Source organism: Grampus griseus (genome assembly GCF_964374135.1).
Source record: "Grampus griseus genome assembly, chromosome: 14".
Lineage (NCBI taxonomy): Eukaryota > Metazoa > Chordata > Mammalia > Artiodactyla > Delphinidae > Grampus > Grampus griseus.
The window spans coordinates 10,195,350-10,266,308 of NC_139008.1; the positions used below are offsets into that span (position 1 = coordinate 10,195,350).

The following is a 70,959-nucleotide window of genomic DNA, read 5'->3' on the forward strand; positions in this document are numbered from 1 at the left end:
CCGCCCTGTCAGCTGGATACACACCTGGGTAGCCCAGAGAGCGGAGTCCATCCATCCCTTTCTCAGTCGGATGGGGCCAGTCCCCAGGAGGCGACCTGGGGAAAGAACCTGAGGCTTCTACAGCGAAAGAAATCAGGTGATGGGGCTGTGGGAGCAGACCTGGGCGGAAAGCCGGAGGGCGCCCGTCCCGCTGGGCCAGGTCTTCGGGCTGAGAGCACCGGCAAGGGGGCTCTTCTGTTCCAGCTGTTCCTCCCTCTGTGCCACTGTCCCCCAAATAAAATAAGGGTGTCCAGGGGCCTTGGTCGTGCCAACGGGATTACAGGAAGGGGCCGAATCCAGCTTTCAAGGGAGATTGGGCAGGAGGGGTTAGGGACCCTCAACACCCGCCCCGGAGCTCAGTTCCTGGGCCGTTGGTTTAGTTTTTCTCTCAAGTCAGGGCCGAGGCAGCCAGCCGGCTTCTCTAATAATCGTATTGCCTATATACTTGAATTAAAAATATATGGTGGCTCAAAACGTGCCTGTGTGCACGGCAGACACCGCGGGGCGGAAGCCCTCACGCCCCCACACACACACACACGCACACACGCGTGTGCACGCTCACACAGTATATATTAACATATATATTGCTCAAGTATATATGCTATTTACAGTATATATCTATATCAACATAAAACACAGGTATTTATATGTGTGTACAATATACGTCCTAGGGGGTCTAGGGAGCACACGTTTCTGGGGGTCAAGGGGCCGACACACTTGCTCGGCAGGGAGGAGAGGCGGGGGAGTGACACGGTGAGGAGGGGACAGACAGGAAGGGGTCTGGAGGGCGTGCCACGGAAAAATCAAGGCCTTCCAGGGACAGTAAGGGGACTCTCGGGGCGTGAAGTGCTGCCCTGCCCACGTGGACACCCCCATTTTGGAACCAGCAAACAATTGACGTTTTGGTGTTTTGTGCAAAATGAATTAACTTAAAAAAAAAAACACGTGGGTTCCGAATCAGTACTTGGGCCCCGAACATCTGCAAGGATCCAGACAGACAGCTTCCCCACCTGGTGGGTTTCCATGGCTCAGAGGGTCCCACGCGGCACAGAGAATGGGGGTGGGTGGGGCTTCACCAGCCCAAGAGAACGTCCCTTCTCCTCCGAGCTTCTCAGGGACAGCACGTGTCAGCTGCTGCCCGGGCACCGAGGAGGACCCTGCAGGTCCTGCTTGCTTGGAAAACACTCCCAGCTGGAGAGGAGGCACGGGGGTCACCCCATTCTCCGAGGGGGCTGGCTTGCCACCTGGCTGTCCACCACCCTGCGGCCCTCGAGTCCCCTCTGATGCTCAGAGCCACTCTGCCTTGGCAGCTCCGTGGGGGGATGCCCCGGGGACCCCTGTATCGTAACAGACCTCTGCTCCCAGCTTTCTGCTCCAAAGGGAGGGCCGAGACCCCTGGAAGCAGCTCCCGATTCTCAAGCTCGTTCCTGGAGCCACAGGGCGCCAACCAAGCGACGTCACACTCTGAGCCCCGGCAGACTCAGCGGGCCATCCCCTGAAACTACTGCCAGCTGCAGCCTGGGTGCAAATACATTAAATAAGAAACTAGAACAAGGTACGGTTTTCTCTATTAAGGCTCAGATAAGCTGCCTCCCAGGTCAAGTACTCATGAACACCACGGCCCCTGGACCGAGGGGTGGGTGGGCAGGTGAGTTGGGGGCAGAGGCCTTCCACTTTCCCCCAAAAGTGGGGCGAGGGGGCGGGGCAGGAAAACGGGGGAGCCCTGTGCTGGTCTAGTTAACTGCTGGGGAGGTGGGGGTGACCTAAGACACCCCAGGCCCAGAACGCTGGGGCGGCCCCCATTTAGGGGAACCCGAGGCTCTGCCAGCCCCAGGAGGGTCCAGGGAAAGCAGAGGGGACAGGAGCTCGTGCCCCAGGCTGGTGGGTCTCCTGGGAACCCCCTCCCCCCGGGACTGAGCGCTCGTGGTGGGGAGGGTCTGGAAAGGCCCCTTTGGCAGTCTTGCTGGGAGTTGGGGCACACGCCCTGTGGCTGGCAGGCCAGGTTCTGGGGGACTGGGGTCCCCCTCCAGCTCAGGGCCCCACCCGAGCTCCCTTGGAGCCTCACCAGCACACGACCAGAGGGCTGCCCACTGGCCTCTACTCTGCAGGAACCAGCCCAGAGCCAATGGAACCAGAGACCAGTGACCACAGGGGCCAGAACCCCTACCCTCACAAGGGCCTTCCAGGGCCCCATGAACTCAGCCCTGCTCAGCCAGCCCCCCAAGATGACCCGAGAACTGGTCCTCCCAGTGTCCTGTAGAAGGTGCCAGCTTCCTTTGGCGTCTGCCCCCGGCCGTGGGCGAGGCAGGAGGAGAAGGTGGGTCAGCTCACGAGCTCCCTGGGCCTCAGACATCATTTTCTGGGGTGCGGGTGGGGGAAGGAGGCGGGGGGGGTTCTCTGGAGGGTCTGGGGGCTCCAGGAAGGCAGGAGGGCACGGGGAGGGCTTGGCTTGGGCCACAGGCCTGGCGGGGTCAGCCATCAGGGGCGTGTCCTAGGGATCCCTTCCTTGGGGGCCCCGGGGCCGATTTTCCAGTCTGTTGAGAAATACTGCGAGAAGAATCTTCAGGGTGGGGCTGGGCCCAGGCCTGGGGGGCAGACGGGGAGGAGCGAAAGAGGCCCTCCTAATGCTTCTCTGCTTGGCTGACTTTCAGGGCGCTGATGACGCCATTGATGTTTTCTTCTGGTACCTGCGAGGGGTGGGAAGCAGACACCCGTGAGCCCCTGGAGCCGGGCCTGCCCTGCCCGGGGGCCGGTGCCGGACACTCACCAGTGCGTGGTCGAACTTGAAGGTACTGATGTAGTAAGCGGGGATGTCAGCAGCAGCTAAGGGCTCGGAGATCTGGGCCACGATGCCGCACTCATCTGGGGACAGAGGCGGGGACCACGTTTAGCGTCCTCCCCACCCCGCCACCCAGCACAGCCTTGGCCTCTCCCCTCCCTCTGCTGGCAGTGCCCGCCCTGTACCCGCAAGCTTCCCAGAGACTCCCCGCCCCTCCATCCAGCAGGCTTCTCTGATCTCTTTGGCCAGCAGTGAGCTCTCCATCCTCAGGGCTCCACAGAAGGCACTTCTGTCTAACTGTGACCACCCTCTGCCTGTTTCCGTGCCTCGTAGTTTGGACTCATCTTCCTGGCCATCTTGCGAGTTCCCTAAACAGAGCTGGAGGTAGCGTGGCAATAAGAGGACGTGGGTTCAGGCCCTCTTTTTTGTCTCCCTTTTCTAGTCAGATGACGTGGCCAAGTCACTTCCTCTCTCTGAGCCTCCGTTTCCTCATCGGAGTCCCCACTGGGTAAAGGTCCCTGCCTGTCCTAAAGGCAGTGTCAGGCATCTGATCATGAGGAATGTCATTTCCTTCTCATTCTGGATCTCCAAAGCAGTGGCCTTCTGGCCTCCTCCAAACCTCAGCCAATAAGGTGGTCTTTGGGTTGCCTGGGGATGGTTCTCCCCTCTCCTCCACCCTCCTCCCCTCTTTGAAGGCACCATGCAAAGCTTCCTCCTACAGGAAGACCTCCAGGATCTGAGGACCACTCTTCTCTCCATCAGCACAACCCCTCAAAGCTACTGTTCTGATTCTGGCGATGATGCCTTTCCCCAGCGTTGTCCCGATTGGGTGGGAGAGTACAGATATGGCCACCAGCTCCCCATGGGATTCTGGGGCCAGAGCCTGGGCATCAGCAACCTGGGCTTCACCCTTCCCCCACCCCCAGCCTCCCCGGCACCCTTCCACTCCCCGGCCCTGGTCCTGCTTGTCAGCCCACCCTGGGACCTAGACATGACCCTGCAGGTCTCTCAAGCTCCTGTCTCCTGCTTGGTCTCCTGGGGCTCCTGGCTGGACCCATGGGCCCCTTTGGTGGCTGCACAGGCCTCGTGCTTGCACTTCTGGTGACCGTCTGTGCTGTTATGTGGTGGAGACCGGTTGTGTCCTAAGATTCTTTCGCTACAGACACATTCATTTGCAGTTCTGTAAAGGGGATGGGGGGTGCGGGTAGGAGATTAGGGTCTAGAATGGTGCCTTTCAAACCGTGGGTGGTGACCCACTGGGGACATCAATTTAGAAGGCTGGTAACCAGTGTTTTATGAAATGACAACAGAAAAGGGAAGGGCAAACAGCTCAGCACCAGAGCGAGTGCAGTTTTGTGAAACCGTAGAGTTGTTTGTGTATGTGTGTGCTGGGCTGTGATGGAAAACATATTTCCTGCAAACCGTGGTCTAAAACATATGGAATTCGCCAGTCTAGAATCTTTCAGATTCTCAAGTTATTTTTCTTGCAGGGCTATTTATAGCTATTAGCCTGGCGCTAAAACCCTCCACATCCCGGGAAGGTAGATCCAGCTGCTGCCTGCTAGATCACACACTGTGTCCCCTGTCGCCCGCCCGTGAGGCCACTCAAAACAGCCCAGGGCAACTGCAGATGGTAGGACGATTCAAGTCTCATCTACTATCCCACCTCGATTCTCCCTTCAACCTGACTTTCTTTTTTCTGTAATATTATTATACTGAGTGTATTTTGGTAAACTTTGAAGCAAAGCTGGGGATAAAAAGATAAGCTGAAATGCATCACTAATTATCAGAGAAAGGCAAATAAAACTGCAATGAGGCACCACCTCACACGGGTCAGAATGGCCGTCACTAAAAAATCTACAAATAACAAATGCTGGAGAGGGTGTGGAGAGAAGCGAACCCTCCCACACGGTTGGTGCAGCCACTGTGAAAAACAGTATGGAGGTCCCTCAAAAAACTAAAAATAGAATTACCATAGGATCCAGCAATCCCACTCCTGGGCATATACGCAGACAAAACTCTAATTCGAAAAGATACATGCACCCCTATGTTCACATCAGCACTATTCACAACAGCCAAGACATGGAAACAACCTAAATGTCCACTGACAGATGAATGGATAAAGAAGATGTGGTACATATACACAATGGAATACTACTCAGCCATAAAAAAGGATGAAATAATGCCATTTGCAGCGACATGGACGGACCTAGAGATGATCATACTAAGCGAAGTAAGTCAGACAGAGAAAGACAAACACCATATGATATTACTTATATGTGGAATCTAAAATATGACACAGATGAACCTATCTACAAAACAGAAACAGACTCTCAGACATAGAGATCAAACTTGTGGTTGCCAAGGGGGAGGGGGCTGGAGGAGGGACGGAGTGGGAGGTTTGGGTTAGCAGATGCACACTATTACATACAGAATGGATAAACAACAAGGTCCTACTGTAGAGCACAGGGAACTATAGTCAATATCCTGTGATAAACTAAAATGGAAAAGAATATGAAAAAGAATACATATATATGTATATATAACTGAATCACTTTGCTGTACAGCAGAAATTAACGTAACATTGTAAATCAACTCTACTTCAGTAAAAAAAGAAAAAAAAAAGATAAACTGATATGCACAACTTCCTGCTTCTGAGTCTCCAGTGACGCCTGCCCCTTTGCCTGTGATGACCTGGTGAGGCTCTTTTCCACTGTTTCTACTGTGGAGAGGCACCGCTGCGTCACACCCACCTCTGCTGGTGCCGCCCTCTCCTCCCCGTCAGCCGGGTTAACATCCACTGGTCACCTCTGGGGCCACCTCCTCTGGGAAGCCTTCCCTTCCTCAACCCTCTCCAAGCCTTACACGTCCTTACATGTGGTAGTGACAGCAACTGCTGCTTGCTGAGCACCCGGTGTAACTGACACGTCATGGAGGGCTTCGCACCACCCTGAAGCAGGATGTACCATCATCCTTGTTTTACAGACTAGGAAACTGAGGCTCAGAGGTTAAGCGCCAAGGTCACCCTGGTTTCCTTCAGCCTCCTTCACTGGCGAACTTGCCTCTAGGCTACTGGGTCTCCATATCCCCACGGCCCCAAACTGGGCAGCAAATGTGGGTGGGAGAGATGCTGGGGTCGGTGGAGAAGGTGGCCCCGAGAGACAGGCTGGAGCCCAGGGTTGGACCAGGAGCCTTCAGTGTACATGTCCTAGCACTGCAGAAAGCAGCCCCCTGTCCTGCCCCTGGGATGGCTCTGGCTTTGGCCTTGATGTGAGCAAAGTTAGGGGGTGCTGTCCAGTCCTGCTAGTTACTGTGTATCTGCGACCTTGTCCAGAGAAAGCCACAGGCAGGTGGCAGAACCGGGTTCCCTCTCCGACCTGTGGCCCTCAGGTCAAAATGCCCTGCCACCTTCACGTCCCGTCCCAGAAGCAGAGCCCCCTGGGCTGACCCCACGGCCCCTGGAGCAGTCTGAGCTTCATCTGGAACATTCTGCACTCTGTCTATGGGAAATCAGGATTTACTGATCCCATCAGGGCCAGCTGAGGGGCGCTCCCCGAAACAAACGTCCTGTGACTTACCAAGAGCCTCTTCTGGGTTCAACGTCTTGGGTCTGACAAGTCTAGCCCAGAGAAATCATGTCTCATCAAGACAAAGCGCGCTGCAGTCATCACAAGGGGGTCAGCAGCCTACACTCAGCGCCGGGAGAATCGGTACCGTGTGGCCCTTCTAACCGAGGGGTCTGAGACCCGTGGCCCCTTGGAATATGCTGATGGGAAAAACTGTCTACCAAAGACAGCTTGGACAATTGTGGAAACTGAAGCTAGACTGAGTCTTGGGGGATTCCTGTGAATTTTCTCCCGGGGGATCAGGTCACTGTGACCACACAGGGAAAGGGGTGCGGGGCTGGGATGTCTTGAGTTTTACTGTGAGCTGTTTGGCAACTGTGTTAAAAAAAAAAAAAAACTCATTAAAAATGACAACAGTCATTCCCTGTCAACAGTGGGACTAAGGAGAGATTTTATTTTCCTCTTCTATTTTTATCATGTTCCCAATATTCTAATAAGAAGCAGGTTTTAATTTTTCATTGGGGAGGGGACGGAGAAGAGTGCTTTGCTTGAAGCTGCTCTTCCGTCCTCCGAGGCCAATGCCTCCCGTCACTCACTGGACAAGGGACCGCGTGGGCTGTGGGGACCTCAGTCTCCCCATCTATACCGGCGCTCGGCAATGCCGGCCCCAGCCCCCCGGGGCTCACCGAATCCTAGGGGCTGTCCTCCAATCCGCACCATCTTCCAGAGCTCTCCAGATGCGCTCGTGAACAACAAATTACTAGGAAACCTTGAAAGGGAGCGAGTGAAGTTAATCCCCAGATATTAACGGTGCTCCCTCTGCCAGCCCTCCCTGGAGCATTCCCTGTCCTTGGGCACTGATGTAGGGCCAGAGCAAGGGGGTGTCTGGCCTGAGCTCAGGGGCCCCAAGGACTCTCCCAAGCCCTCAGCGCACTCACTCTGCATCTTCCTCATCTGGGGGCGGGTAGGGGGAGCAGGAAGGCAAGGTTGGGACCGGGCTTTGGAACAACTGCCCCCTTTGCTCAGGCTGGGCAGGGTACCCCCCCCCCCCAGCTCCAGACAGGGGTGGGGGGGTGAGGGACAAACGGCACTGGATGGCGCTGGATGACCCGGGGCCTTTGTCTCTGAGTGGCCTGTCATCTGTGAGCCGGGGCCACTCACCTGCAATGAAGGGCTGGGGTAGGGACATATTAGGAACGAGTGGGTGATAAGCCCATCACAAGCCTCCAGGCCGGGGCCCGGCTCACCTCTGCTGGGTCTGCACGTCCATCACCAGGGAGATGTAGCCCTCGATGAGGGAGAAGGAGAAGAAGCGGATGTGGCCACAGTCATCGCCGGCCGCCATGGGGTCCTTCACTCTGGGGGCCGGGGCAGCTGGTGAGGGGTGGAGTGGGGCCCCCACTGCACCCCAAGCCCCATCAGGCCCCCCTGCCCCGCCCATCAGTCTGGGGGTGTTGGGAAGAGCACGGGCCAAGTCCTGGCTCTGATCCTGCCTTGCTGGTGGACCCTGAGGCACTACCTGCGTCGGCCTCTGCATCTGTGAGGTGTGGACGATTCCACGGCACTCACAGAGACGAGCACCGCACTTTGCGTTTCTGGAGTCCCAGCCCGCCCTCGGCACAGGCTACACTTGCCCTTTCCTGGGGGTGGCTTCTCTGTCCCTGGGATGGCCCACATCTCAGGGCACAGTCTATGGTCACTGTCAGCTCACTGGCCCCTGGCCCCGCTCCACTTGGTGCTGGCCAAAACTTACAATCTGCCCTGAGGAAAAATGCAAAGCTGTCGCCCACCAAATGAAAAAACCTGAGTTCCCAGCTCTTCAGATGACTGGGCTTGCCCTAGGAGCTCAGGTGACAGTGGGGTGTTTATTATATCCACATGTGGGCCTAGGGCTTCACCAGGTTTTGGGGTTCCCAAGGAATGCCATTCTCCCCTCTTAGAATGGGGATCTGGGGTACAGCCATGTCTCGCTTCTCAAACGAGCTCCCAGGGCAGGTCTGTGCCTCCCACCTCAGACTGGGGCTACTAGACAGAGCCGTGTCTCCCCTTGGCCACCCAGCAGCCCCTCACACCCGAGGAGGCCCTACCCGTTGGAGTAGAACATGACATCCATGAGGAGTGTGGCAACAGCGGGCAGTGTGTCCGGGTCCAGGCTGGTGACACAGAACCTGTTGCTCGGGCTGGACAGTGGGTGGATGACGGGCCTCTGGACTGTGAGAGCACAAAGACAAGGGGCGCTGAGGCCGGGAGGAGAGGAGCATCGTGGGGCAGGAGAGGGCCCAGGAAGAGGGGTGGGGTCAGCCAGCAGCTGCTCTGGGGAGGCTGGCTGCAGGCCCTGCAAGACCTGGCCCGGCGCTTCTCCAGCCTCCAGCCCCACCCCCAGGCCCCCGGGCCTTTGCACGTGCCACGCCGCCTGCCTGGAACGCCCTTCCCAACCTTCACCACCGGGCTTAGCTCCTACTTGTGCTCCAAGCTTCAGCTTGAGAGTCACTGCCTCTGGGAGGCCTGGCCTGATAGCCTGGACTGGGTCAGAAGTGGTCTCTGGCCATTGCTGGCTGCATCCACATCCACTGCCCTGGCTAGACCTTGGGAACAGAGTCTGATCAGGACTGTGGTACCGTGTTATGCCTGGCCCTCAACTGATGCTCTGAGAATGGGGCTGCCCTGGGTAGGACCTGGTAATTTCTTGAGGTCTCTCTGCACAACCCTCCCCCTCCCGCAACTCACCCATCTTGGGCTTCACGAAGCCGTTGGTGATGCCGAGGTTCTCGGCTGCCACCGTCTCGCCATTGACGACCCGCAGGATGGTGAACTCTGATGACAAGGTGTGGGTAACGAAGGGCAGGTCCCGCTCACGCACCTGGGGACGGGGAGTCAAAGAGGGAGTGTACCATGGTCCCTGGATGGAGTGGGCCTGGGGCCACCAGCCCCTTCACTCTGAGATTCCGTCCCCAGAACGAGCTTCCCCTGTCCTTGCCTCCCGCTGTCCTGGTTGGGGACGGGAGCCTGGGACCAGGGGCATGTGCCTCCCCAGGGGCAGCAGGGAGGATGCAGAGGGGAGAAGACACCGTGCCGAGGGCTAGGAGGTGCAGGTCCACTCCCCCACTCCCTCTTGTGTGTGGTGGCCACACCTGTCCCTGGCCTGGGAGGACTCTCCAGGGTGGCCACGCCCTATGGGAGCAGAGCATGAATAACACGGTAGCCAGGAAATGCCGCTGGCTCCATGGCCAGACACACTTGCCACCCCAGGGGAGGGGTATGGGATTGGGGGAGCCAAACATCCAGCGAGGGGGGCATCCCACCCACACGCACCCCCAGCCCTCACTTCCTGGCCTCCAGCTTAAACCCAGCATGGTCCACACAAAGGGCAGGCAGTGGGTGGGACTAGACCAGCCAGGGCCATGCTGACACTGGACTGATGACCCTAAGGTACACTTGACCTCTCTCTGAGCTGATCACGAAACCGGCGGGGAGAGGCACAAACTCTGCAGACCACATCCGAGGGGGCGCCCACGTTGCCTGGGCGTGGGCTGCAGCTTGCTCACCAGGATGAAGTCCGTCTGGTAGGTGGACAGCATGAACACAGAGATGTTCTGGTCGGCCAGTGGGGCGATGACCGACTTGGCGATCTTGGTCACACCGATGGGCTGGGAGCTGGAGAAGCTGCCACCACCCGACACCACGTTGAGGGCCAGCCAGGTGGCGTCGGCCACACTCAGGTGTTCCGAGGAGGGCAGCTCTGGAGGGGGACACAGAAGGCCGGCTTATGACTGATGGGCCCCAGATGTGTGACCTCGGCCAGCCCGCCCTCTGGGCCTCAGCGCCCTCATCTGTCAAAGGAGGCCGAGATCGTCCTTAAAGGTCCCATCCGGGGAGGACCGAGCAGGGAAGGCTCTCACAGGACTCTGGATGTGCCCAGCAGCTCAGTAGGGCAGGGACCATGGGAACAAGGGGTTTATCTGTGCTGGGCCTCAGTTTCCCCAGCTGTGAAGTGATGCGTACTCAGCAGTAACAGTTTTGTTATTTCTGGTTTTCACTACCTTTCTGGGTACCAGGTGCTGCCATCACCACCTTATACCGGTGGCCCGGGTCCCATGGTTCTCAAACTGGGTTCCCAGGAACCTCCCAGGGGCTGGGGGGTAGAGGGGAGGCCAGGAGAAGACAGGGTGGGGGGCCCGGGATTTTCCTCCCTGCTTCAGTTAGACCTGTACTTCAGGCTCCTCTGGAAGCACATTCAGCTCCAGAAGGCCTCCTGAGGTTGCCACCTTCCAGTGGGCAGTGACTGTCACCCAAGTCCCTCCTGAGAGCCTGGGGATCCTGGGGGCGGGGGCACCGGCAGGGGCAGGGTCGGGGAGGTTCAGAGCGGCAGTGATCGCCCAGTCTCCTTGACTAGCTCACAAAGACCATCCTTCCACCCCGTCCTGCAGAAAGAGTACCCAGGGGAGACTGTGCACGGGACATGGTACACACATGTGCACGGCTGCATGGACAGGCAGCCACAGAACAGAGCACAGGTTGCACATGGAACTCTCCACGCATCACAGTCGCCTGCTCGAACCCACCCCGTACCAGGACTGTCATTTCACCCCATACATGTGACAAACCAGAGCTCTGAGGGGCTGGTGACTTACCCAAGATCACTTAGACAGGGAATAACAGAGCCAGGATTCAAACCCAGATCTGACTTACAAACAGACCCTTATGCTCGATGCTGGGCACCACATGGGAAGAAGGGCCAGGTCCCCAGCAAGGGGGTCGCTAAGAAGAGGGGGCCGGACACTGGTGAGTTAAGGGGGCTGCGATGATCATGATGCTGCCCGAGGGAAGCTGGGTTGGGCTGCGCTGGCCTCAGCAAGATGGCTCCGGAAGCCTCAACCAGGCTCCTACCTGCCCAGCTAAGGTCGTCATGGCAACCACAGCCTACGGAGCCCATTGGCCCTGCTGGCTGAGAGGGGCCAGTCCTCCGCCAGGCTGGCTGGAGAGGTAGGCTGCTTCCCAGAGAAGGGAAGGGGTTTGGGAGTGGGGGAGGCAGGAGGAAAGCCTGATCTCAGGCTTCCACATCTAGTCTCTCCGCTTGTCATCTGGGGTGTCAGAAGAGAGACTTCTCAGCCCCAGGACCGCCAGAGGAAACACGCTCCCCAGAACTGAGTGTCCCAGTTCAATTCTGAAATTCCAAGGGGTCTGGAACTGGCCATGGAGGGGATTTCCTGGGGGCAGTGCTGTGAGCCCCCAACCCTGCCATCTTAAGCAAAGACAGCCCCAGGAGCCACCGAGGGCCAGGGTGCCTTGATGGTCTGTCATCTGAAGCACCATTTTAATATACTAATAAATAAAATACTTAATAAAAAATTTTAATTTCACTTTTCAGTAGGGCAGAACCCCAAAAGCCATCTTAGGAAAATTCTGGAGGGGTCCTTTCCATCACCGCATGCTAACACATCAGGACCATGTCAGCTTTTGTGAACCTGCCTCTGCCTGCCTGTTCCAAGCTCCTCACGACTCAAAACTGCCCAGTGGCTTTCCACGTTCTCTGGAGTAAAAGCCAAAGTCCTCGTGCCGCTGGGAACCAGCATTGCCCCAGAGGGCTTTCTGGGATGACAGATATGGTCTATACCTCCGCCGTCCAAAGCCACTTACCCCATGTGGTAACGGAGCACTTGAAATGTGGTCAGTGCTACAGAAGAAATACAATTTTAAGTTGCACTTAATTTTGGTTCCTTTAAATTCCCATGGCCGCGTGGGGTGAGCGGCCAGTTCAAGTCTACAATTGGCCTCACTGGCACGCCAGCGCCCTGGGGCCGTTGTCTCCAACGGCTTTGTTTTCTGCTATTCTCAGCGCCTGGCACACGGAGGCTCCAGAAGAATGGATGAGGAGGGACGTGGCAGCTGTCCCCGCCCCTCTGCTCTGCCCGGGCCCCTGTCCCCACCCATCGACCTTCTCTGCTGCCCCCGCGCGCCCCCACCCCAGCTCAGTCTCTGTGGTCAGGGCTTGGTCACACTGCCAGACCCCAGGTGGAGGGCGGCCTTCGACATCATCCCACGCTCCTGTACCCGGCTTCCCAGGATCAGGCAGAGGGCCCCGGGGGAGCCAGCGTCATCCCCAGACACTGCCAACTTCTCTGAATTCTTAGTCCAGCAGTGCAGAACGCTGTCCATTTGCTTATAGACCTGGCTCAGAGGTCAGTTCCTGCCCCATTTCACAGAATAGGAAACTGAGGCCCGGAGAGGGAAGCTGACTGGCTCAAGGTCACAGTGCAGTAAATGGGGAGGGCACCTCATTCTGGCACCGTGGCACGTCTGTCCAGACCCGTCCCGCCACCAGCCCGTGGTGGGGTGTCGCGAGAACCCCTCTTGCAGGGATTAGCTTCAGGACTGTAAAGTTGGCGGGGGGGTCCGGGCAGCTGAGGTTCCAATGTCCCAATTCTGACACCGTGGTTCCACTGGCCCTGTAAGGCCTTCACCTGGCAGGTGGAGCCTCTGCTGCCCCAGCCTCAGGCCTGCCCTCTGTCCCCCGCCTGAGTTCCACAATCCAGTGGGGCCTGATCTTTAGCAGTGGGGTCCTCGGCGAGCACGTGAGGGTGGTGGCAAAGAACACAGGCTTTGGGCTCAGACAGTGACAAACTCTAACCCTGGCTCCGTCCTCTGCAGCAGAGGCTGCTGGGAAGCTGCTGCTGATACAGTGGTGAAGGCCATTCCCTCCAAGTCCGCAAAGCGCTGGGGTATGTGCATTTTTAGGGGGTGCTAGGGTACCAAGGCTCTGCTCCGAGGAGTCTCTCAGCGGGTTTGGACGGGTCCCGCGGAGAAGCCCAGGCCTGAGGCCGACCGGAAATGGGGACAGAAGTGGGCGGGTGGGGGATGGTGGGCAGCCTGCAGGCTGCCACTGCCCAGAGGAGTTCAGCTCAATCCAAACGCTACTCAGGGTTTGGGCGGCCGGTGAGCGGGGGTGGGTCTGCCCGCCGGTCCCGGCTCTCAGTCCTGGATGGAACCCACCGAGGTGCTTCAAGCAGCAGGCCCGGACTGAGAGGGAGGTCAGCCCTGGGTCAGTAGTCACCTCTCTGAAGCTTCCAGAAGGGTGAGCTTTGTCAGAGCAGCAAAGCAGCTGGAGACCACAGTGCTCGCTGCTTCTGGCCCCAGGGACCCCAAATGCTGCCCTGGCACTCGGGGAGTGCAAGGGAAGGCCTGCCTGGTCCCATCGTCACCCAGGGCAAGCCTCAGGGTGCCCGAGGTGCCGCTGCGGGGCTGGGGGCGGGGCTGCCAGGAGCTGCCAGGAGGGAGCCAGCTTGCTCTTCCCTAGAGGAAAGGTAGACACATCCCAAGACTGAAAGGGATTATTAATACTGTCACTGCCCATCGTCCAAGACCCTAAAGATAGCCTATCAGAGCTGAGGACGCTCCCTGGCGGGTCGCTGAGGACGCCTGCCACCTCCCAGAAAGCAAGTCGGCAGCTCTGTTGCTGGGAGCCCACCCCACCTCCCCAGGAGTCCCCCGTTTCCGGCTGCAGGACCTGTGGTTCCCTGTGCTAAGTGGTCACATCCTCTGACAGAGTTTGTCAGGCTTCTCCCACCCTGCCTGCAGCGGGGTCACGAGTCCTGGGGTCAGGTGGGCGGGTTGTGTCCTGGCTGTGTGACTCTGAACGAAATCACCACCTCTTGGTTTCTTAGTTTTCAAATGTTGGTCTGATGAAATCAGGATAGACTCCAGAAGACGCTTGGAGGATTTAATGGGATAATCCCCATCGAGTGCGTAGCTACGTGCCTGGCGTCCGAGGCCTTGCCAAGTGCCAAAGCCTTTGTTATAATGCTGCTGCTGGGAGTTTTGTTGGTTTCTGGATAGAAGTTGGGGAAAAATGTATCAAGAGTTCAAACATGTACAGTTTCACTGTAAAGGAGTAGTTACACATGGGACAAAGAAAGAGTTATGGGTATGAACGTTCAACCCAAAAGGATTTCAGACAAAGACCTGGGAGCTACCAAAAAAGTCAACGCCAAGCCGGGCAGACGAACCACAGTCCATCTGTGACAGAATACGATGCATCTGTTTAAAAACAGGTTTTTCAGCTATGAAACGCATTTTCCAATCATGAAGGAAATCAGAATATAAAATTTATGGTAGGTATTAATTCTGCAATTAATGTCTCATTCTGTAGGTGTGGTAAGTAGGAGAGGGCTTTTATTCTCAGCTGATACAGGCTCAGGTATTCAGGGTGAGCTGTCCTGAGGTCTTAGTTTCAAGTGGTCCATTAAATAATAAATGTACGTGTGCACTGTTTATGGACAAGAAGTGAAAACAGTTGTCCTCAAAGGTGACCAGCCGGCAAGTCTAGTTTCAGGTGGAGGGAACAGGGGTGTTAATTGTAGGCTCTCAACGGTTGTGCAAGTCTGAAAACTGTCAAAATACAAAGGGTATCGGGAAAACACACTTTTGAAGGCTATCTGATCCTGGGAAATTATACTGAGTGGAATGAAAAGATAAGAAGCATGTGCACTACAGGTCAACACGGCGAGATATCCACACCTGGGGGTGTAGAATGTGGAGACCTCGTGGGAAGGACTTTGCCACGAGGCAGCCCTGGAGAGGTCGAGGGAAGCGGGTGGGCGGGCAGGAGCTGAGGTGTCATGGGAGTGATGCGGGGGACTCTCCAGGGAAGCAGCCCTCCCTGCAGCAGGCACCCCATCCTCAAGGTCCACCCCTCCTCCCATCCCGGGAGATGTAATCTCAGCTCCAGGCTGAGCTGCCAGTCTGTTATTCTACACAACGCGGGAGACGCTCCAGAGGCAGGTGTGCGTCATCCTCCATCAGTGCTCACCGGGAGGGAGCGGTCGGCTTCAGGGCACAGTGAAGAACTGGCCCCGACTGGGATCCCAGCTCCTTCACTGACCTGGACCTCGTGCAGAGGGGACCCCTACTGGGGGTACTACTGAATTAGTAAGTTAGGAGCTCAGAGCTAGGCGGGAGATGCAGGGAGTGCTGATGGGCACTGCACTGTTTGCCCTGGTGGACACGCAAAGTGGAGGTGGCACGTGACTCCCTGATGCCTGTCATACAGCCACACACACACCTTACAGAACTCGGAGGGAGGGAAGGAGGTGATCCTGTGTTAGGGACGAGGCCACGGAGGCCCCAGGTCAGTGAGCCACTTGCCCAGAAGGTAGCAGAGGCTGGATAGAAGCTGGGTCTTCCCCTCAGCCCTGGGTGAGGCCAGGAGTTACCTCTCGACATCCTCCTCCCTCCATCTTTCGACCAATCATGGCACCAAGCCCCAAGTGTGCTACAGGTCACACCGACACACACAAGGGGACTGTGACGGGTGGGGGCCCCCCGATGTGCACTGGGCCCCTCCAACCGCAAAACTACCCAGAGGTCAGGGCAGGCGCTGCTGCTCCCATTATTTTGGGTCCCTGAGAACACCTAGCATTGCACAAAGTAAGTGCTCATTAAATATGTAAGAGCTCAAAATACACACACGCACCTCCCTTCTGTTGGCCACACAGACACACAGCATCCATTTGAGCCAAGAGCCTCTAAAATTCCACAACCAACAAGGAGCTGCCTGGTTAATGTCACTGACGATCGCCCCTCCCTCCCAGGAAAGGTCCAGCATCTTACGTACACGTGAATCGCAGACAGCCGCTGGTTTCTAACCATAAAAGCTTCACAATGGAGGTAACTGTTGGCAAACAATAACCAATGTACCCTGGCTGATGTCAACAGTGGCCAAGGGAAGCCCTTGGGTGAGAAGCAACATGTGCAGAGCTGGGAGACGGGGCACCATCCTTCATAGGGTGTGACACAGCCAGCATCCCTCCCTGGTCCCACCGGGGCAGCCACAAGACCAGACGCCCTTTCCGAAGAGGAGTCTCCTGAGAGAACCCCCCTAGAAGCGAGGTGCGAGGGTAGAACTCAGCATCGCTGCCTCTCACTGCAGCCTCCACCCCACCCCAAATCCTGCCCTCTGAGAGCAGACTGCCCTGGGCCTGCCCCCTTTTTCTCAGGTGCTCCTGTGACCTTGGTCTGCTGGGAACCACCACTTCTCAGCAGCACTTTCTCCTCATTTCGGCTGGAACCACCCTGAAAGCACTTCCGGCTTCAAATGCCCCCTGTCACTCACGGCGACTCTGGGCACGTAAATGGCGGCTTCCTCACCTGTAAAATGGGTCTCCACTCTCTACCCTTCAGGCCACTGGAATGATCCCAGGAGGTGATATGCCTCTGCTGGGCTCCAGTTAACCGTTAAGAGTGGCGGAGGGGGAACGGGAGTCTTACTTTGTATGGTTTTCCCCTGTGGCTCCACAGTGTAAGCGCGAGAGAGACTTACTACTTAAATCTATGTACACAGTTTTTTCTCTGGTAACGATGGATATCCAAGCAGCCTGACGTGCTGACCAGGAGTCGCGGCCTGGAAGTGAGACCCTGGCTCAGAAGTCACAGAGCGGCTGGGCCCCTCCTGGGCTAATAATTGAAACCTGCTTCCCCACGTCCTACCCACCCTGTACTGAAGAGTAAGCCGATGACCCCTTTGTCACCGGCTCCGTTCCAGCCACTCGGGTTCAGGGAGAGGCAGATCGAGACTTCGCCTCCATTGTTTATGGTTCCAGGGAAGCTCAGGGTCTGTAAGTCCCTCAGGAGCTGAGGCTCAGCCCTTACACCTCCTGGTCTGCCCTGCCTTGCCCTGGCCGGGGCCTGGCCCGTGGCAACGTGCATAAACGACCAGTGGCGAGGCCTCGGGCAGGCTGCACACCACGTGTCTGTGCTTCAGCTGCTTCATCTATAAAGTGAGGACCGCTAGAGCCGTTTCCAGTGTTCAGCACAGCGTCTGCAGACAGAAGCACCGGCAGGGCTGGTAAAGTGCGTTAATCTATGTTGAATGGCGGAGGGGTGGGCGTGGAGGTCCAAGACTCAGCTCTGGTCTTGCTTCCTGTTTCGAGGGCCTCTCCCGTGGGGTCTCCTGCACGGTGGGGCCTCCTCTGTGACTCGCTCTCGCAGCATCCACACCCTCCTTGCACAGCACCCACCGCAATGGCAGCTCCACAATTAATGGTGTAATTAGCTGGCAGGTCCTGAGGTTCATAGGGTCGGAGGTGGGGTCTCTCATTCCGGGGCTCAGCAAGATGCCCGCACGGCACGCAGCAGGTACTCAGTAAATACTGCCCCACCCCCCACCCCGGGGCTGGCTCAGAATAACCCGACACTCAGCTCAGCCAAAGGACGGCTCCCTGGTTACAGACAGTTCCTGCAAACACAGCCTTCCAGGACCAGCAAAACTGGCTCCCCAGGTCCCGCAGCCTCCCGCTCTCCCTGCTCAAGGAGTTTTCTTACCTGCTGCCTTCAGAGGTAGACAGTTAGTCAGAGATACTGGTCTGGGGAGGTGGATTAGATAGAATATCCCTTCCCAGAGAACAGACACTCTGGGGGTGTTCCTTCTACATCCGAGGTGCCCTGATTCTCAGCAGTTCTGTGTAAAGGCCTGAATGCCCATGAGAAAATAAACATGTGCTTGGGTTGCCTGAGCAGACATTCTTCATGTGAGTTGTGGCTAAGGCCAAATTCCGGTCTGTGGTTCCTGGGCTCAGGAAATGTCTGATGGGGGACTTCCCTGGTGGCGCAGTGGCTAAGACTCCACACACCCAATGGTCAGGGCACTAGATCCCACATGCGTGCGGCAACTAACAGTTGGCATGCCACAACTAAGGAGCCCTCAAGCCACAACTGGGGAGCCCGCCTGCTGCAACTAATGAGCCCCACTGCTGCAACTAAGACCTGGCGCAACTGAATAAATAAATATTAAAAAAAAAGAAAATTCTGATGAATGAATGAATGAGTGAGTGACTGACGACACAGGTGTCCTTGGCGAAGGGGCAGGGCCTCCAGTGGGGTCTGCCCCATTCCTGCTCTGGCCACACAGCCGCCCCCTCTTGGAGGCGTGGGGGGCCCGTAGGATGTGGGGCGCCGAGCCCAGTCCCCAATACTGACTCGGTGCCCTAGACCATGTGCGTGCGAGGACAACGGGGCGTAGCTGGGAAGCCGCTTCCTGGGGCTTCACTTTCTCACCAGTAAAAGTAAAGAGGGTCGATACGCATCGGGAACCACAAAATAGTCAACTCCTGACTCCACAATGCCATTTCTCAGACTCTGTTTCGGGAATCAACCTGCCTAAGAACACATGTTATGCACTGACAGAGTTTATAAATTTCTCATTGGAGGACAATGAAAATAACTTCAGCTCCAACCGTAGGGGCCTGGGCAAGGAACCAGGGCTGCTACTGAAAGGCTGTGATATCACAGCATATTTTGTTGTTATGTGAAGTGAAAACATTTCTATAAATTAAACAGACCGCCTGAGAAAAGTTGGAAAGAAAACCACGAAAAAAGTGACCAGTAGCTGTCTTGTGGGTAGGGCTAGGGTTTTAAAAACTGTTGGATTTGTTGCTATCTCTACATGTTCGGAAGACTCTAACTTAGCAGTTCTGAATGACCACCAGCTCTCAGGGGGCCCAGCTCCTCTGCTGGTGAGTCTGGACCCACGACTCCCCGCCTCCACTCTCAGTTCCTCATTGATAATCACAGGACAAGCACAACACCTTCGCATCAAGTAATACGTATCGGTCAGCACTCGCCACCAATGAACACTCACTGTTACTTTAGAGCCGGACAAACATAACGAACTTCAATCATAAAACTAAAAGGATGTGGAGGATGAGGGGACAGGGCTTCTTTCTGGGGTGACGGAAGTGTTCTGGAACCGGATAGTGGTGACGGCTGCACAACCTTGGGAATATCAAAGACCACGGAACTGCTGTACATTTTAAAATGACGCACTCTCTGGTACGTGAATTCTATCTCGATTTAAAAGATGGAAGGAAGATAAAATCATAAAAGGATGGTGACTGGGGCAAGTTCCTGTTCGAACAAGGACTGAAGATGTTTTGAAAGCGCCTCCCTCGCGGCAGGAGTCCCAGAGAACATGCCCCCTGCCTTCCTGGTTGCTTTAGCTCCTGGCTGGGGAGGCACCGCCCCCTTTCAGCTCTGGGGCCTTTCCTGGGAAAAAGTCTCGAGAGCAGAAAGGGAGGGGATCAGCCAGAACACAGGACAGGAGGAAGCTCTGCCACCAGCAGGTGGGGACAGAAACAAGGGGAGGGGGGCGGGCAGCCGGCACCGACTGCCGGCCCCAGTCCAGCCAAGCCCCTGGGGAGAGAAGCACTTACCCAGGAAGCCCTCCTCATCGACAATGATGGTGTAATCCTCCGGGGTCTCGGTCAGACTGAAGAACTTGCACCTGGGTGGACGGACAGACAGACACGGGGTATTGTAAGTCCCAGCAGACCCTGTGGCAGCCGCCCGCCTCACCCCCGCCCCCTCTCCCAACGCCGTGACCCGGTTTACCCAGAGCTCTGCCCCAGGCTGCTCGGGGGCTACTTATTTCTCCCTCCACTGCCTCCGTTTTGATTCAGGAGGACTCAGAGAGGCCTAGGGACGCTGACGGTTTCCTCTGCACCCCCCGATCTTTGAGGACCCCTGAGCCGGCCAGCCTCCAGGGTCCCCTACAGGCCCAAGGGCAGCTCTGGCAGGGCGCATGCAGAGGAACTGTGTTTTCCGTGTCCTCCGCTCCCCACACACATTCTGACCTTGAGGCCTCTGTCGCCGTGTCGTGTCCCCGGCCCATGGTCCTGGCCCCTCTCCTCACCAACTCGAGAGCTCCCACAGTCATTTACGGCCTAATTCGCATCACCCAACCGACAGCCCAGCCTTTAGGGTACTTTTTTCCCTTGCAGGAGAGAGGGGCGTGGCTGTCTGTGCCATTGTGTGGCAGGGATCCCTGAACTGCCACATGCTGCCTTTGGTAATACTGCTTAGCCTGGGGTGTAAGTTGCTCGTTTCCTCCCCCCAATGGGACCATCAATTTCCCAAGGCCAGGGAGGGTCTGGCAATCACTCGGTCCGTCTGTAACTCACCCCTGCCGGTCTCAGCCCTGAGCACGCTCTTGGCACCTGGCAGACACGCTGGGCTACGTGTCCAGACAGCCCTTGGGCTGGGCTTTGAGGCTGTCTCCAGCTGAGGGGCTTACCACCCCCTCAACGCCCGTCTCCCTGTCCCCCATCCAGCTAGACTGGCCCCCAGAACACCCCAGGCACAGCTGCAGGGAGAGACGGCACGCACAGGCAGCGGCGGGCAGGGAACTGCCCACGGTCATTGATTTATCTGCTGTCGCTGATCTCAAGTACGGGGCTCAGCTCGGGCTCCATGCCCGCTGTGTAAAACCCATCCATCACAGGAAGCCGTGACAGAAGGAGGCCCAACGAGTAAGCCTGGCAAGGGCCCGAACAGCACTTGTACGAAGATTAAAATGGGAAAGCGATCCTGAAGAGGATGCAGTGTTGCCGGGGATGGGGGTGGCCGGAATGTCCGCGGATCTCTGCCCCCCGGCTCCCCTCTCCTGGCAGCCATCCTGCCACACGGAAGCCTTATCCACAGAAGCCCCGCAGCACCCTTTTCACTTTATTCTTTAAATTTTCACAAGTAGTGAGATCGGCTGGAACCGGTAGGACTGCAAAAGGGTACAGCCGTTTGGAAGATGGTTTGTCAGGTTTCTATAGAGTGAAACCTACATGACCACTGGCAACCCTGCTCCTGGGTATTCAGTCAAGGGAAATGAAAACATACTGCCCCACAAAGGCCGGTATGCAAATGGTTACAGCTTTTATCTGTAGTCACCCCGAACTGGAAACAACCCAAATGCCCTCCCTTCAGCGGGAGAACTGGGTAAACTGTGGCACATCCACACCAGGGGATACTGGTCAGCAACGGAAAGGACTGAATTACTGACTCTTGCAACCATGTGGACGAATCTCAGGGGCATTTTGCTAAGTTACAGCCAGACGCAACAGGAGACGCACTGTGTGATGCCATTGATAGGACATTCTGGAAGAGGCTACACTGTAAGGATGGAGAACGGATTCCTGGTTGCCAGGGGTTGGGTTGGGGCTGACATTTGAGGGCCACCGGGGAACTTCTGGGGTGAAGGAGGTGTTTGGTTCTTGACGGTGGTGGTGACAAGATGCTATACATTTGTCACAACCCGAAGGACTGTACCCTAAAAGGGGCGGCTTCTACTGTACGTGTGACTTATACCTCGGTGAACCCGACCTCAAGGAAAACGCTTCGCCAGAGTTGTGAACAAGGCGGCGTTCCCCCGCCACGCCCCCCCCAACACTCTGCTCAACCAGCAGCACCACACTCTTCAATTTCCCTCCAGCGCTTTGGTTTTCAAATTACATCTCTGTCCCCGCCTGTCCCATATCCAATTTGCAACTACTGCCCGGACAAATGAAATCTATAACTGCTGGGCGACAATGGCAACTTATCACTTAGTGAATGGCAACCACTGGTCTGGCCTAGCTCCTCCTTGGGGACCCCTGTGTGCTAAGAAAGAGCCTCAGAAGCCCACCCCCACCCCACCCCCACCGCCAATCACCAGATTGCCACAAGCAAGGACTCCCTGGGTGGGGGGAGTGGCCACCCAGTCATCCCAGAGCCCTGAGAAGGCAAACAGATGTGGTACTTGCTCCCTGTGCCCTCTCGGGGGTGAGGGATGCTCCAGAAATAGACCATATAAATGGCCCTGGAGGGTATAAACACCGGCAGAAGGCAACATCGGCCTCTGCTGCCGATGGGGTATGACTACGCTGTTGATGTGACCCGTCTCCAGGGGCCGAGTGCCAGCTATTATCTCGGAATGTGCGCCTTGGCGTGGGCAGGCCTCCAGGAGGGCGAGTCAGTCGGAGGGACCTGCAGCTACTGCTCTGGTCACACACTCGGGAGCGGGCCTCCTGCTCTCCTAACTTTACCCCCTCAAGTCCTACACATCTCTGAGCTCACCCCATCTTACCTCCCAAGTCGCTCTGAGATCTGTTTTCCCCTCTCTCCATCACCCCCTCCACGTGAGCGCTTGCCTAGAAGCCTCCCCTTGCCTCACTCCCCCACTCTTGCCTGCCTCCTTGTCTCACGCCCCCAAAGGTGGACAAATACTCTTTCCACTGCCCGGCACCCCTTTCCCTCTTCTTTGGCTGGAGACGTGCCACTCATCCTTCAAGACCCAGTTTAAGCGTTTTCTTCGGGGTGAAACCTTTTCTGATTGGCCCCACCACCTCTTCTCTCTCACTTCCTACCACACGGGTGATCCTGTCTGGATGTTAAAGCCACTGTGGACAGCTGGGCTTGGTGGTACATCACACCTCAAAGGGACAGTTCATTTATCTCACAGTGTATGTGTAAGATGCCCTTAGAGTTGGGCTGTGTACAACCTGAACAACTGCACATGATGGTCCTGAGTGCTTTCCACATGCTATTACAAGTAATACTTGTTTCCCCCAGTGGACCATAAACTCTCACAGGCGGGGACGGTGGGTTCTCTGTACACACACCTTGTACCTGACACTGGCTGGACAGAGAAACAACACTCAAAGTCTGATGAGCAAAAGAGTGAACTGTGGCCACATGCCTACCCCCAAAGCCAGAGGAGCCCCAATCAGAGCAAACACTGCTTGCCCCTGTGTGGCACTGCCTTGACTTGCCCCCTCTCCGGGAGGCGCTCAAGTCTCCAGTCCCAACTTCACGCTCTCTAATGAGCCGTGGCTAGATCAACACCCCAGATGCCGGGCCCCAGTGTTCGTGGCCTCTCTGTACTTTGTCTACAAGGAGCTGGAGAGAGGACCGAAACCCAGCAATTACTCAGCCTGCTGCTGAGTGCTGTTGGGAAACCCGGGGAGGAGGAGAAGTGTTTGCCCTCTAGACGCCCGCGTGGTGCTTAGAAACAGGATGAAACAACAGGGTTAGAGAAAGCAGTCTGGGAGTGCGGGAAGAGGACCAAGAGCCTGGGGTCAAGAGACCTGGGTTCCAGTCCCAACCTGGCACCTGGGGGTGGTGAACCCTGGGCTGCTTCATTCCCCTGTACAATGAGCGACAGGTTCAAGGTGGACTAGTTTCCATCCAGCTCCGGTTTGGGCAGGGAGGGCACAGGCCACATGGAACCCTGTCAGCGCCATGGCGAGGTGGACCTCAAGGGGCCTGGCTGACAAGGCACGGAGAGATGATCCCAGAACCATTGAGTCTGTTTGGAAAATGCTTTTCAAGGGCAGGCAAAAATCCCAACTAGGTCTGATCAGAACCCAAGACAGATCTGCTGCTCAGGCAGCTGGGCAGGTGGTACATCACAACTCTGGTGGGGAGGGCTCATTCATTGCACAGTCTGTGTAAAGAGTGCCCTTAGAGTTGGGCAGTGCACAACCTGTGCAACTGTGTGTGATGGCTGACCAGCAGGTCCTGCTGGTGCAATCAGATAGACAGGATACAAAACTCTAGAGTCCTGGACAATGAAGTAGGGAGACTGGGGAACAGCAGCTCTGGGAGAGCCCCAGTTCACTGTGGTTCAGGACATACCCCAAGAGTCATGCAAGTCCGACTTCCCTGGTGGCGCAGTGGTTGAGAGTCTGCCTGCCAATGCAGGCGACACGGGTTCGATCCCTGGTCCGGGAGGATCCCACAAGCTGTGGAGCAACTAAGCCTGTGCGCCACAACTACTGAGCCTGCGCTCTAGAGCCTCAGCATAAATAAAAGAAAAGAAAAGAAAATAAAATAAATAAATAAATAAATAAAAGAATCATCCAAGTCCCCTGTCCAGGGGGCGCCAATGCATCCTTGGGCTCTGTGCACAGAGTATGGGTGCTGGATAGTACTGGAGGCCATACCAGAAAGTCTGCGCCTGTTCAGATCCTCACTGCCCACACATGCCCAGAGGAAAGCGAGGGGACTTTACACTGAAATCCCTTCAGCCTGGGGGAAGATTCCAGCCACCATCTTTAAATCTCTATGGCTGTTGTGGACCATGGGATGGAAGCAATGCTGCTGCTTATGGCTGTGTGACCTTAGGCAAGTTACTTAACCTCTCTGTGCCTCGGTTTTCTCATGTGTACAATGAAATGAAAATATTTAACATCTCCTTCATAGGGTTGTGGTTGAAGAATAAATGCCCAGCATGACTACGGTAAGCACTCAATATGTTGGCTATTTTTCCTTCTTGGAGGACAGAGGCAGCTGAAGTGGAGGACCATGGGGAGGCCGGCTTGCATTCCCATAAGAAAAGCTCTAAAGCCAAACGGGCTACAGAGACCAACGGGCTGTCTTGGGAGGTGGTGAGACGTCAGTTGTCTGAGGGGCTGAGCCCCAGGCAGGTGGGCTGCAGCGGTGATGCTGCCTCAATGGAGAGGATAGATTAAGCCACCTCCAAGGTTCTGTGGAGCGCTGAGTCTCTGATTCCTTGAAACACTGGTTCTTACACATTGACGCCAAGCAACAAGCTTTGGCTGAAGAGTCTCCATTCATCTTCCCAGGAGCCCAGCTCCCACCAGGTAGCCAGTGACGAGATGATGGTTTATGACGGAAGACATTGACTCAGCCTGAAATTCCCAGTGCATCTGTTGGAGCCAAACCTGCTCCCTGGTCTCAACTCCCTGGTCTCAGCTGCCCGACATGCCACGCTGGGACCTCAGGAATCTTCACAGACACTTGACATGTCTGAGCACAGGGACTGTCCAGATCGGGGGAGCCAGGGAGGTGTCTTGACACATCACCATCGGGTGGGAGCTCCTATCTGCATCCGTCTCGCCTTCTCCACTCACCTGCTGGCTGGGTGATGGTCCCGCAAGGCTGTCCTGCGCTCCCTTCCTTGCTTCCCAGACACCACAAGGACCCCTTTACATAGTCAGGGCTCAGCAGAAGTTGGCTTTATGTGGAGTCTCTTTGTGCAGAAGACCGGGGTCTCTGGGAGGTGGGAGCTAGCTTTGTGGGCCAGACCCCATCTGGGACTGGGCCTGTTTTCTGTGGGGTCACAATGTGCCCTGTGTCAGCCAGACCCTGCTGAGGTCCCCTGTTGCCTGGCCACAGAACAAGTGCAGCCCTTTGCAATTAGAGCCTGGTCAGCCGGGCTATGAAATGAGCGCAGAGCCTTCACACACACCTGACAGGCCTTGCAGACAGGACTGAGAACAGGTTTCCAGCATGTTCCAGGTACCTATTTGCAACCCGTTATTCCTTTGTTCCAGCAGGGCCCCTGAATGCCCATTTTGAATTTCAGCGCCTGGAACCCACGCGTGTTTCTCACCGAGCGCAGCCGGCTCAGTCTACAACGAGGGAGGTTCAGCCACATCTTCCTCTGCAGCGTGTCACAGTGAGGAGGTGGAAGGGCCAGGGTCTGACCCACTTTTGGGGACCACCCGCCCCTGCCTCTGCCAGCCCCGCCGATGCGTCCCTGCAGCAGCGCACAGGAGCCTTGAACAATATACAGCGAGTGACAGACGCGCTCTGGGCCGAGCGTGGTGGCCTCCCGCCTTCCTGGGCTCTTCTTCTTCCCCAAGGACAACCAGGAGGAGGGTGTGCGTCAGGCTTTCTTCTCTTAGCCAGCCGTGGCTTTTTCAGCTGGGTCTTCTCCTGGATCTTCAATAGGTCTTTCGTGTTACCTACATTTCATTTCTACTGTCTTTTAACAACTGGAAGCTGCCATTTCAAGTTTTAGTTAGAAAAAAAAAACCTGCGTCACGTTCTGTGATTTGAAGGGCAACCCCGAAGAATGTCTTTTTTTCTGTTAAGATGGAAAAAAATCTGCTGATGTCTTGGGTGGCCAGGAGAATTGGACGGCGTGGGCAATAGTGTTTGCAAATTCTAGGGTGGCACGCACAGACGGGACTGTAAAAAGGGGCTGGGTAGGGCAAAAGGAATCGCTAAGGTCTGGATAAAGCCCCTGCGACCCAGGCGAAAGCGGCTGGATCATTCAGTCATCACAAATCGTTAAGTGCCTTTAATGTACAAAGGCGCTGCTTCAGGTGCCAGAGACACACCTTAAATAACTGGACAGTTAGAACTTCCATGGGGGCTGGATAAATAAAGTAGTGAGTCAGACGGTGGCGTGGCTGCAGAGCCACTAAAAAAGGCGGATCTGCGATCTAAAGCAGAGCAGGGAGTGGCTGCCAGGGGTTGCGCGGTAGGGGAACGGGGAGCAACTGGTAAAAGGGTGCAGACTTTCAGTCTGAGATGATGCAAAGTTCTAGAAGTGGATGGTGATGGTGGTGAAGGGTGCAGAACAATGGGAATGTGAGCATTTAACACCACTGAGATATACACTTAAAAATGGTTCAAACGGTATACTTTCTGTTACGTACATGTGTCCACACACACACACAAAAGAGCAGGAAAGCTCCCTGTGAGACCTGTAGAAGCTGGAAGAGCGGGCGTGTTGCTGTCCCAAAGCCCTGAGGTGGGTACATGCTGGGAGTGAACGAGGCCAGAGTGGCCACGTGGTGGGGGAGGGGGAATGACAGGTGGTGACGTCAGACGTCATGGGGGAGGGATGATGCCTGTGGCCCCTGTAAAGACTGGGTGGGGCCGAGAGACCAGTGACGAGGCTAGTCGTCGTCTCCAAGGAGGCTGGTGAGAGCTAATGGTGACTTGGGCCAGGCCGGCAGTGGTGGGCATGCCTCCATTTACGGCCAGGAAATAACAGTCAACAAATCGGGGCTGGTGAGGTCACTGAGAAACACAAGGCCAAGGCAGGGAACCGTTGCCTTCTGTGGCACGTTCTCATCAGCGGCACCAGGAGAGAGGTCAGTGGGCAGCAGGGGTGCCTTGCACTGGCAGAATTTACTCGCCTCTGAATCTGGCCCAGACCCAGGGCTTTGGTCCTTTCCTCCATGGAGACCTGTGCCTGGTGAGGGACTGTGGTGCTCCCTGGCCCTGCTCCGAAGGCCCAAGCACAAGCCCCAGAGAACTTCAGGACGGCTCTTCCTTCAGGATGGGCATCCTGGAGGAAGATAGGTGGCATCAAGAGGGTCGTGCCAGGGTAGGAACACCGTCTGTGGCAGGGCAGCGTCTTGCTGCGTGAACACATTCCCAAGTGCAGGGCATATACGAGGTGCTGGCTGGTGGTTCCCTTTCTTCCTTGGGAGGGACTGAGATGGAAAAAGGCCCAAGCGGGCGTCCTGGTTTTTGCCACCTATCCAAGATGAGGCTGGAACAACTCACTGGTCCTCAAATCACGCCAGGTTCCTTATCTGTGAGAGAGGTTTGAAGATACCTGTCCTGCAGGGTCATTTAGGATTTAAGGAGGTGTGGAACAAACGTGCAAGTGCTCAAGACCCTGCCTCAGCACGTGTGGCCACTGGATGAAGTGCGCTGGCCCGGGGACTGAGTGGATGTCCAAGGCAGCATTCCTGTCCAGGCAGTGCTTGGTCTTGCAGTGGGCTCTGGGTCTCTGCCTGACTTCGGATCTCCCCATTCCTCATGGCCTCCACCCCAACCCTTACCAGCAGCACAGTCAAGTCTCGCGCAGCGGCCCACGAACCCAGCCCAGGTCCCCCGGGGGGGGCCAAAGCCCCCTGTCCCAGCGCACGCTCACCCTCACCTGCCCATCACCTCCCCAGCGAATGATCACATCCACTGAGGTGCTGAGATGCTTCGCTTCCTGGTCTATCTCTGCTGGTGAGATACCTGCTCCTGGGAGACAGCTGAGTCTATCTCATCCAGATCCCCCATGCCTTGAACAGGAAAGAGGGTCTGTGCGTCATCTGTGTTAACTGAACGAACATGGAGTGTAATTAATGATTGCCGTTTCATAGACGGGAACACTGACGCTCAGTTAGGTTAAGGCAGTTATGACCTTGGGACCACTGTGCTGTGTGGTCTCTAAGGTGGGGGGCAGCCCGGGCGCAGGTGTGGCCTGTGGTATATTCCCTATGACTCAGCGCTTCCCCTGGAAGCTATCCACTGTCTTAAACATGGGTAACCGGAGACACAGACGAGAGAATTGGTAACAGCCCGTCCTTGGTAACAAACACCTGGCTGCAACCCAGATTCCCATCACTGGATGAGGAGGAAAATGATGACAGAAGAATATTACCCAACAGTCAAAATGAACACTCTACAGGGACTTGCAAAACTCCGAATGAGTCTCAGCAATATAACAGCAGATGGAAAAATAAGTCCCCAACTGTTATGTCCAGCATGGTATTCTTTTTACAGTTAAAAGCAGCTATGACGAAACAACAACAACAACGACAACAAAACCCAACACCTTTAAGACTCCACGGAGTTGCAATGTTACTACATAGAAAGGGAGCCAGGGAATAGAACACATTACCTGGGGTTTGGGGACGGGCGGGGAAGACCTCTGGTTACATGGAGGGTATCGTCTCCATCCTACTTTTGCTCTGGCTTTGCATGTGCTGATTACACTACTGACATTAGCTAGTTAGTTAAATGCATAAAGGTGAGCCGTGCAAAGACACACGATGGGTGAGGGTTACGAACCTGAGCTGAGGTCACCGGTGCAAGGATGAGGGGCTGCAGGTGATTGGGACTGGGGTCTGGCAGAAGGGACACAGCCACAGAACAGGAGGCAGGGTAGGCTGCTAGGCTGTAAAAAGGTGCAGGAAACGCTGCAGTTCAAGGGCTACCCAGAGGAGGTGGCCTGAGAAGGGTCCAGGAGCCAGAGTCAGCCTAGAGTCCTAGATGAACGGACAGGACTGGTCCCAGGGCGACAACTCACTCCCATTTGGGTCATTCTATCTGGTCTTGGCTGGTCAGTGATTTGGGGGCTCACTTGGGCTCAAGAGATGTATATTCGATCCCCAACTTGGTCCCCACAGTCCAGTCTCTATTTAATAGTCTGATGGTGCTGTGTGTAAAGGGCTAATGCTCTGGGTCTCCGTTACAGCACCAGCCCCGATGGTCTTATTTTTTTCGTTTAAAAACTTAAAAATAATTTAAATTTTATATTGGAGTATAGTTGATTTACAACGCTGTGTTAGTTTCAGGTGTACAACAAAGGGATTCAATTATACATCTATATATGTATATATTCTTTTTTTTTACATTCTCTTCCATTATAGGTTATTACAAGATATTGAGTATAGTTCTCTGCGCTGTACAGCAGATCCTTGTTGGTTTTATATATATAAGTGTGTATATGTTAATTGCACACTCCTAATTTATCCCTCCCTCTCACCTTTCCCCTTTGGTAAGCCCTGGTGGCCTTAGACATTTACGCAGCCCCTGAGCCTGTGTCCTCTCTCATAAACAGGGGGATAACCCCACCGATCACGGGGCCAGGGTTCGAGGTCGGCATCCCTCTGTAGATAAAAGCACGAAAGGCTGATCCAACAGCACTGGTTTCTTTCTTTCCTTTCAGTTCGGATAATGGCCCTCATGTTCCCCTGGTTTTCTCTGGAACTGGAAGCTTATTCAACCTCCCCTGTTCCTCATACTGCAGCTGAGAAGACACACACAGACACACACACAGACACACACACACACACAGACACACAGACATACAGACACACACACACACACACACACACACACACACACACACCCAAGGATGTTCGGTCAGCAGGCTGAAAACAATAATCAAAAGACCTGACCCTAAAGCAATCTGTGGTCCTCGTCCCCCCCAGCCCCGCCCCACCAAGCTCCTGACACTATTAATTGGGAACCAACGGTCCCTAGAAGATTCGCCATTATAAGACTTTGGACCCACACTGAGGTACTGCCTGGATGGAGCTGCCATCCTGTTGCCTGGCAACTCTGAGATGCCTCAGCTCCCAGGTCACTCTGCGCCTCTCTCACCTCCTGTGGCCCCTCCAATTCTGTACCGTCTGCTGCTGGCTCGGGGGCAGGGTGTCCTGGGTGGGCCCCTTGGCCGACCCCATCCTTAGATGGCCCCCCATCAGCACCGACCTCCAGCTTGGAAATCCCCCAGGGCCTGGATCTTGTCCCTCCACCCCTCTCGGGAGCAGCTCAACCCTCCGTCTCCCTCGTCTCCCCATGCCCACGCTCTGCACTCCAACCTGCATTTCCAAGTTCCTAAGACTTAGGCCGCCCTCTCAAAACATCTCTGCCTTTCCATCCATCTCATCCCCTTTCTCTGGCCTCAGAAAAACGGTACCACTGTGGCAACCTATCTTTAAGCCTCTGTTCCCACCGGCGCCTCTCCCTCAGGAATCTCATACTTGGCTTCCTTGTCTTGGTGACAAACAGGCTCAAGTTTCCTCCGTCCTAAAAAAAGGCTCCCTCGTGCCCGTCACCTTCTTCCCTCCGCCACCACCAGTCCTCCAGCCACTGCCGCTGGCCTGACTCAACCCTCCAATGGATCCTCCTCAGCTCACAGTGACCTCCACCAGCCAAAGGTGATGGCCTCTTCCCTCACACCCTCCTGTCCTTGGACCTTTCGGCTGGACCTTACATGGTGGGCCAAGGCCTCAGCCTGGACACTTATACCGACCACAGCAGGGTCTTCCAGTATCGACACTCTCCTTTTGCTTCCTGCAGTGTCTTCTCTTCCAAGCCTCCCCAGTGCTCTTCTCTCATTACACCCTCTCTGCCAATTCTCTCCCTCCCAGGGTCCCAGCCCCTGTAGCCCAGGCTTTCTCCTCAAGCCTCAGACTCGCACTTCTCTGCCTATGCCGGCTGGACTGGTCTCAGACTCATGTCTCACATCTGCCCACTAAGACAGGAAGTGTTGATGCCCATTTCACAGATAAGGAAACTGAAGACAGTGACCCGCCAGACAACCAAGGCTGCTGCGCGTGCCCTCATCCTGATGGGACAAAACGGAATCACACACCAGTCGACTCTCAAAACCCACTGCTGTTCCCCTTGGGCGTGGTTGACAGCCGACCACCAGGGCAGAGCCAGGGCCTGGGGCTGCCCTGACCCTGGGGCCGAAGGCTGAGTCATCTCAGAGAACAGTTCTCATTTTCAATGGCTGTGGCTGCCTGTTATGGGCAGCCTGGCTGACACTCGATCTGTTTACTCTCGGATTCCGAACCCAGCAGAGCGAGGCCCTCACAGGGGCCTCTCCTGGGCATCCTGGGCAAGGAGCCCGGGCCGCTCAGAGCCCTGTGGACCTTAAGCCGGGAGGGGGAGGGGGAGACAGAGGGGGGAGAGGAGGAGGGCCATTTCCAGGTAAACTCGTCCAGCAGATCCACGCTGAGATTTCAGATTTACAAACCAGATAAATTAGCAGAGGGAAGAGATTTGCGAGGGTTGGTTTAATTGGTGGAATCATTTACCACAAGTTCCCCATTAAAACTGCAATGGGCGGGGGGGAGGGATCTTCCTGGAATCACTCAGACAGGAAGATGGAGCACAGGTACAGAATCAGGCTGGGAAGCCCACTGTGTGCTGCCTCCTTCGGTAAGGGGATCCTGGAGACCGAGCCTCCATTTGCATACCTCTGGGGAGGGGGAGCTCACTCCTCTGCGCAGCAATTCGTTCCATCCTGGGGTAGCTTATTTCTAGAAAGCTCTATCAAGGTGGCCTCTTTAATAACCGATACCCAGCTAGTCTTAATTCTGCCCTTCAGAGACGCAGGGATGTTTGCTCCAGCTGGGAAAATGGCAGGAAAGGAGCCCAGTAGGATCATCACCCCTTCGCACAGTGAGAACAGGGCTTACGGGCTAAAACGCTGCATAAACCCCAGCTGTTTGCTGAGCGCACTGCTTCTCAACCTTGGCCACACATTGCACTCACCTGGTGAACCCGGAAAAGTACCGAGGGGGCCTGCTGAGGGTGGGCGCACAGCTGAAGTTGGAAAACCAGAGTGGCCGGGGGCCAGCCTCCCTTGCCGGATGCCTGGGCCTTCCTGGCCGGGAGAGGTCGCTGGCAAGCTGCCTAACCAGGGGCTTGAGCGTGGCACATCCGCCACCAAGTGCTGGGGGGGACCACCCTGGGCGGGGGCCTAGCTGCAAGGCAGTGTCCCTTTAAGGAGCCCCTGCTTGCTGCTCCTGGGGCTGCCTCATACCCGCTCTGCTATCTTTATGCCTGCAGACCCCCCCAGGCCGCTGTGGGCCTGGCACTCCTGGGCTCTCCGAGACAAGACTGAGAACACCTGTTACACCCCGTGGAGCACACTGCTCCCTAAACCAGAAGCACCACTGCTCCCCGAATGTCAGGACCCAGGGCCGGGGGTTTAAGCTGGTTCCAATAGTACCCGTTCACCGCAATGCCAGCAGGGAGGTGATGGACGGGAACGACCTGTTGGTTTGCCTGGACTGTCCCAGTTTGGGCACCAACAATGCTTCGAAAATGGGCAGAATCACACAGAGGCGACAGAAGTCAGGTGACAGGGCAGGAGAGGGGAGTGGTGACCAGAAGGGGGTAGTGGGGAGACTTCCAGGATCCTGGGAACGTTCTCTATGGGTTTTTCCTGGGAGCTGGTTCCCCAGGTGTGGTCAGTCTGTGGGAATTCACAGAGCCACACGCATAAGATCTGTGCACGCCCCACGTGGCTGCTACCTCACTACCAGAGAAGAAAAATCCCAGAGGGCAGGCTGGGTGGAGGCCAAATGTTCAAGTTCTTGCCTTTCTACATGGCTCACATGCCAGGGTGTACCTCTAGGGTCCTCAGAACAAAGGTTTGAGGGGGCAGAGGCAGTGAGGGGGTGACCTGAAGATGGATGGGGAAAAGGACTCTAAGACATCCCTTTTGGGACTTCCCTGGAGGTCCAGTGGTTAAGACTCCACGCTTCCACTGCAGGGGGCACAGGTTCGATCCCTGATCAGGGAACTAAGATCCCGCATGCCACGTGGTGTTGCCAAAAAAAAAAAAGTCCCCTTGGCGACACCCCCCCTCACTGGGCCAGGGCCGAGCAGCTCCTCAATGGCACGCATCGCTTTAGGCGACAAATGTTTCTAATGAGGTCAACCTGGGCTTGGAGCACAGTTTCGTACAGGTGATTTTTTTTTTTTTTTTTTTTTACTCAAAGCCTTTCTCTGAACTATGGCATAATTTACCATAATGAAATGTGCAGATGTTAGGTGTACCGTCAGACAAATTCTGACAATTGTATACTCCCATTTAGCCACCACCCCAATCAAGAGGGAAAAACTGGGACACTGGGAATGACATACACCCTACTATATATAAAATAGATAATAAGGGCCTACGGTATAGTACAGGAAACGCTACTCAATACTCTGTAATGGCCTATATGGGAAAAGAATCTAAAAAAAAAAAGAGTGGATATATGTATAACTGATTCACTTTGCTGTACACCTGAAACTAACACGACATTGTAAATCAACTATACTCCAATTAAAAAAAAAAGATATTGAACATTCCCATCACTGCAGAAAGCCTTCTGTCCCTTGCCTGTGGGTCCCTAAGACCACCCAGAGGCAACCCCTGTGCCAGTTTCTATCATCACAGATCATTTGCCGGCTTGTGTGCCTCACAGCCGTGAGGTCATACGGTGTGTACTATCTTGTGTCTGGCCTCTTCTGTTCAGTGTATTGTTTTTGAGATGCATCTGTTTTACTTTACGTCATTTTGTAGCCACTTTTATTGCTGAATATATGTGTACGTTTATATATATTTATGATGTATTATAATATAGTTTAACTTATCCCTTCTCTTGTTGATGACATTTGGTTGTTTCCAGTTTTTGCCTATTATGAATAAAGCTGCTATAAACATCCTATTAAAAAAAAAAAAGATTTCCTGGCTGGCTTCCTCTGCCCCAAATTCCCGTAAGTCCACAAAAGTAGCTCAGGTTTGCCCCCAAGAACTCCCACCCAAGCGCGCCTGAGTCCCACCCTCTCCACGGGGTGGGTCCTAGAGCACCGGCAGTCAAGCATCTGCTGAGATGGGGAAGGACCCCGCTGACATGGGGTCAGGCAAAAAACAAGCACACAAACCGTTACCATAGTTTGACTGCGGGAAGGGCTGTGGAACAAGGAAGCGTTTTATTTATTTATTTAAAAAGAAAAAAAAATTTTTTTTAACTTTTTGGCCGCACCCCGAGGCATGTGGGATCTTAGTTCCCCAACCAGGGATCGAACCTGTGCCCCCTGCATTGGAAGCTCTGAGTCTTAACCACTGGACTGCCGGGGAAGTCCCCAAGGAGGTTTTTTTTTTTTTTTTTTTTTTTTTTTTAAAAAAACAGAGCAGCTGTGAGGGTTTCCTTTGGATGGGGTGTCTGGGAAGGGCTCAGAGAGGATGAGATCCAGGCAGGGGAAGCAGCATACGCAGCAGACCCCAGAAGGGAAGACCCCTAACTCGCGGAAGAGAAATATTCTACGGCGCTGTGGTCCAATTGTGTACAGCCAGGGAAACATGGAATATCATCTATACTTTGTAATACATCGTTGAGTGGAAAAAGGCAAGCCCCAGAAAATACAGTCAGATACCCTTGTCAGGTGTATACACAGGACAAAACTGTTTGTAAAAGTCAAGGGAAAGATAAGTGTGGGTGGACAGCAGTTACCATCATGTCATGGTCGCAGTGGGGGGTATTCTTATTCAAACAATAAACAAACGTAACTTGAAAGCTAGGATCGATAAGTATGTCACAGAACAAGGATCATGAGTAATTGCATTCTGTGCACCTGAGGTCCATTAAAAAAAAGGAAAAAGAAGGCTTTGAAATGTTTGAGGGTCTGTGTCTTAAGCAGCTCACTTTGGCTGCATGGAGAGCAGTTCCCACATCTCACTGGCAATCTCGCCGTTCTATCTGCACCTGCCTCTCTGTATCTGCTTGAGTCCCATCTTCTCTTAGGTGGAGGGAGCTGGCTTCATACTCCATTCACCGTGGACCACCGGGGGGCCGCCCAGGGGATGCAGGACCCAGAAACCGAAGCCCGTGAGCCTGGCCATATCAGACCCCTGGCCCCTGTGTCCCTCCAGCTGGGAGCCTGGGAGGACGGTCAGGAGCCCCAAGAGGAGGTCTGCTCAGCTGCTACCAACTTTACCAAGTCAGCAGTGTCAGCCAAGCCCCCCAAGATAGGGAGTCGGACACAGACGCACATGTGTTTCTGCAGGGGTTTCAGGGACAAGAAACCAAAGGGGGTGGACGGAGGATGGGAGGAGGACATCAAGGAAGAGCTTGGAAATGCCTTAACAGGGGGTTACAGCTCAAAGGTGTGCAAGATACTCAGGTGAAGAGAACCAGGGGTCAGACACGCTTTGCATATTCCATACCCAGGAACATTCTTCACTTGTACCAAGAAGCCCATGGCCCTCTCAGCCTCTTTTTCTTCCTAGCACTTTTGGGGAAGAATAGCAGAGACATATTTTTCTGCACCCAAGAAACAGGCCAGTAACAGCACGATGACAAATGGGCCTGGTACCTGGTCTCAGTGGAGGTGGGGCGGTGGGGGACACCAGGGTATGGAAGGGACTGAGGCTGCCTGGGGGCGGGTGCGGCGGCTCCTTTCCTACCAAAGAGGGGCAGCTGCCACTCAGCTCCGATGTACTGTTAAGCGTGGGCCCTGGGTTGCAAGATCTTCCAATTTTTCCAGAAAAGCTGGAAATCCAGATTTTGGTGATCTCTCTCAATATTTAAATGTTGGTGTACTTTTTTAATGTATTTTGGGCTGCATCAGGTCTTCGTTGCTGCACGCAGGCTTTCTCTACTTGCAGTGAGCGGGAGCTACTCTTCGTTGCGGTGCGCAGGCTTCTCACTGCGGTGGCTTCTCTTGTTGTGGAGCACAGGCTCTAGGCACGCGGGCTTCAGTAGTTGTGCCACGTGGGCTCAGTAGCTGTGGCTCACGGGCTCTACAGCACAGGCTCAGTAGTTGTGGCGCACAGGCTTAGCTGCTCCGCAGCATGTGGGATCTTCCCGGACCAGGGCTTGAACCGTGTCCCCTGCATTGGCAGGCGGATTCTTAACCACTGCGCCACGAGGGAAGTCCCTATTTTTTTTTATAAGTATAATTTCCACTTTATTTTCTTTCCAGGGGACAGTATGCTTCAGTCTTTAAGGACTTAGCTCCTTCCATGGGCTTTGGCGGAGGCTGTGGGGCAGCACCCGCAGGCCGAAATCAGGGTGGAGGTGTTCGGTCCTTCCGGGCTTCCCGAGAATGACTCCTGACTACCGTGCAGTGAACGGCACAACTCACGCAGTAATGCAGGTTCACACACAGCTTGGGAAGCACACAGGCACAGAAAACCCTCGCTTCGGCAATGTCCCTGACAGCTGCGGCCTCTACGATGTTCCGAATGACGAACTTCTTAATGGCCTCATCCTCGGGCATGCGTCGGGCACAGCTGGTGCAGCGAACAGGCTGCACGAGGCCGCGGCCCTTTTGGGCACGACCATTATTCCTTCTTTTCTTGGTCATCTTGGAAGCGAGGAGGAGAGAGCTAAATGTTGGTGTACTTTTCAAAAAACACACCGCGTGGGCCAAAGAACACATGTCTGGCCTACAGATTCCCCATTTTTCCCTTCCTAGTCCCCCTGAAGTTCTCAAACGTCTTGGGATTGAGGGGCAGTCAATTTCCTGGATGAAGGGGTGTCTGTGTGTGTGACCACTCATGGGATCGGTGCCTGCAGTAAGGTGGCAGGGTCCCGAGCTAACGGCCCCTGGGACCCCTTAGAGCTCACTGGGCTGCCTCTGAGGTGGGGTCAGGAGTAGGTTAAGCGACGTGTAAACCAGGTGAAGCAGAAGATGGCCTGTGACCACCTGCCCGCTCTGGATGCTGACCTGGGCATCTCAGCTGCTCCCTGCTCCAACTGGGCTTCAGCACCTCCAGCTGGGCCTGTTCAGCCTCGACTCCTAGCAAGCTGGGTGACCCTGGGCATGCCCTGCGTCTCCCCGCGCTTCGGGCTGGCGCCTTGTCACCCCCAGAGTCAGAACACAGGGCCTGCGTCGGAAGGACTGCGGCTCCAGCTTTGCCAAGCCGCTGCCCTGTCCACCGCAGTTCCACGGACCCAGCGCTGCGCTAGCTGGGGATGCAGACGTGATGATGTGTTTACATAAGCGGGGTGGATGCAGGGGATAAGCAGAGAAGGGCAAGCGGGGGAGTGCTGGGGGTCTGGGGCTCAGGGAGGGCACCCTGGAGGTGGTGGCGCTGGAGCAGAAAGCTGAAGCAGAGCTAAGTGTGGGGGCGGCTGGGATGTCAGAAAGGAGCCCTGAGATTCCCAGACGGAGCCAATTCCTGCTGGCCAGGCCAGCCTAGGTTCAACCACATCCCACTACAGCGTACCCGACTGCTCTGACCAGGAGCCCACGGGGTGTACCCCCGGCATCTGCCTGCAAAGGGTGGTACATACAGCCAGGTGCGACCCCACTCCGCCCAACCCTAAGTCAGGACAGCCATCGTTGAAATGAACCTGGCATTCTCTCTACTGAGTCCAAACAAACCTAGAACAGTGCTATCCAGGAGAGCTTCCTGGAATGATGAAAATGGTCTACACCTGCGTTGTCCAGTTGGGTTAGCCACCAGCCACGGGTGGCTACTGAGTGCTATGAAATGAGGCTAGTGTGGCTAAAGAATTGAATTCTTAAAAAAATCTTACTTGATTTTAATTAATATGAACTTAGCTAGAGTTCATATTAACTAAATGTGAACTAGAGGCTACCGACTTGGACAGTACAGTTCTAGAACTTTTCTACCCATCACTCATTCAGGAGCAAGCAGCCTCCACCTGAAACAATGTCCACGTCGCCTCCGGGGCCTGCAGCTCCAGGTCATTCGGCTGCGGTTAACCCCCCAACACCTGAAACAATGTCCACATCGCCTCCGGGGCCTGCAGCTCCAGGTCATTGGGCTGCGGTTAACCCCCTAAGCCACAGGCCCTGGGACCATTCCAGGTCCAGATGCCATCTCTGTCTCCATGATGTCCGGAACCTCACTGAGGTCCTCAGGAGTGAAGGACTAGCTGCTGGCATGAGGCGGGGTCTCGAGTTTACCACTACTTTCCCCCAGGAAAAGCCCCCCGGTTGTTCACTTAGCTCAGGGGGTAAAATGTTTAGCACTGACATTTAGCTCTTTTTTTTGTTTGTTTTTGGTTTTTTTTTTTGGTTACGCTGCACGGCTTGCAGGATCTTAGTTCCCAGACCAGGGATCGAACCTGGTGATAGCGCACAGTCCTAACCACTGGACCACCACGGAATTCCCGACACTTAGCTCTTTTAATGAGCTCAACCTTGAGCCAGGGAGAAAGGGCAGGAAAATTGCTATTGTGCCCACGAGTACCTGACCTACCTGCCTCTCTCTTCACCCTCCCGTTACCAAGATGGGCTCACTGAGGCTTTGGGGCAGTCTTGTCGGGGCTCTTTCCACTGGTCCTCAATCTCAGCAGTCCAGGAGGGCTAGGGTGGCATGGGGGACACATAGGGCAACAACAGCCAGGGCTGCCAGAACAAAGCACTGGGGGCCTTAAGCAACAGAAGTTTATTTTCTCACAGTTCTGGAGGATGGAAGTAGAACGGAGTGCTGGCAGCGTTTCTGGAGAGGGCTCCCTCCTGGCTTGATGAAGGCTGCATCCTTGCCTGGCCTTCCTTCTGTGCACACGTGGGGAGAAAGCAAGCGAGCTCTCTGGTGCCTCTTCTCCTAAGGACACTAATCCTATTGGATCAGGGCCCCACCGTTATGACCTCTTTTAATTACTTCCTAAAGGCCCATCTCCAAATACATTCCCACTAGGGGTTAGGGCTTTAGCATATGAGTTTTGGGGGGACACAAACATTCAGTCCACAATACCCTTAAAGACACTGCCGGCTACTGAGAAGAGACTCGTGAAACAACTGGACAAATGACCAGAGATGATGGGAAAAGGGCTGCAATGAACATAAGCCCATGAGAAACGGTACAGAATGGTTCCCAAGCTGAAGGGAAGGGGCTCTAAGCTGAGCCACAGCCTAGCTCCCCAGGGCCTGTCTGCACCTGGGGGAATCAGTGTGACCGCCACGTGCCTTGGCAAGTCCTCTCCTTTATGGACTCAGTTCCAAATCCATGAAATAAAAGAGCTGAACTAAAGATGTCAGGCTGGGTCCAGCCCAGAGTGGCCGAGAACTAGATATTCAGTGTGCTAACATTCTCCACCAGGGAGGGCAGCGCTTACACCCAAATGGTGCCGTCCCAGACCTTAGGCTGGGGCAGGAGAGGGCTGGAAGGGACCCCTTTGTGGCCAGCCTCCAGCCCTGCACCTACCTGCCCTGGGGCAAAGAACCCTCTGGTCGGTCTACTCTCCCTAGCTGTCCCAGGCTGGGGCAGGCTCAGTCAGCAGCAGAGCTATGCTTACTTCCTGGACAGGGGTCGTCAGCCCCTGCTGCTTCCAAAGTGCTCCTGGCCTGGGGGTCCAGCTATGGCTGAGACATGCCTGCAAAGGAAGCCCCGGCCCAAGCTGTCACGTTGTCCTGCACTCCTGGCTGATGGTGACACCAACTTCCCAGAGTCAGGATGGGCCGAAAATCAACACAGGCACCCACTGTCAGCTCCTTATTACCCAACCTCTCCTGGGGGATGCGGCGTTTTCTTTTGCTGGGTTTGTACCTGTCATTACCTCTCTGAGCTGCCTGGAGCAGCTCAATGACAGTCTAGTGGCCCTGCCCCACAATGAGAAGGGCCAGGCCCCAAGGGCCTTCCATGGGCTCTGGGCCAAATATTTCACTTTTATTAAAATTCTCACTTGGCTGTGGCCTATATCCCAGGGCCACATCCAATTTGCCAAAGTCGTGGAGGGAGAGAAAGGGAGACAGTGCCGTTCAAGTAATCAGAACATAATGATGTTAAAAGGAATTTCTGATGAGCTGGCCAAGTCAGTGTTATCACCCCATTTTGCAGATGAAGAAACTGAGGACTGGAAAGGCTAACACTCCACCAAAGGCCGTGAGTTAAGTGGGCAGAACATGCTACATGTGACTGGTAAGCGGGTAGGCCTGGGCCTCTGTGATGATAGCATCCTCCACCTGCACAGGAAGGGGGTGAGCTTCTTGCTGCATCTTTGGCAGCGGCAAGAAGGCTCTTCCAGAGCTCTCTGAGGGCAACAGGGGCCAGAAGCTGCCTACCCACCGCCCTGGGGCGGGTGGGTATCTTTATGGGGTCTGGCACACTTTACCTCTGGGACAGCTGTGAAGCCCCAGGGAGGGCACTGCTCAGGCCCAGCTGCTCCCAGAGCCTGGAGCCTCTCCATCAGCTAAATCTGGCAGGAAGGTGGAAAGGCCTGGGGGTGCTGGGACCTGGGCCAGTTTCCAACATTTGTGGAGGTGAGAGAGCTCTGGACCTGTGAGGGGGCAGCCCCTGGAGGTGTGGACTCAGCTTCAAGGGCTGGGCACACTGGGGATGCTTGAATGTAGGTGTGGCTACCTGGGCCCCAGGGCCTTGCAGACAGATGTCTTCACCTGCACATGGAGGGGGAGAGCGGGGGAGCTGGCCACAGAGATGGGCAAATACCTGATATGAGAGCAAATAAAATCAGGGCTTTAACTATGGTGGGCCGACTAGAGGCTGGGTGCTCTGGAGGTGAAAGGCTTAAGACCTGCCACAGACCACTGGGGGCCTGTGAGCTGGCTGGGGGAAATAAGATGAACGGTGACAGAGGGCCCCAAACAAGAAGACAAGCAAATGCCTCAGGGCTGGCATGTATGTGCATAAACACGCACCCCCAGAATGGAAGGTGACATAGAGGGGTCCTTTACCTACCGGGCTATCTGATGACACGCTGGGTGGTGAGGTGGTGGGAAGCAGGCCCAGGACCCCCGGACAGGGATGTCAGTGGGAACCCCTTTCCGCAGCCACCACGTGAGGACTTTTCCAACACACGTGCTCTGACCCCGGGTTCTGCTTCTAGGCATTTGCCTGTAGGCATATTCTCACGCATGAAAAAGAAGGCCCGTGCCCCAAGTTACACGTTATGGCATTAATTGTAAATACTGACAAAAAAGGTTGGGAACAGAGGTCCACCTGCGGAGTAAGTTTAAAGATATGATGGTCACCTGGTCCTTGGGAAACTGTGCAACAGTTAAAATGAAGGATGTGAATCACCACTAAGACGAACTTCAGCTGAAGAATACCACGGTGCAGAAGGGGAATAGTGAGTGTGGTTTAATACCAATTTATGTTAAAAAAAAAAAAAGAGAGAGAGAGAGAGAAAATACTACATATGCGTATTTGCACACACACACACACATATATATACACACGCACACACAGGAAATATCACTGAGATCCCCACTGATCTCCTTGTCCGTGGGGGCGGGAATTGTTGGCTGAAGAACAAGGGTGGGAGGAAGCTTTTACTGGGCACCTTTGTGTAACTTTGGAATTCTAATAAATTGTGAATTTGCTATCTATCCAAACATTTAAAACGAAGGAAAAAAAAAACAGAGGCAAGGAGGCGATAGGGCCAAGGTGGACTGCCAAGGCAGGGGAGCCAGGTAAGAGTGGCGTGCCAGCAGGGAGCACTGAGAGGGTGCAGGAAGGAGGGTGTCATGGCCAGGGTCATGGCGTTGGGGGCCAGACTATCCCGGGGATCAAACCCCAGCCCTGCTGTTCACTTGTGCTGTGACCCTGGCAGTCACAATCCTCTCCTCCTTCCTGCCCAGGACCCAGGCGACAGCCCAGACATAGCCTGATGCCACAAGAATGGAGGAGGATCAGAGGATGATGGAGCTCCCTGCCTACCCCAGGCTGGGGTACAACCTCTCTTGCCCACCTGCAACCCTCTATTTGGGAGGGGGCCTGACCCTGACCCACCTAAGAAGCCAGGTGACCTGTCATCTTAAAGCAGACCCTGGCACTCTGCATTCTCTCCAGCTAGAAGCTGCTTGGTCACCGCCCCCACTACCCAAGTAAGCCTAGGTCCTTCAGGGGTGGGTAAACAAAGAATGGGGAAGGTATCCCAAGATCTCCAGCCTCAACGTGAAGACAAACAGCCCACCTAAGCCTTCCTGAGACCTGGTCTGTGCTCACCCTCCTGCTTAGAGACCCCAGCACCAGACCCAGTCAGAGAGGCCCAAAGCACAGCCTGCAAGGGGGGAAATGAGCATCTCCCAGAGCCCCAGACCATCTGGGGACATCGAGGGGTTATGGAGAATGGCAGATGCTCAGGGAAGCCTAGCTGATGACAGCCAAGGCCTGATGAGCAACTCCTAGAGGCCAGGCATTGGATGCACAAGAGCACATGAGGCTCCAACAGGACTCCAGAGGCTCATCAGCACTTTCCAGATATGAAAACTGAGACTTACTGAAGTGAAATGACTCCAAATGGGGCATATGGACTGAATGTCTGTGTCCGCCACAAATTCATATGTTGAAGGCCTAACCCCCGATGGGATGGTATTTGGAGGTGGGGACTCTGGGAGGTGATTAGGTTTGGATAAGGTCATGAGGATGGGGCCCCGTGATGGGGCTAGTGCCCTAAGAGAGGAAGAGAGAGATATCGCTTGCTTTCTCTGTCCATGCACCTGCACCGAGAAAAGACCATGTGAGGGCACAGGGAGAAGGCGGCCATCTGCAAGCCAAGAAGAGAGCCCTCATCAGGAAGTGAATCTACTGGTGTCCTAATCTTGGATTACCAACTTCCAAAACTGAGAAATAAATTTCTGTTGTTTAAGCCACCCAGGCTGTGGTATTTTGTTATTGCAGCGCAAGCTGACTAACACAGGCGGCACAGTGAGGGTTCAAACTCAGATCCATCAAGACTCATGCTCTGTCAGTGACAATCCTCTCCACACCCCCACGACACCCTGCAACACCTCCACCTCTCAACTTTCTTCTCATTCTCACTAGCCTGGATTTGTTGTCTGTTGTTCAGCATGCATTTTATTATATTAAATACACAAAAAACTTACCATCTTAATGACTTTAAGGTATACAGCTCAGTGGTATTAACTACATTTACACTGTTGTGCAACCGTCACCACCACCCATCCCCATAACTCTTTTCATCTTGTAAAACTGAAACTCTGTCTCTATTAAACGATAACTCCCCATTCTCCCCATCACCAGCCCCTGTGCGTCACCATTCTACTTTCTGTCTCTATGAATTTGTACAGTATTTATCCTTTGTGAGTGGCTTATACCACTCAGTCCCCAAGGTTCATCCGTGTTGTAGCAGGTGTCAGAATTTCCTTCCTTTTTAAGGCTGAACAGTATTCTACTGTACGCATACACCACATTTTGCTTATCAGTTCATCAGTCAATGGATACTTGGGTTGCTTCCATGTTTTTGTTGTTGTGAATAACGCTGCTGTGAACGTGGGTGTACAAATATTTGAGACCCTGCTTCCAATCCTTTCGGGTATACACCCAGAAGTGGCATTTCGCTAGCCTAGATTTCCCACACCACATTCTCTCTCATTTCCTTTTCCACTGGGCCATTTCCCCCAGCTGTCCTCTTCCTTACCTGCCCTGCCCTCCCCTCTCCCACGAGCCTTCTTCGGCCCTGGGATTACACCAGTGACAAGGTCCTGACCGAGGAGGCTGGACAGAGCCCTCTCTCCCCTCATAACGGGGCCATCCCCTCCAGCTCCCACGCTGCTCCAGCTCACCATGGGCCACACTGGCCAGGGCTCTGTGCTTTTGCACATGCTGTGCCACCTTCTTGGAAGTCCCTTCTCTACCTCAATGCTTCAAGCCTGGCTCAATGCCACCTCTCCCGGAAGCACTCCCCGACCCACCTGGACTCAACTGTACTTCCTCCCCTGTACCTCGAGCTCCCCCGAGCCTTGAGGACTTTCCTCTCACCAGATTAGTGTAATCAAGATCTTGGAGAGCCGTCTTCCCCACCGTGCTGTCCACAACGAGTCCAGGGTTGGTGTCCAAGCCCTCAAAGGGCCAGCATGTGGCACAGAATGGGTATCGAGACACACTTGGGAACTAGTGGAGATGAAGGAAGCCTCAAGGGCCAAGAATCCACGCCAGGTGTAAGGAAACCCCAGAAGGCAAGAATGAACCCTCTCCACGGTGCAGCCTCTGCCTTCCCGAGCCACTGCCCCATGGGCTTGATTCCCCCTGGGGTGGCAGACAAGCCCTCGGAGGCTGGAGGCACAGGCTTCCAGACCTCACAGGCACCTAACTGCTCCCACGGGGATCCCCCTTGGCCAGTCCCTGCCCTTGGTGGGTGAAGGGATGAGTCTGCGGAGGACACCTGCCTTCATGGGACAGAGGTGTGTGTGCGGGGTAGGGGTGGGGGTGATGCAAGAACCTTCATTCTGCAGGAGGACTCAGGGGTCCTGGCTTCTGAGAACAAGTGCTCCTCGGGGCATTAACTCAGGGCAACCTTCCAATGGTTTGATTTTTTACGGGGCGTTTTAACAACACAGCTGGTGCCCAAGCAAGGCCGGCAGTACAGGTGGGCACTGAGGGGTCTCGCGATCGCCACCATCTGAGAAGGGCTCCCAGGACCTTGCTGGGAGCGGAGAGCTCATGCCTTTGAAAGGACACCAGCACTCTCGGCTCTGACAAGCTGCCCTTACGGTGGGCCACCGGCCTAACCACAAAGGTTCTCGGGTCCACATGCCTGCAGACTCCTCTTCTGCTTTTAGCCTCCCCATCCCCGGCCCCCTGGGCCAGTCTGTCAGTCCCCACAGCTCACTCAATTAAAAAAAAAAACACCCCTGGTCAAATAAAAATCAGAATTAGTCATTCCATCCTGCAACCGCCAGCTCAGCCCTTCCAACAATTTCAAAGCAGAACAGACCATCAGCACCGTGGGGACAGAGGCCCTTCGCCAAGGGGTGCAGTCCAGCCCAGGGCACTTCGGTCCTCAAAAGCTATCCGTCGAATTCATATGAATGATCAGCTCACTGTGGGTCAGACGCCTAAGCCCTTGATGTAAAATTTCCCACTTAATCTTCAGTGGAACCCAAAGAGCTCGATAGCATGGTGCCTATTTGAAAGATGGGGAAACTGAGCCTCCTTTGAGGCTCTCAACAAGCTGTCCAAGGTCACAGAGCTGGTAAATGGTGGACGTTGGATTAAAAACACGTTTTCTTGACTCTTACAAGTGTGTACGCCCCCTGAGAAATGGGCCTTAGCACAGGCCTGAGCCCCAGTCTGCTAGGTGTCTGCTGTGTGAATTGGGGTGAGTTACGAGCCGCTGACTCCACCGTCGGCTGGGAGCCCTCCTTCCTATGGAGCCTGGTGAGGGAAAAGGATGGAAAACCCTACTGCAGCCTGACATGTAGTAGGCTCTCAAGAAAGATCGCCAAGGCTAAAAGCTTTGTTTGTTCTAAATCCATCCTATCAGTCACTGCCTCAGTGATTTTTGAACTCTGAAGGAAAAAGATTGAACTTTGAGAACAAATTTCCACCCACTGCCTTTCCTGCTCAAGAAAGGGAGTAAATTGTGGGGTGGGGAGGGGCTCAAGGAAGGTGGGCCTGGTGGAGAGGTCCTGAGGGTGGAGAGGAAAGTCCAGGGGAGCGTCCAGGAGGCCCACCTTGGAGGGAAAACTAACCCTACCTTGAACGTATGCACCTGGTACTGCCCAGGGTCCGAGGCCTGTGCGGGAGGAGGGAGGCCTGACTTGACTGCCCCCCACTCCCTTCCTGCCAGAACTGTATACCTCCTGGCAGCCTAGGCTCAGATCAGGTGGCCACAGCCTAGGCTGGGTCAGCTGGGGAGGCCCCTCTCCACTGACAGCTGCCCAGGCCCTCCAAGGACCCCAAGAGCTACAGGAACCTACATGTCACACTTCCTTGCCTCCACTGATGCGTCTGCTTAGGTGACACCAAGCTCCAGCGAGCGCTGTACCAGGAAGACCATGGGCAAAGCCTGCTGTGGCCGGGTGCTTAACCTGGGCTATCCCTTCCCCATAATCCTGTTTGCCCACAAAGACAACGAGTCTCCCAGAGGTTCAGCAGCCCAGACTGTGGTCACCTAGCCGGTAAGGGACTCCAGGCTCCTGCCCATATTAAGCTAGTGTGGTGGTTTACGAACATGGACTCTGCAGCCAGAGGTCCTGGGTTCAAATCCCTACTCCTCAGGTGTGTCACATGGTGCAGCCGCTGTGGGAAACAGCTTGGCAGATCCTCAAAATGTTAAACACAGAGTTACCACGTGACCCGGCAATTCCATCCCTAGGGATCTACCCAAGAGAGATGAAAACACACATTCACACCAACACTTGTACACAGATGTTCACAGCAGTGATCTTTATAACAAAAATGTGGAAACAATCCAAACATACATCAATGGATGAATAAACAAAATGTGGTCTATCCAATACAATGGAATACTATTCTATCATAAAAAGGAATGACGTATTGACACACAGGCTACAACACAGATGAACCTTGAAAACATGATGCTCCGTGAAAGAAGCCAGTCACACAGAACCACATACTGTATGATTCCATTGATAAGAAATGTCCAGAACAGGCAAATCCCTAGAGACAGAAAGTAGATGAGTGCTGCCAGGGGCTAGGGAATGTCTGCTTATGGTTTCTTTTGGGTGACGATGGACGAGTTTTGGAATTAGACCGTGGTGACGGCTGCACAGCTCTGAATACACAAGAGGCTACTGAGTTGTACACTTCAAGAGGGTGAAGTGTGTGGTATGTGAGTTATCTCTCAATAAAGCTGTTATTAAAAAAAAACCCCTACTCTTCACTTGTTGGTTTTGTGATCTTGAGCAAAGTGCGTGTCTCAGTTCCCCCATCTGCAAAACGGGGCCAGTAATTGTACCTACGTGCTAAGGGTTACTGTGAGGATCAAGCGAGTTAATGCATGACGTGCTCCAAGCCGCTGTCTCACTGGGTGCCAGCTCTTTCCCTCGGTCTGACTCTGCTGCCCACGCTGCCGTGGCTCACTGCCATCCACTCACCCACCACACTGCCCTTTGGTTCTGCACACTCGCCAGGCTCCTACCTTTTTCTCTTGTCCCCCAAATTTCCGTAAAACATACATGCTATCAAACTTATCATCTTGATCATTTTAAAGTTTACTGTTCAGTAGTAAGTGCATTCGTATTGTTTTGTAACTGATCTCCAGAACTCTTCATCTTGCAAAACTGAAACTCTATACTCACTGAATAACAAGTCCCCACTCACCCCCCCTCGCCAGCCCCTGGCAACCACCACTTGACTTTCTGTCTCTATGAAATTGACTTCTCTAGGTACCTCATGTAAGGGGAATCAAACGCTATTTGTCTTTCTGTGGCTGGCTTATTTCACTTAGCATAATGTCCTCAAGGCTCATCCATGTTGTAGCATGTGTCACAATTTCCTTCCTTTTTAAGACTGGATGATACTTCATTATAGGTACAGACCACATTTTGCTTATCCGTGCATTTGTCTATGGGTACTCGGGTTGCTCCCACCTTTTGGCTATTGTGAATGATGCTGCCATGAACATGGGTGGGCAGATGAGACCCCAAGCTTGTAAGCCTAGATCTCAGAGGTCCGAGTGTGTCCAATATATTACAATTAAGGCAAGGAAGAGTGTAAGGCATCCAGAGGTGAGCTTCCCCTTAGAAGGTGTAATTTAACACACTCACCACAAACTGAGTGGCTAAAGGTTTGGGGGAACTGGCAGCTGGGGGTGATGCTGGTAGGCCTGTCTGCTTGTGCCAAGGTGCAACACTGGGCCTTGGACAACCAGAACCTGACTGCTCCAGCACCGGTGGGGCTAGGCTGGTTTACTCAGGGCTGGTTCCTCAGACCGGAGGTCTGTTATAAGAAAAACATTTGCCAGGAAGCGCAAGCTCAGTCCTTTGCAACAGAAGACAAGTCAGTGCAGTGAAGCACTGGTCCTGAGGAGGCCTGGACATGCACCTGGCGTGAGGACAGAGGGGGACTAGCTCTCCCACCCTATACCCTGAGGCACAGGTGATCCCAGAAAGCCACTTACCCAGCCCCAGGGTGGCTTCAAGAGCTCTCTGGTTGGATGAAAGCTGGCTAGGGCGATCACACATTCTGGTTTGCCCTGTTGTCCAGGGTAATTATTTTTAGTGCTCCCTGTTATTCTCAGAAGTGTCCCCATTTGGATGATAAATTACATAGTCACCGTATCAGTTATCCATTGCATAACAAGTTACCTGAAAACCTAGTCGCTTGAAACAACAAACTTGTGTATCCCTCACAGCTCCTATGGGCTAGGAATGTGGGCATGGCACACCTGGGCACTTCTGGCTGAGGGTTTCTTATGAGGTTGCAGCCCAGGTGCTAGCTGGGGCTGCGGGCATTGGAAGGCTTGCCTGGGGCAGGAGGATCTGTTGTCAAGGTGACTCACTCACAGGCTGGCTGTTGGTGGGAGGCCTCAGTTCCACTCCACTGTGGGCCTCTCCACAGGGATGCTTGAGTGTCCTTACAACATGGCAGCCGGCTTCCCACAGAGCAAGAGAGAGACAGAGCAAAGCAGTGCCAGGCAGAAGCTATCTTTTTAAGCCCTAGCCCCAGAAGCCTCGCAGTATTGCTTCTATTCCCTTCTGCTCATTAGAAGAAAGTCACTAATCCAGACCCCACACTTAAAGGCAAGGGAGGTCCAGCTCTTGAAGGGAACAGTGTCAGAGAATTTGGGGTATTTAAAAACTACCACAGTTACTCTAAAGCTAGGGCATGTGTGGTGGAGAGATGGGGCAAAGCCAGAGAGGACAGAAGTCAGACCAAAGAATATTCACAATGCCAGATAAGGATCGGGGGGCAGTCTGAGAACGGTTTTGAGCAAGGCAGAGATACAGTCAGAGATTCAGAGTGAACCATGACATCCACCCCAGCACCACCTCTGGTGAGGCCACAGGGCCTCCACTCAGCCCCCGCAGTACCAGCTGTCCCCTCCTTCTGGGTCTTTGGGCCTCTCACCCTCTACCTATGGCAGAGAACACACCTTTTCTTCCCACTGGACCAAAGCTCCTTTTGTGTCTTCCACTGGGCCCTGCACGTAGCAGGTGCACGTTGCAGGGTTTCTGCGTGAACAAAACATACCAATTTGCACCAACCCCAAGCTGTGGTCACACGGGCCACAAGTCCCAGCCTGCACTCTGCATACACCTTTCTCTTTCCAGCCTCCAGGCCTTTGCTCCTGTGGTTCCTCCTGCCCAGAGGGCTCTGGCTGTGCTAACCATTTGCACTGTCCTGGAGGCAGACGGGACTGGTGGCAAAGCTGTTTGGATAATTCAGGGGGGAGATGAGAAGGACTGGCGCCGGCAGAAGCAGGGGGCTCGGGTGAGGAGGGGCGGACCTCGCTAAGCAGTTGGGTGTGGGGCAGGCCAAGGACAACTCTGTGCTTTCCATACCTGGTGCTTGGGAGCTGGGGCTGAGCCAGCCCCTTTCTCTGGGGCAGCAACAGGTCATGGATACCCCAGGCGGGCGTGGGAATTGGCTCTGGGGCTCACCCTGTGCTCTCCCCACCTCCTCCATCCTGCTCCCTGCCTGGCCTGTCTTCTTTCATCCCCAGCACCTCTACCGCCTGACATCTCCCTATTCCACCCAGACTCAGCTCACGGTGCCACCTCTTCTAGGAAGCCTTACTTGCTTGCAGCTGTGGGATGCTACAGCATTTTGGCTGCCCCTTTCAGAGCCCTAAAGGCCTTGCGTCCTTGGTGAGGTACCTGGAGGGCAGTGACACAATCTCCGCGTCCAGAGTGTGACTGTATGCACGTGAGAAGCCTTAGAAAAATCCCCTAACCCTGGGCTTTTCAAACTCTGCCTCCGCAGACTGTCACTGACCAGCTTAAAGGGCATTTTCTCTCTCAGCTAATACTTACTGGAGTTTACAGTGGACCAGGCTCCATTTGAAGTGCTGGTCATGGTGTGTCTCTCTAAGTCCTCACAACAACCTAAGCAGTGGACATGATCACTATCCCTGTTTTAGAAACTGAGCACACAGAGAGGTCAAGCATCTTGCCCAAGGTCACACCACCAGGATGTAGGGGTGCTGGGATTCCATCCCAGGTGCCGGGTCCCAGGCCTTAACTCCCCTGCCAGCCTGTCTTTCTCTAATGCAATCAAACAGTGGCTTCAGCCCCATGCACTCAAGAAAACAGTGGACTCTGAATGGACTTTTTGCAACTTTGAGCTTTTCTCCTGTAAATGCCTCTACCCGAGACTTGCAGACTGCGGGTCTGGCCCGAGTGGGCAGTGTGGGTTGCTGTGAGCACGTGCTTACTGCATATCACTTCGGTGCTTTTTCTTGCCAATCAAATGAGATGGACTTTCTGGACACAAGCATTTCACAGGCAAAAAAAAGACGGTGCTGCAGCTTCCTGTCACCTGAACTTGCATTTCAGGATAATGATCTTGCCCCTGCCCCCGCTTCATTGCCATGGACTCTCAGTGACACCTCTGCTTAGTGGCCCCTGGGGAGTGGGTGTCCAAACCGCTGTGATTTTAGACCTGGCTGAGTGGTCTAAGGACAGGTTCTGCGACCACACTTCCTGGGTTCAAATTCCAGCTCTGCCACTTCTGTGTGTCCTTGGGCACTCAAGGTCCTCAGTTTCCTCATCTGAAAAATGGGGACAATCCAGCTCCAACTTTAGAGGGCTGCTGTGAGGATTAAATGAACTAACAGATATATGGTGCTTGGAACAGTGCCTGGAATGTAGTAAATGCTTTGTAAGTGTCAGCTATTATTGTTGTCATTGTTGTTTTTACCGTACACTTATTAATTATTCCCAGTTTTCCCTTCCGGGGTTGCGACAGCAAACTGGGGTCCCCAGGGAGCCCCACCTCCCAGAGGCCACAAGCTTCCAGGCAGCCGGCCCCAGCTGCAGTGGTGGATCCTGAAGAGTTCGTGATAGTCTCATTTCCTGTAACTGTGACTGGTGGAGGAATGCTCATGGGCCTAGTTCTGACCAATGAGATGAGAGTCTGTGTGTGAGAGGGTGTGTTCCCAGACAGGTTTTCTCATAGACCCTGGGAGGCAACAGCCCTTTCGCTTCCCTGAGTCCTTGCCACCCTGTCCTGTGACTGCCCATAATGCCTGGAGCTGCCCCAGCCATTCCACAGAGCCAAAGAGAAAGACCGGGCCCTTGATGACATCACCAAGCCTTTAAGTTACCAACCCTCAAACAGCCCGATTCATGACCTCATCGTGCAAAGTTCATACTTCTTATTGTTTGGGCCAGCTTATTTGCAGCCCAAAGGAGCCTGCTGAGAGTCCACGGTTGGTCACATTACATCTTTTTGAGATTAAGCCCATCATACCAGAGGAAGGGTCTGAGCTCAGCTGTGCTCTCAGGGAAGACTTCCTGGAGGAGGTGAGGCTAAAATGGAATCTAAAAGGAGGAGCAGGTGGACAAGGGGGGTAGGGCAAAGAGCAACATTCCAGGCAGACAGACAAAGGCCTGAGGCTAGAGACACTATAGCGTGTGTGTATGCACGCAAATAATCTCTGTGGCTGGGAGCCATGTGAGATGAGACTGGAATGGTGGGGTGGGCTGCGGCGGGGCCCTCGGCCAGGCTACAGAACCTCAGGCTATCACAGGGCGAAGCTCTGCGGTAGCCTTGATTTTGCTCAGCCAGGGTCTCCGCCTCCAGCTTTGTGTCTAGAATAAGTGTACTCAGCCTGCCTTCTGCCCCCTATTCCAGCTACACTCAGATGCTACCCCGAGAGTTGGGGCAGGGGCACTGGGCCTTGTTTCTCCAGGTGTGATTCAGCCTGCCGAGCCTCTTCCAGCCCCCAAGGCACTCAGAAAAGACTCTGGCTGGAATCTGGGTCACTCTGCACGAGTCAGACATCCATCAGATAGGCAGTTACTAAGTGCCTACAAAGCAGTGTGCTAAGCACAGCAGAGAAAGGACCTGGTTCAAATCCCAATCCTGTTTCTTCCCAGCTGTGTGACCTTGAGCAGGCCACTTTACTTCTCCAAACCCAGTGTCTTCATCTCTTTGGAACAGATGGTGAAATCAGTGGTAGCTCTGTTACCTCTGGTAATGGAAGTGGGGTCGGGGGAGAAGGAAAAGATAAAAAGATGCACAAAAAACCTCCTGAAAGTAAGGTTTGTAATCTAGGTGGTGGGAGAATAAGACAAGCAAACGATATACTGTTATGGAAAAAAGTTGAGAAGTGATGAAAGGTTAAGGGGAGGAAGCAGTAAGTCTAGATGGGAAGTGATGAGGGACATGCATTCCTGGCAGAAGATAAGGGCCACAGAGGCAGGGCAGAAGGGATGCAGAAAGATCTACAGGTTCCATCCTGTGCTCCTAAAGCTTTAGAACAGTACGCTGCAAATACAAGGGGTGGACATAACTGTTGAATATGGGTGTCAATGAACCTGTAATAGCAAATCTCTGAGCCTGAGCCAGAAAGATGCTGATTCAAATCTGGGCTCTACCACTTACAGCATGACCTTGAATGAGTCACTTAACATTTGAGCCTCAGATTCCTTCATTGCAGATTCCTTCATTCCACCTAATTCACAGAGTTGTACCGTGGCATATGCAGGATACTGAACTAAATCCTATTTTAAAGCCCTAAGATACAGTGCCACCTCCTGCAGGAAGCCTCCCAGGCTCCCTCAGGCGGTCCCCCAGATCCTGCTCCTACCCCCTAGGTACTTCCCTTCCCTGCTGTATTGTGATCGCCTCTTCTTCCTTTCCCACCAGGTTCTGGGCTTCAAAGAGGAAGAGGCAGGGTATCTCAGCATCTCTTGAACCTAGCTGCACCCGCACACGGAGTGGGCATCTACTGATGCCACATCCCTCCCCAAGCCTCCACCCAGGTAGACATGAGAGGGAGGAAGTGACTAAGTCTGCTGGGGGTGGAGGCAAGAGGGGTTCAGGAAAGTTTTGGGTGATAGCACTAGATCTTGAGGGTTGAATAGGAATTTACTGCTGGGGGGGTGGGAGGAGGAGGTTCCAGGGAGGGAGGGAGGGGGGAGAGAGAGGGAGAGAGGGGGAGAGAGAGGGAGAGAGGGAGAGGGAGAGGGAGAGGGAGAGGGAGAGGGAGAGGGAGAGGGAGAGGGAGAGGGAGAGGGAGGGAGGGAGAGGGAGAGGGAGAGAGGGAGAGAGAGAGAGAGAGAGAGAGAGAGAGAGAGAGAACTAAAGCAGGGAGGTGTGAAGGGAAGTAAATTGTGGGTCACACGGTATTTGCCAGAGAGTGACTAAAGATGAGAATTCTGGCTTCAGATCCCAAAGGGTCTCAAATGCCATGCTGAGGATTCAACCCTACAGGGAGTGACTGAAAACTTGTAAACAAGGCACAGTGACAAAAATGACAGGGCTATGGGCCACAACTTGGGGGCAGGAACTGATGGAAGGATCAAAAAAAGGACCAAAAGTTCTACCTGGATGACTGATCATTGAAAATTGCTTAAATAATATATCCACAGCCCGCTACCTCTTATACTTGCAGAAAAGCCAATTTCCACAATCATTCCATGCTACACACACACAACAGCTCTGTGAAACCTAGGGGGCCAAGTGGTGCTGTCTTCATTACAGATGGACAAAGGCAGAGCCAGAGAAGGAAAGGACCTTGCCACGGTCACACAGGCAATGAGGGGGCTAGTCACAACCTGAAGCCAGTGTCCTGGCCCAGAGTGCTGGGGAGGCAGGCCTTTGGCCACTTGACAAATGTGCTCAGCACCTTCTAGGGCTAGACCTTGCAGACATGGAGATGACCTTTGACCTCTGAGCCATCTTGAGACTGGACTGGTCACCTGGGCCTCAGACCAGCTGCCTCTTGCAAGAGTGGGAGAAGCAGGACCCACTGAGGGGTGCGGTTTCTGTGGTCAGACAGGTCAGCAGGGGCTCACCCCCAGGACAGGCCTATCTATGAGTCTTCCAAACTGGACCCTGGGCTGGGGGCTGGCAGAGGGCCAATCCCTCTGCAAAGGGAAAGGGGCAGAGGGAGTGGCCCTTTGCTGCCTTTCTAGGAAGCCCCCAAATGCCCCCTCCTCCCAGCACCCAGGCCCCACACAGCAGCAGCCTGAGTCATCATCCCGGTGGTTTGAATGGTAGCCGAGAAATCAGCCAGGGGGCTGCCTGGGGCTGACGGCCAAGGGTTGGAAAAACAAGGCCATTTTCTCTTAACTCCAGCCTTGGAATCTCAAGACAGGCTAGGGGGTGGGGAGCAGAGGGCAGGTAAATGCAGAATGGGTGGGTGTCAACAACCAGATGGGGCTGGGGTGGGGGGCGACGAGGAGGGGGAGGTTCAGAATCTGAGCTGTTGGCTTTTGTTTTCAAATGACCTGTTTAATAATTACCTTTGCAATCAAAGGAGCCAGGGCCCAGAGAAGGTGAGGATTCCAACCCTCCATACCCCAGCAAGCAGCCAGAGAAGAAAGTAAACAAGATGCCACTGGCTCTCATTCCATCTCGCAAACAATGGCGGGACTGAGCTGCCCGCTCACACACACACATCGAAGTGAGATTTCCAGGGAAGAACTTTAACAGGCAGATAAGAGGCTCGGACTGAATTATTTCCCCACATCCCAGGAGCTCCCCTGAACTCAGCACCCAAGAGGTGTTAGCCTAGGGTTCCGGCATTTTAACATTAACCTTGACCTGTAATTTATTCATTCATTTTGCAGAGAAGGAGAACTACCTCCGCCTCAACGCCCGGAAAACCCAGCCAGCAACAACTTCATCCCTTTCAACAGTCACAATGGTGGACAAACAAGGGATTTAAGTTACAGCGGCTAGCTTGCACTCACACTCCACTGGGCTAGGGCTCCTTAAAAAAACACCACTCTAATCCAAGCACCCACTGGGGCTCACAAAAGTCAGAACCTGACCGGCAGTGGGAAAAATCCAACTTGGTTTTTTTTTTTTTTTTTCAACCTCCCAAGGCCTTCAACTATTTTTCCTCCTGCAGCATCCAAGCCCAGCCTCAAGGCAGAGCCATAAACACGCCTGCTCCTCCCCCTTCCACGGTTCGGCAACCGCCCCCCCGCCCCCCCAACCTTCCCGGACCCAGAGGAGAAAGAACCACAGCGACCCTCACCCGCAGCCCCCTCCTCTGCCCTCCCCCAGCCGCCCGCGCCGGCCGCAATCCTCGTAAGCACCTTGAGATAAACACCCACTAATGATTTTATGATTTTCTGCTCTGGGTAGCCGCGCTCAGCAGAATCCCTTCCCCCCGCCCAGGCGACGGGGGCCGGCCCAACGGAGGGATTGGGGGATGGGGGGGCGTTAGTTTGTTTTTTTACACTGCCGCGTCTCCACACCTGTTTTTCATTCATTCATTCGTTCGTTCATTCATTCATTAGCGGATTCGTCACAGCTGCCTCCCCGGCCCTCTGGATCTCGGGGAGAGGATGGGAGGGGGCTAGGGTGGGGGAGACAGCGGCAGGGGTGCATCTTGTAGGGAGGGTCGGGGGGAAGGACCCCGTTGGAGGGCATTTTGGGTGGCTTTGTCAAACACAAGACAAGCGATGCGGCGGGGGCGGGGCGGGGGCGCTCCCCGGGGCTCGAAGTTGTTTTCCGAGCCGCGGCGGCGAGGACAGCCGCCCGGGTGCGCCTCTTTGTCTCTCCCCGGCCGGCGCCGCGTCCCCGCGCGCTCACCTGGTCTTGGAGGACAAGAAGGCAAGTTTGATCAGGCCGTAGGTGAAGAGCGGGATACTCTCCTTGGCGACGCTGGCAACTTGCAGCCGGTGCTCCAGTATGTGGAGTTCCATCGTCCGCCCGCGCTCCGCGGCAGCTCATCCGCGGGGGGCGAGCCGCGGCCCCCGCCCCCTGCACGCCCAGCCGGCACCAAGCGCCGCGGGCAGCCGGCCCGGTGACCGGGAGCTCGGCGCCGGGCGGCCGGGGCGGACAAAGGGGAGGCCCGCCAAGCCGCGAGGGGCCGCGGGCGGCGGGCGAGGGCGGCAGCGCTGGCGGAGCAGCAGCGCGCGGCGCCCGGCGCGGAGAGCAGCTGGTGTTCGCTGTAACAAACAACTTGCCACTCAAACGTCGACCCGCTGGGCATGCGCGGCCGCCGCGGGGCGTGCCGGGACTTGTAGTCGCGCGGCCCGGGCGCCGGCGGCCGCTGATGTCAGGGGCTGGGCGGCCGCCCTAGGGGCCCGCCCGATGCGCTGAGGGAAAATGCTGGAGCGCGGGCCCCCACGGGCCCACGGGGAGGCGAAGGGCAGAAGCGGGGGCCTTTCGAGCCAGGCTGAGCCTGAGTGCAAGCTCTGTCCCTCAAGCTCAGGACTAGGCGCTTTTGGGCGCAAAGCGAGTCGCCCACAGAACTCGCGCGCTGGAGGAGACCTGAGTCTGGGAGGGGAGAGATTTGGAGAAACCGGTAATTACAGTGCAGAGAAGCAAAACAGAGAGGGGTGCGGGGGACAGAGACGGGGCCTTGGGGGGTTTTCTGGAGGAGGGGACATCCAGGCTGGGTTCTGAGGGATGAACGGGACCTCGCTGAGGGGGAGGGGGCGCGCGGGCTTGGAGGCCAGCAGTCTTCCAGGCAGAAGGAACAGCGTGTCCAAAGGCACAGAAGCGTGAAAGCCCCCACGGTGCTGTGTTTGGCTTTGTTGGAGCGGAAAATGTGAGGGAGGAGAGGCAAGAGATAAGGCAGGCGCAGTCACCAGGAGTCCGGTCGAGAGGGTCATGCGTGCAGAGCTAATGAGGTGGCCGTTTATCCGGCGGGAGAGAGGGTGATGGGGACTGCGAATTAGGGAAAAGTCCGAAATACACCCGAAGGGCTTCCCACCCCAGGGCCGGTGTGCCCGTGACTACGTCCCGCAACGGCTCCCCCTTAATGGCTGACTGGAATTTTGAAATTTTCTAGGTTAAAGTTACTGGTGCTCTGCTCCTTGGCAGAGTAATTTGGGGACGTGATGGGTCAGGTTTACCTGCTGGGCCTGTCTGGGAACTCTCTTGGAGGAAGATTCTGGTCATGCCCTCTCACATTCCTCTCTCAGCCCACCTCTGTGAAGTAGGGACACATCAGGCTACCTCATTTCCACAAAGGGGCTTGAAGCCCGCAATCTGGTGGCTCTTAAAGTGTGTTGACCCCCTTCCCGGTTTACTTTCACTAAAGAATTTACCACCATCTAATAAAGAATATTTTTCTTTGTTTTGCTTGTCTGTCTCCCTCTTCTAGCATCTCAGCTCCACGAAGGCAGTGGTTTTTGTCTGTTCTCTGCTGTATTCCCAGTGCCTGAAATGTGGTTGGCAGGTGAGAGACATGCATTCTGTATTCATGGAATGCATAAATGCATACATCTATTCCTTTAGCATCTAGAGGCCTAGAAAGCCCAAAAAGAAATGCATTCAGGGGCCAGGCGAGTGTGAAGATGTGTGAAGCAGCTGGGTATCAGACAGGTGGAAATGGTACAGGAGAAGGGAGGCCAACCTGAAGGCATAAAATGTATTAAAACAAAAACCCCAAAACAAAAAACTAACAGGTGAAACCAAATAAACAAGGCTAAAGGCAGGATTTGGTCAGTTTTCTGACTTCTGCCTTAGATGGCCTAAGTCAGTAGTTTTTAATCTGCAAGCCATGACCCATGAGTGGGTGGTGAAATCCATTTAGCCGGGCATGACTAGGATTAAAAAATAAATTATATTGAATAGAAAATGACACAGAGCTTTGCACGTGGTATGGGTAGGTTACTATTATCTCTTCTGTGTTCCAGGAAACTTTCGTTTTGGCCACACGTGAACGTGTGGGCACGCAGGCGTGTGTGTGCGTCTCTGTGTGTGCATGCACTGGATCTTTATGCAAAGGTATTTCTTTTTGTGCGTCTTGGTCAAAAACATTTGAAAACACTGGGCTTTCTAGTTAATCAAGCCAGACTATTGTCACATTTGCAAATTTAGACCACGTTGGTTGGATTTATAGAATTGCTTTCACTGAGCTATATCTGGTGCTTAAGATTCCTGTGACACTGACACCTGAAATGAATGTTGGGATGTTGAGGAAACTGACCTCTAGGTCGCCAAATCCAGAGGATGGTTTCAGGCTGGGGCTAGGGTGAGACATTGACTCTGAAGGTCATGCAAGTACTGGCGTGGCGTGTTCTCATGGAATTCACTCCTCTCTTGATTCCTAGCACTGTACTCTTCTGGTCCTATCCTGGTTCTTCGGGTTTTCCCGCTTTGGTTTCTCCTCCGCCCAACCCTAAAATGAGCAGAGGCCCACCTGGTGTTCCTTCCTATAGTGTATTTTTACAGCAATGGCTGCCAGTGAACCATGCCTCCCGGTAAGCCAGCCCACACTGACTTTGGGTTTGGCCACGTGAATTTCTTTGGCCAGTGAAGTCTTACCTTGGTAGCACATGTACTTGGTAAGTCCTGTGCATTGAGACTCGCCCACTTGGATACTCCCTTGAGGCCACTATGCTGTAAAGAAGCCTCAGTGAAAGTTAACATGGAAAGAGAGGCCCAAGTGTTCCAGCTGTTCCAGTTGAGCCCTGTCCCCTGCCGACAGCTGGCATCAACCAGACATGTGAGTCTTGGACCTTCTAGCTCACTGTCCAGATGAATGCAGCCCCATGAATGAGCCAGGTGAAAGCAGGAGAGGAACTACCCAACCAACCTATAGAAGAAGAATAAATACAGCTGACCCTTGAACAACATGGGTTTAAACTCCTCGGGTCCACTTATACACCGTTGTTTTTGATAGTGGATAATGCAGTGCTGCAAGATCCATGATCGGTTGCGTCTGTGGTTGTGGAGCCGTGGATATGCAGCCACGTATATGAAGGGCCATCTGTAAATTATAAGCAGATTTTCAACTGCAAGGAGGGTCATCATTCCTAATCCTCTCCTCGCTCAAGGGTCAACTGTAGTTGTTTTTAGCCGCTAAGATTTGGAATGGTTTGTTATGCAGAAATACCTAGCTGATACATTCCCTCAACCCTCATCTTCTCTCACTCTGTGGGTGGACTCAGTCTCTGGCTTCTAATATTTTGAGGGCCCGCAAATTGACAGTTCTAGCTCAGAACATGTTCCGGAGGCCCTGATTCACATATATAACTTCCTAGTCGTTGGTTACATCCACCTAAATGTTCACAGGCTTGACCAGCCCAACCTGTTCACACCTTACCTCATCATCTAACCCGCCCCAGCCCTTTTCCTCTTCCTCCTGTAGTCTCTGTCTTGGTTGATGACATCATCGCCAATCCCTAAAGTTACCAGCCTGATATGGCATGTTGTGATTTCCAAGATGGTCGCAACAAGATTTTTTATTCTGCATGCTCTCCTGGCAACATGACATTGACCATCAACCCATTAGGTGGTGGCTCAATGTTCCTGCCTCTTGAATCTGAGCAGGCCTGTGACCACAGAGAAAACGACACCTGTGACTTCTGAAACTCAGTCATAGCTGCTGATCCTGTTTCCATCTGGTCCTCTTGGGGCACTCACTCTCTGAACGCCTCTGTCATGCTGTGAGGAAGCATGGGCCACATGGACAGATCACAAGTGGAAATTTGGTTTGGTTTGTTAGGGCTACGTAACAAAGTAACACAGACTGGGGAATTAAAAAACAGAAACTTATTGTCTCACAATTCCGGGAGCTAGAAGTTCAAGATCCAGGGTTGGCAGGTTGGTTCCTTCTGAAACCCCTCTCCTTGGCTTGTAGATGGCCACCTTCTCCCTGTGTCCTCATGTGGTCTTCCCTCTGTGTGTGTATCAGTGTCCTAATCTCCTCCTCTTATGAGGACACCAGTAATAATGATTAGAGCCCAGCCTAATGACCTCATTTTAACTTAACTACCTCTTTAAAGACCCTATTGCCAAATACAATCATATTCTGAGGCAGTGGGGGTTAGGACTTCAACATATGAATTTTGAGGAGTGGTGGGCACAGTTTGGCCCATAGCAGTATTCCAGCCAGCAGCGCCAGCTGAGGTTTCAGTTGACAGCCAGCATCACCAGACCTGGGAAGAAGCCTTCACCTGACACAAATGAGAGACCCTGAGCAAGAGCCACCCAGCTGAGCCCAATCAGCTTCTCATGAGAGATAATAATAAAATAATTATTGTTGTTCTAAACCACTGCATTTAAATAGCAATAGATTATTGGAATATTCTAGAATCAACCCGGTTGGTGGTGGTGACGAGGGGCTGGGGGACAGGGGAGAGCTGACCTGGGAATTATCCTAGTCAGGATAATTGATACCTCTTGCTTCCCCGCTCTGCCATCTAATCAGTCACCAAGTCTTAATGATTTTGTTTACTGCACACCTCTGTAATCCAGCCTGTCTCTTCACCTTGACCATCATGTTCCCATGTCCTAGATTGTTACAGTGGCCTCCTAATGTCCATTCCATCCTCCTCGTGTTGCCAAGGTAGCTGTTCTATGCTGTGGCCCTACCACCTGTAACTCTTGCAGCGACCATGGCTCTCTTAAGAAAACCAAGTTTGGATCCTCCATAGATGGTCTTAATGTGAAGGGAAGGAGGCTTCCTGGCTCCTAGACCCACCCTCTCCAATATGGTAGTCATTGGCCAAACATGGCTATTGATCATTTGAAATGGAGCTAATGCCATGAGAAGCAGAAACTTTAATTTTACTTCATTTTAATTAATTTAAAATTAAAAACTGATACTCAATTCAGTTATTGGAAAACATTCAAGTATGTTTGGAAAGAACTGCCAACTGTCCTGGTTTTCCTGGAACTGAGCTTTCAGGATGTGGAACTGGGAGTTTTAAAACCAGGACTTGGGTAAACAGGGATGAGTTGGTGACACTACTTTGAAACAACTTGGTTATGGAAATCTATGAAACCCAAACACAGATCAAGTGTTGTGGATGAGAATTAAGCATCTGAATGGAGATGTGCCGTAAATGTCAAATATATTCTGGCTTTCAAAGACTTGGTATGAAAAAAAAATGTAAAATATCTCATTAAAAATTTCGTATATTGATTACATGTTAAAACGATAGTATTTTGGATATTGGGTTAAATAGAATATATTATTAAAATTAATTCCGTCTGTTTCTTCTTTACTTTTTAAAATTTAAAGTCACGTATAGCTTGCATTATATTTTTATTAGGCAGCCGTGCTCTGGAGCAGTGGTTCTTAAACTGTGGCTGGTGTCAGAATCACAGGGGCACTTGGTAAAGATGCTGAGGCCCAGGCCCTGTCCTGCTTTGAGGAGCCTGGGTCTCTGTTCTTCATCAGGTCTCCAGGCCTCAATCACCCTGCTGTGGTGGGGTAGTGTGTGGGAATGTAGATGCCAGCAACCCCTTTCCTCTTAAGTCTGGGGTCTCTGGACCTAAGAAAACAATGCCCAAGAACCGGCAGGACTTCTCTCTCTGCCTGGCTAAGGCCTAGCATGGGTTTTACTAGCATGGGCTGCTCAGATGGCGTAGGAATGGAAAAAGAAGAGAGGGAGGAGACGGCCAGGAGAACTAAGGGGCATCTTTTTCTGGGGCTCTGATTCTTTCTGGATCCTTCCCTAGTCCCTAGGTAAGCTGACCTCAAATATCTTTCCCTGGGTTTGACAAACAACACTGAGGGCCGTGGGGCGTCACTGAAAGTTCTGAGCAGGGAGGAGCCCGATGAAATGGACGCCCTGTTGGCCTATTCTGAGGGAGCCTCAGCCACCTCCCTTTCTCACACTTTTCCACAGGACTGCAGGAAGAAGCGATTCCTCAGATTCTTTGCTAGAGATGGCCCCTCCCACATGCTCACCTGCACTCCCACAGGAAAGGGTTACTGGTCCCCAAAGTGCAGTGGGCTGAATTACTATACTATAAACTGTCACAGCTTAATCCCCGTCAGCCATCATCCTGGTCTCGGGCAGAGGCCCTTCCTTGGTGCTCCCAGGCCTGCGCATCCTTGCCAGGAGCCCCCAGAGACCAGGTCCCAGCTCTCTGCTGCAAATCCACACTTAGACACCAGGCGTCACTCAGCCCCACCAAGGGAGAGAGTGTGTGGTATGGGAAACCAGTCAGCCAACCAACCAACCAACCAACCAACCAACCAACCAACACTGCATCCTAGAGAACCAGGCCTAGTCTGAATTTGGCCTCTATCCCATTCAGTGCTGTGCAAATTACATCTTCCTCTGCTTTGGTTTCCTCATCTGCAAAATGGGCATAATGGTGCCTCTCTCATAGGGCATTCATGTGTAGGCTCCAGCGCTGCTCCTGGCACTCAGTAGATGCTCAGTAAATGTTTGTTGAATGAATTAATGAATCAATGTGTGGATGGGCAGCTCTTTCGCAGTCTGTCCTCAAGGGCAGGCCCCCTCCGTGGTTTCTATTCTACCCCTTCCCGGCTTGCGGCTCCCTGCAGTGAAGGAAGAAAGTAAGGAAATGGGTGTGTCTAGGGCTTCTGCCTGCGTGTGCCTCATTGCATCTGATTCCCTGGAGAGGTAGGGATTCATATGCTCATTTTACACATGGGGAACTGAAGCTGGGGGAAGGTCAGGAGGAGAGGACCTGAGGACACAGCTTTTCTTGGGTCTCCCAAGGGCCTGCACCAGGGCTGAGAACACAGTGCTACTAAAGGAAGGCCCACGGGTTGAGTCAATGCATGAACATCAGGCACCGTGATGACACTGGGAGCCCCATCCCCTTTGTTGTGACATCCTTGGGCAGGGCTAGGGCAGGACAAGAGGCACCAGAGTCTGTCTTCTCTCTCTCTCTGTCTTGGATTATTTCCTTTCATACCTTCCTCCTGCCTCCTCCCCTTCTACTCCTTAGCCTGTGCCCTTTCAGCAGTATTTTCTCCTTTCTTTCCCTTTCTTCCTTCCTTTCTTCCTTTCTTTCTCTCTTTCTTCCTTCCTACCTTTCTCTTTCTTCCTTCCTCCCTTCCTTCCTTCCTTCCTTCCTTTCTTTCTCTTTCTTTCTTTCTTTTTGTTTCCTTCTTCCTTCCTTCCTTCCTTCCTTTCTTTCTTTCTTTCTTTCTTTCTTTCTTTCTTTCTTTCTTTCTTTCTTTCTTTCTTTCTTTCTTTCCTTCCTTCCTTCCTTCCTTTCTTCCTTTCCTTCTTCCTTTCTTCCTTCCTTCCTTTCTTTCTTCCTTTCTCCTTTCCTTTCCCATCCCTTTCCTTTTCTTCCTTCTTTCATTCTTCCTTACTCCCTGCTTCCCTCCTTCTCCCCCCACCCCCCCGACCTTTTGTTATAATCTGTGACTGAGGACCAGACTGCATAGCGTCTAAGAACCAAAAGGTTGACATGCTGGAATATAGAGGCTGAGGGGCCTCCACACCCCTACCATTCACACCCTAGCACCTCAGTTTCCTCATCTGTAAATTGGTTTGTTTTAAGGACTTGGGGTGGTATGTGTAGGTGCTGAGTACAGGCCTGACCGATGGGAAGAGCCTGATGGGTGTGAAGTGTTGCTGGTGTTATTTCACCTGTGCCTAAGGCAGGCCTCACTGCAGCTCTTTAATGTCGTGGGAACTGATTCTGGAGAGCATCAAGGTCTGAGATTCTGAAGGTATGATTTGGGGTAAATTGTGCATCAATTTCGTGATCACTTAAATGCAAGTGTCTGGATGGCTGCTTCCCAGGAAAGTGGTGAGCCATTGGTCATTAAGTTGTTGGGAAAATGACAGCTGAGTCCTGTGGCACTAACACACAGCCTAGTTTGGATTGTAAGCTCAGGGAGGGCAGGGCTGGGATGATGTGTGGCCTTCCCTGGGGTGGTGTTCATTCAAGGTCTGTGGAGTGACTCAGGATGCACATGTGGTGACTGGCGAGTAGGGGTGGCCTGAGGGTCCCGAGTGACCCTAGATCCAAAGTAGCCCCAGAGTTCCTTCTTGGCAGGTCACAGGAGAGAGAGCTGTACTCAGGACATCTTTTTGCACATTGCAAAGGTGATTTGCTCTCTTGGGAAGGAATCTGGTCTCTTTAATATCCTTTGTGAAGATGCAGAAACATCTGCAGTGGAGACTGCTGGGATTGCTCATGAGATATTAGCCACATCTCGGTGAAAAGAGCAATTTATCAGAGGATGTTCCTTCCAGTGACAGAGAACCTTTCAGAACTTGATTGCACTTAATGTACCAGCCTTTCCAAAGTATTTTATTCCACCCTCAAATGAGATAATGAAGCCCTTTAATTTACTGTTCAACTCCCAGACAGAGTGAGCTGGTCAGGCCCGAGGGGATAGAAGGCTGGACCCAGGCTCAGGAGGCCCAGTGCACCTGGTGTGTCGTCATGGCCTTCTCAGCCTGGAGCTGCCCATCTCCTGTTGGGAGGTGGCATGGAGCCCCAGGCAGCCCAGGGTAAATCCCAGTCTTGCAGTTTCCTTCCTGTGTGTCCCCAAGCCAGTCACTTACTCTCTTGAAGCCTCGGTTTCATCATCTGTAGAATGGGGATGGATGGTAACACTGGCGCGGCAGGGTTGTAGTAATGATTAGGGATGATATGGCTAAGAGGGCAGTGCCTGGCACTGGGTAGATGCTCAATAAATGACAATTGTCATTGGGTAGTGAAGTCGAGCCCTGAGACCTCAGAGGAAGTCATTCTTGCTGCTGGTCCTGGGGAACGTTCACATCCATGGCTCTGCCCTGGAATCACACCATCAGCACCAAATGAAACAGCCTTCAAGGCCTTCACCTCCTGCTTATCCGCCTATCCCATCCTGACCATTTCAGTGGATCTCGCCCACCCAGACAAATAGATGATGGATGGATAGCTGTAAAAACTCAGCCGTGGGCAGCGTCAGAGCCCATGCTGGACCTTGCCCAAGCCTTCTCCAGCCTCTCGTTTGGACCTGGGAGCTCCTTGACCTCACCCACCCTAGTTCTCACGTACATGATGGTGCAAGCCCTGGGTACGTCTAAGGGGCCTCGTCAGGTTTGTGTTGATCACAATACTCTCCCCACAAAGCAGTCAAGTAATTGCTCTTACGATATCAGTATGTTATGATACTTTTCCAAGGATGCAAGTAAAGCATTCTGAGAAAGGGATGTATTTTCTAATTTGCCCAGAGGTCATTATAGATGAATGGTTTACCCTTCTTTCCCCCCCTGCCCCAGTGGCCTTCCCCAGCTCAACCTCACACTCCCCTTACAGTAGGATTCTGGCATTTGTCCTCTGTTTCCTGCTCTGGCCCGGGGGGACCAGCCAGGACGCGCACTGTTGGTCTCATCTCTGGCTGGCTTTCTGACCGGCTCTTGTCTCCAGCCCAGACTGATTCCTGTCAACACCCCCTCCTCCCCTCACTCTGTATACATAGCTCTTCACCTGCTCCTGCTGCCTCCCTCCTGATCAGCATCCAGACTCACCCTGTGTCGGTACCTGTGGTGGCTGATGATGGCCCTTAAAGATCCCTGGAACCTGCAAATGGTGCCTTATATGGAAAAGGGGTCTTTGCAGATGTGATTAAGTTAAGGCTTTTGAGATGGGGAGTTCACCCTGGATTATCCAGGTGGGTCCAATGTAATCACAGCATCTTTACAAGAGAGAGACAGAGGGATATTCAACACAGGCAGGAGAAGGTGACATGAACACAGAGGCAGAGATTGGAGTGATGTGCCTGCAAGCCAAGGAATGCTGACCACCATCAGAATCCAGCCACCAGCATTCTCCCCTGAGCTTCTGGAGGGAGCACAGCCTTGATGACACCTTGATTTCTGCCCAGTAATACAGATGTTGGATTTCTGCCTTCCAGACCTGTGCGAGAATAAATTTCTGTTGCTTTAAGACCAAATTGGTGGTCATTTGTGACAGCAGCCATGGGAAACTAGATCAGTGTTCATCCTCTCTGGGGAGATCCTTTGCCCGGTCCAGCTTAGCTCTAGGCCCTGACTCTGTTTTGGTCCCCATGGTCCTGGCCCTGAAGGGAGCTCCCTAGCTCTTCGGATGGGCCTGGACACTTGATGCCGCAGTGCCAGATCCCACTCCTGACAGGGGCTTTGGGGACCTTAGAATCAGCTGCATAGGTGTTATCTGCTGGCGATCAACCCCAGGACCCACTGGGTGGTAGGCCCTCCAAGAGAACCTTAAGCTTATCCCTCCTCCCCTGTGGAATAATCAAGGCTCATTATAGGTGGGGAGCAGATCAGACAGTTCAGAAGAGCATTGGCTGAGGTCCTACCTTGTGCTAACTATATGATGGGTGCTTGATATACATTGTCTCTTCTATTACCTTTCTCCAGTCTGGGGATAAAAATGGTAAAAAAAAAAAAAAAAGTATTCCTCTGGCTTATTTCCTTCCTGCTCTAATGGGACCTGTTTGCCTTTCAAAGTTTCCAGGAGCCCTGCGAGGGGGCGGGGGGTCTCACTAGTGCTCACTAACATTCTTCCATCACTTCTTATTGCCATTTTCCTCCTCCTATGATTGACTTTCAAGCTGGGATGGCTGCTCTCAAGCTTTCTGCTGTCTCCTTCCCCCTTGCTGTGGCCCTGGCTCCTCAGAAGGATGAAGGTTGGTTCCGCCACAGCCCAGGCCTCTGAGCCTAAAAGGGAGTTTCCTCTCCGCACTTGTCCCTTCAGGCTTGCTCTCCATGGTCACACAGCTGCAAACTGTGCCATGTCAGCTCTCAGTATTGTGCAGATATCTTAGGGAAAGGGCTGGCAACAGACTGTATTCTCCCCAAAATGGAAGCAATGATGTCTCCCATCCCACGTGGTCTTCCTACGATGTGACTCTGACACTCCTTCTCCTCGGATATGGATGGATTTGTGACTGTGGCAGAAGTGACACAATGGGTCGTAAAGAGTGATGTAGCTTCCACTGGTTTGCTTGGGATGCTGGCTCAGGGGACCCAGCCACCATGCTATGACAAAGCCCAAACAGTGCGTGGAGAGGTCCACTCGGAGAGGAACTCAGGTTCCCTTCCCATGGCTTGCGCCCACCTTCCAGCCATGTGAGTACGCCATCTTAAAAAGTGAACGGTCCAGCCTTAGTCAGCCACCCTAGCTAATGCCAACTGTAGCAGAGATGAGCTGTCCCCACTGAGCCTTGCCCAAACTATGGATTCATGAGTAGAATAAATGTTTGTTGTTGTTTGAAGCCGCCAAGTTTGGTTTGTTTCACTGCAATGGACAATGGATACAGAATTCCTCCAGTTTTCTTTTGTATTCTCCCTCCCTGGGACTCAGACCTGGAGCTGTGGGACTGAGCCCAGGGACAACCTAAAAGAATGATCTGGCTCCATCCACTTGGGAATTACATTTCCCTTCCCTCAGGCTGAGCCTCTTCCTGGGAAGCTCTTGGGTACCTCTCACAAACTGACCCGTGGGGGCAACTTCACTGGTCCTCCGGAATTGACTGGAATCCTTAAACCCTGGAGGACCAGAGTTTAGATTAAAGCTGGGACATCTCCTTCCCTTCCTTCTTATCCGCCCCTAGTCACAATCTCAGTTATTTTATGAGGGGGAAACTGAGGCTCAGAGAAATTGAATCACTCTCCCAGGGAATACAGCTAGGAAGTGGAAGACTGAGATTTGGATCCACGTCTGTCTGCCTTTCCACTACCCTGAGGGCTGCTTCTCTGTGTTATGTGCAGAGGCTGATGATCCAGAGGGGTCCCCTTGTGTCTCACTAAGGCCATAAGCCACTTCATCATCCTCTCACAGATTCCCCTCAAAAAAAGATATACGTTTAAATGGCTAATAAGCATATGAAAAGGCACTCAACCTCATTAGTAGCCAGGAGATACAAATTAAAACCCCAAGTGGGAATTTCCTGGCAGTCCAGTGGTTAGGACTCTGCCCTCTCACTGCCAAGGGCCTGGGTTCGACCCCTGGTCGGGGAACTAAGATCCCACGAGCCATGTGGCATGGCCAAATGAACAAAACAAAACAACAAACAAACAAACAAACAACCCCAAGCACACCCCTACTGTGATTGAATGCAAAAGTGCCTCTCTCAGACCACCTTCCATGTGACCCCAGCAGCCTTTTTGCCAACTCAGGCCATTCCCTCTTTAGTGCTCCCTCTGGGGTCAGTGGAGGCTCACCTTCTCCCTCTTCTTGTACCTGCTTCCTTCCTGACCACAGGTGTTGATCTCAAGAGCACTTCTTAATAAATGTCCTGCATGCTAAACTCTATCTTTGTGGCCAGGGGAACCTCACCAGTGACAACTACACATCCACTAGAATGGCTGAAATATTTTGAAAAAAATTTATCCTGTTTTTCACATTTTGAAACATTATAAACTGGAAACAGACCCACACATATATGGCCAGTTGATTTTTGACAAAGGTGCAAAGGCAATTCAATGGAGAAAGGATAATCATTTCAACAAATGGTGCTGGAACAACTGGACACCCATATGGGAAAAAAAAAAAGCAAGCAAAAAAATAAAAAAAGGAACCTTGATTACCTATCACAACTTATACAAAAATTAACTCAAAATGGATCATAGACCTAAAAGTAAAACCTAAAATTAAAATACTCCCCAGGAGGAAACATAGGAGAAAATCTTTGTGACTTCAGGTTAGACAAAATTTTCTTAGTTATAGCTTCTATATCCATGAGCTGTAAAAGAAAAATATGCCAAGTTAGATTTCATCAAAATTAAAAACATCTGATTTTCAAAAGACATTCTTATGAAAATGAAAAGACAAGCTACAGACTGGGAGAAAATATTTACAAAACACATGTGATAAAGAACTTGGATCCAGAATATAAAGAATCCTGGAAACTGAATAAGAAAACAAATAATCCAATTAAAAATGGTCCAAAAAATTGAACAAACCCTGCAGACAAGAAGATATGTGGATGGCAGATGAACACATGAAAGGATGTTGAGCATCATGAGCTATTAGAGGAATGCAAATTAAAACCCAAATGAGTTACTAGTAGACACCTCTTACAATGATTTCATAAACAAACAAACAAACAAACTTGACAATACCAAGTGCTGGTGAAGGTGCAGAGCAACTAGAACTCATACAAAATTGTACAGAAAACTTGGAAAATGGTTGGCAGTTCCTTATAAAAGTAAACATACACTCACCACATGACCCAGCAATCCCACTCCTAGCTGTTTACCGAGCAGAAATAAAAACTTGTGTTCCCACAAAAACCAGCCCACATATGTTTACAGCAGATTGATTCATAATTTCCCTTCCTGGAAACAACCCAAATGCACTGTAATTGGGGAATGGATGAATAAATTGATACATCCATACAATAGAATATGATTCAGCAATAAAAAACTGTTGATACACTCAATAACATGGATGAACCTCACACATGTTATGCTAAGTGGATGAAACCAAACTCAAAAGGCTACATACTATATGATTACAAGGGTTGGGAGTCGGGTAAGGGATTTGGTGCCTATCAAGGGGCACCAAGGAATTTTGGGAGGTGATAGAACTGTTCCATATTTTGATTGTGATAGTGACCACACACTTACCACAACTCACAGAACTGTACACTAAGAAGAGTAAAATTTACTGTATGCAAATAAACTGTACTAAAAGTATTGAACCAAAAAGCATTTTATATAAGTAGTATCATACTGCAGGTATCCTTCCTCAGTTGCTTTTTTTTTTTGCTTACCATTAATGATTTATACAAGTTGACACTATGTATGTAATAATGATACGTGTAGCTCTTGTTCATTCATTTTAACTGCTACATCACATTCTATTGTACATTATACCTTAATTTATCTATTCGTTCTTCTTCTGGTGGACATTTTTTTTTTAATAAATAAATTTATTTATTTATTTTTGGCTGCATTCTTCGTTGTTCTGTCTTCGTTGCTGCGCACGGGCTTTCTCTAGTTGCGGCGAGTGGGGGCTACTCTTTGTTGCGGTGCGCGGGATTCTCATCGCGGTGGCTTCTCTTGTTGTGGAGCACAAGCTCTGGGCGTGGGGGGCTTCAGTAGTTCCAGCACACCGGCTCAGTAGTTGTGGCTCGCAGGCTCTAAAGTGCAGGCTCAGTAGTTGTGGTGCACGGGCTTAGTTGCTCCGCCGCATGTGGCATCTTCCCGATACAGGGATCGAACCTGTGTCCCCTGCATTGGCAGGTGGATTCTAAACCACTGCGCCACCAGGGAAGCCCCTTTGTGCCTGTTTTTTTCCTTCTGTTTTAAACAATGTTGCAATAAACATTCCTGTAAATGTATTCTGGAGTACAGGTGCTGAGATTTCTCTCTTGGATGTTTACTGAAAAGAGTAAATTGAATAGGGACAAAAACCGTGAGCATCTTCACTTTGCTCTCCAAGGGCTTATGCAACTGACTCTACCAACAGCAAAGGAGAATTTCTTTCTTCTATATCTCCGTCAAAAATTGTATTATCAGACTTTAACTCTGCTTAGCTGATGAATATAAAATGGTATCTCATTGTTGTTTTATTTCACAATTTCCCTGATTACTAGTGAGGTTGATTTATATGTTTGTTGGTCATTTGGGTTTTTTCTTCTGTGAATTGCCTCTTCATATTCTTTGTCTTTTTTTTTTTTCTTCCCCGACTGTGTTGCACATCTTTTTCTTCTTGATTTGTACCCTTTTTTTTGTTTTCCCCCCAACCTCTTCCTGATTGTAATCCCTGTTGGGTAGCAGATATCTTCTCAGTCTGCAGTTTGTCTTTTAAAAATTTTAATAGTAACTTTTGTTGATAGAAATTTGTAAATTTCTTAGTCTTTTTTTGTTGTTGTGCATGCTTTTTGTGCCCTTTCTAAGAAATCCATCTCTACTTCAAGGTCAAAAGATATTTTCCTGTAAACTTTAAAAAGTTTTGCTTTTCCCATGTATGTCTTTAGTTCCCTTGGAATTGATCTTTTTGTGTGATGTGGAGATCTAGTTTTATTTTTTATACATAACCCTACACCATTTATTGAAGAGTCCACCCTTTCCCCACTGATTTATATAGGCTTTTGTGCTCTCTATTCTATTTTATTGGTATAGCTGTCTATCCTTACAACACCATCTTAATTATGTAATAAATCTTTCTATCTAATAAATCTGTCTGGGGCTATTCTTGGCCCTTTGCTCTTCTCTATAAATTTTAGAAGCATCTTGCCAAGTTCCCAAAGAGAGTTTTGGATGTTTTTGAAATTCTATAATATTTAA

General features: G+C 52.9%; 1 protein-coding gene across 1 annotated transcript; it reads right to left on the reverse strand.

Moving 5' to 3' along the window:
- Positions 1 to 607: 607 nt before the first annotated feature.
- CASTOR2 (cytosolic arginine sensor for mTORC1 subunit 2) lies at positions 608 to 55,781 on the reverse strand. Its single transcript, XM_082670486.1, has 9 exons — positions 55,598 to 55,781; positions 19,587 to 19,657; positions 9,930 to 10,123; positions 9,112 to 9,244; positions 8,472 to 8,595; positions 7,632 to 7,742; positions 7,071 to 7,153; positions 2,807 to 2,901; positions 608 to 2,726 (listed from the first exon to the last, which is right to left on the reverse strand). The coding sequence occupies exons 1-9, from the start codon at positions 55,708 to 55,710 to the stop codon at positions 2,661 to 2,663; spliced, it is 990 nt and encodes a 329-aa protein (XP_082526612.1). The 5' UTR covers positions 55,711 to 55,781; the 3' UTR covers positions 608 to 2,660.
- Positions 55,782 to 70,959: the final 15,178 nt, after the last annotated feature.

Coding starts and splice junctions, on each gene's coding strand:
- CASTOR2 (XM_082670486.1), bottom strand. CDS start 55,710: ATGGAACTCCACATACTGGAGCACCGGCTGCAAGTTGCCAGCGTCGCC. Junction 10,124..19,586: donor CGATGAGGAGGGCTTCCTGG/GTAAGTGCTTCT, acceptor GTCCCCCTCCAG/AGCTGCCCTCCTCGGAACAC. Junction 7,743..8,471: donor GTCATGTTCTACTCCAACGG/GTAGGGCCTCCT, acceptor CCCGGCCCCCAG/AGTGAAGGACCCCATGGCGG.